The sequence below is a fragment of the Olea europaea genome, chromosome 10 (genome assembly GCF_002742605.1).
Source record: "Olea europaea var. sylvestris chromosome 10, O_europaea_v1, whole genome shotgun sequence".
NCBI classification, from domain to species: domain Eukaryota; kingdom Viridiplantae; phylum Streptophyta; class Magnoliopsida; order Lamiales; family Oleaceae; genus Olea; species Olea europaea.
Genome location: NC_036246.1, coordinates 23,826,025 through 23,898,113, shown reverse-complemented (window position 1 = coordinate 23,898,113; position 72,089 = coordinate 23,826,025). Strand labels below are relative to the sequence as shown.

General features: G+C 32.7%; 3 pseudogenes; all 3 read left to right on the top strand.

Annotated features, from left to right (window-relative positions):
- The first annotated feature begins 22,941 nt into the window (after window positions 1-22,941).
- Window positions 22,942-24,545, top strand: LOC111402689 (annotated as a pseudogene).
- Window positions 24,546-28,002: 3,457 nt separating this feature from the next.
- LOC111400426 lies at window positions 28,003-29,133 on the top strand (annotated as a pseudogene).
- A 25,276-nt stretch (window positions 29,134-54,409) lies between these two features.
- On the top strand, window positions 54,410-55,939 carry LOC111402688 (annotated as a pseudogene).
- The last annotated feature ends 16,150 nt before the right edge of the window (window positions 55,940-72,089 follow it).

Below are 72,089 nucleotides of genomic sequence, written 5' to 3'. Positions count from 1 at the left end.
TCTAATAGATTAAAAATTCTCATTTCATAAATAAGTTGTCATGTTTAATATTTCACAAATCAGAAATTTTTTTAATTAATTAATATATTTAAAAATTAATCTAATAAATAATAATTTCAAACCCTAATTATTCTCAAAATCCTAATTATTCTCCACTTTCATTTCCCCCTACCCCCGATTCTCTCTCTATCACGTCTCTACCCAGTGACTGGAGAACCGACAATAGAGAGTTGCTCCGTTGCAGCGTCGATAAACTGATGGCGATCTGAGAAGATCTCACAATCAGAGGAACTGGCCATCGTAATCTGTGGTGGTTGGGATGGTGTGTGCGGCAGCGGTGGCATGAGGTTGCGGTGGTTTTGTGTGAGACGACGGTGACGGTGTGTGGCGGCATGATGGTGGATCTGGTGGGTGCGCAGGTGCAATGGTGTTTGGAGTGGTGGCCGATGATGGGGGTCGTGGTGGTGACGGCAACAAGGTGGTGGTGCTGTTGGCATTCAGAGAATTGATGATGATGTTGGTCGTGGTCGTGGTGGTAGGGCGATGATTTTGGGCGGTTGCAATTTATTCATTTTTATTAGATTTGGCGGCGGAGTGGGTTTTGGTGATAGTAGAGGAGGTGGTGTTGGCTGCGGTGGCAACGTTGTTGGCTGTACTGAAAATTGTGATCGTGACTCGAAACTGGATATGTGACCTGAAAATTGTGATTGTGACTCCCAATTGTAACTCACTATTTGGGAGTCACAGTTGGTCGTGATCGTGGTTGTGGTGGTCGTGGCTATGATCGTGGCAGTTTGGTTGATTTGTGACTCACAATTAAATACATGACTTGAAAATTGTGACTGTAACTCACAATTGAATACGTGACATGAAAATTGTGACTGTGAATTGTAAGTGTTGGTGGTGGTCACAAATTATTTGTTTGACTGTGATCATTAAATTGGTTAATCTGTGACAAATGAAAAAGATAAATTGTGACCGAAAAATAGGGCGTGACTTAATAAATTGTTAATCTGTGACCAATAATTTGATAATTTGTCACTGTATAATTAGTTGTGATTTGTGACCAATAAATAAATCATAACTTATAAATTTTTCGATTTGTGACCGATGAATAAACTCTGACCTATAAAATTTGTGAATTGTGATCGTAAAATAATTTGTGAGATAAAATTTCTAAGTGACGAATTAAATCATTAATTTATGACCAAATTATATAACTCTGTGACTTAAATATATTTAATTTCTATAGTAATTAATTAGTCAATTTAACTATAAATAATTTTTAATAAACACCTGATTTTTGAAATTTGAAATTAGTTTTCTTATTTTAGAAATGTGTCATAATTAATATCTTACTTATGAAATTTTCTCATAATAAAATTAGTCAAACGAATCCAAAAACAATTTTTAGATCTCAAAATCTCCTATTACTTTTTCAAAAATCATATCAAATGGGCCTAATTGTTTTTCCAGAAGCCCTTAACCATGATTTCCCTATCATGAAAACGCCCTAGGATTTTATTTTATTTTTTTTCTTTTTCCAAGAATCTAGTTAAAATCAAGATTATGGGCACGTGAAAATTTGTTGCACAACTTGCAGGGATCATTCCCAATAAATTAATAATAAAATTCATGAGTGGGCTATCCCTTCTTGAATATGTGCCTTTTTAATGATTTGAGGGTTTTATGCATTTTGTCCAACAATTTAATTCCGGTACTAAAAAGGAATAGCGATAATATTGTTATATCATTGCTTTTTTTGGCAGCAAAATTTTCTTACCAACTTTTATCTTTTTTGAGATAAATTCTGTTTCTTCAGGAAACAATTATATATTTGTAGTATAAAACCCGCCCGGGAAAAGGTTTGGAGTATCTTTTGGCCAATCATCAATCAGTATACGCTAAAGCAACTTCTTTTTTTCTCTTTTATGTTATAGGGAAAATACATAAAAATATAAGAATAATTATGATTGTATAGAATTAATTTTACAGAATAAAACCAGAACTCTCACACAAGGTCAGCTCCACTGTAGGGTCCAATGTAATAAAAAATGATAAAAAAATTCTGACCCCACATGGTGTGAGACATCTGTAAGAGGTCTGTGAATTGGGGGTTCTGCACGCCCAGCTCAGTTCAAAATATAAAGGTTTGAAGATGCACTTCAAAAATAAGAAAATTAAGAAAAAGTTTGTGATCACTTTATAACAATTTTGTGATTTAATAATTAAATAGATCGACGTCACAATAATACAAAATTTATGATCACGGTCATGTACTAATCCCAAATTGCACAAAGTTACAAATACGAAGACAAAAATTATGGATCACATTAATAATTTAGTCACAAATCACAAAATTTTTAATTTGCATATTATTAGATCACAATTACCTATTTTATTGGTCACAATTATCCAAACATTTGATCACAATCGCTTTTTCTCCCACCCACTTTTATCCAACCACCACTCGACAAACATCATCACTACCCAAACGTCACTGCCACCTCGACCATAACCACCACGACATGCATATAAAATCCAAACCACCACCACCACCTTCTCCAATCCATCAAGTCCACAACCACTAGCACGGCCTATAGCGTCGTCACCATTGAACTGATATACAGGTACACCACTTGCACCATCCCAGGTCGATGCCCTTTGTTACAACACTGTAAAATTGGGATTTCTAAGGTTCCTCAAGCATAAGCTCAAACCAAATTCGGATTAAGCATCAAACTACATCTCCACATCTATTGGGCTCGGAAGCTCCAATAACAAATGTTGATTCCAAATCGAATTATAAAGAACGAGATTTAGTGACGATATTGAAGTATACTAAATCATATCACGAAAACACAAGATTGAATTTGTAAAGAAAAAATACAAAGGGTAAACGCAGATGAACGGTGTTTATTAATTCAACAGTATAGAGAATGCAAGACAGACTAGCAATACTGCTTCTATGTTACTCTATACAAACTAACCAGAGGAGCTCGTATTTATAGGCCAACCCTAGAATAGTCCTAAAAGGCAAAAAAAATATATTACAATTAGGAGATCCAATTTCAACAGGATTTTGTTTCCTTATTCAACTTAGTTTCCTTAAACCCTAGGCTAATATTCTCCTAATCCAAGTCGAATATGCCTCTTCAAAAGACTCATATATGAGTCATACTTCTAACAATCTCCACTTTGACTCAAATTTCGGTGCTACAAACGAAACTCCTAGATTTCAAATTCATCTACATCGAAATTAACTGGCCGAATATCCTCAACACAGTAACCACTTCATATAAACCAAACACTCGTCCTCTGCCCAGCGTCCACAATCGACACATGAACCCAATCGCCAGGGTTCCCAATTCCACCAAGGAATTAATGTTGATCACACAGGGCAGAAGCACACCCTGTAGCAAGAATCAAACGAGATGTTTGATCAGAAGGCCTCTTGTTGGAACTGTCGCCTTCAACGTCCCTAGAAGCATCCCAAACATTGCTGACACCATGGCTCTTACGCTCGATGAGTCCTACCCCAGCAACTGAACATAGTGTACTCGCTGAAATTGGTGGCAAAGCAGAATCACCAATGCTCTCCCTAGCAGTGTTCTGAATTGACTCAGAGCCCAACACAAGAGGTAATGTACCAAACTGAACTTCCACCACGATACTATATTCCAAATGTCTCCTCTTAACTGGTTCTGCACTCCCCTGCAAAATGTGCAACTGAGATCTTTCCATCCCTTTAGTACAACTCGAACTCCCTTTCGGACCTTTAAGACTTCACCTCCTCTAGAGAATTTATACCCTTTCGCATCTAGGGTACTTAGTGAAATGAGATTCCTTTTCAGGTCAGGAACATGTTGAACCTGATAAATTGTTCTAAATGTTCCATCCCGCAACCTCAATCTGACTCGATCGATTCTTGCAACCCGGCAAGATTGGTTGTTTTCCATGACAACTGTACCTTGTTGAACAGCCTCATATGTCTAAAATAAATTTCTATCGGAACACATATGGTGCGAACATACTGAATCAAGAATCACTCCCTGTTATGCTTAGATTACACATCAGATATCGCGGTCAACATCACCTCTTCGCCATCTGAACAATTTTCAACTACATTGATTTTGTTTGAATTCAAAGGTTGCACCCCACGATTTACAGCTAAATCACCTTTAGCCCACAACATATCGCAATCCTTCCGAATATGTCCCTTCCTTTCGCAGTAGTAACAGGTCACATTACTAAATCTAACTCTGATCTTCCTCTTCGTCGACCACCTTGAGATACAAGAGCTTCCCCATCCCTTGATGTAGCTCCAACCAAATGCTTCATTTTCTCCTTTGAGTGCAAAGCAGACATCTTCTATAATCAAAGTATCTCAACTATACAAGATAGTATCCCGAAACAATACATAAGATCCAGGCTATGAACACAACAGGATCAAGGCAAGATCCTCTTCATCGTACTTAACCTCCAATGTCTCCAGATCTGCAACTATATCCTTGAACACGGCAACATGGTCATCCAACGACTCTCCTTCCGCCATGCGATGTGAATACAGCTTCTACTTGAGAGCCAGTTTACTTGTAAGACTCTTAGTCTTGCACAACTGCTCCAACTTCAACTATAAAATAGCCGTCGTTTTCTCCTTCAAGACATCCTGTAGAATATTATTGGACAGATGAAGATGAATTAATGAAACAGCCTTCCGATCCTTCCATTGTTTCTCCTCCATTGTCCAACTAGCTGGCATCCTCTTAATACCCAACAACGTATCATCCAAATTCATTTGCGCCAAAATAGCTCTCATCTTTACTTGCCACAATGAGGACTTTGTATTGCAATCTAACAGCGGAACATCATACTTCAACTCAGCCATCTAGAAAGAATCTTAGCCAATCTACAGAAAATCAACAACCTCGCTCTGATACCACTTGTTGGGAGCGGAAGCTCTAATAACACACGTTGATTTCAAATCGAATTATAAAGAATGAGATTTAATAACAATATTGAAGTATACTAAATCACACCACGAAAACACAAGATTGAATTTGTAAAGAAAGAATACAAAGGGTAAAAGCAGAGGAACAATGTTTATTAATTCAATAGTATGGAGAATACAAGACAGACTAGCAATACTGCTTCTACGTTACTCTATACAAACTGACCAGAGAAGCCTCGTGTTTATAGGCCAACCCTAGAAGAGTCTTAAAAGACAAGAAGATATATTACAATTAGAAGATCCAATTTCAACATGATTTCATTTCCTTAATCAGTTTAGTTTCCTTAAACCCTCTGTTAATATTCTCTTAGTCCAAGTTGAATACGCCTCTTCAAAAGACTCCTATTTGAGCCATACTCGTAACGACATCAACTCTGATGGCCTCGTCCGATCCTCCTTCCTTGTCTAGTTGCAAAGCTCCATTCTTCTATCGAAATCAAACTACCTCTCCGACATAAACTCCGGCTACCGTTATCGATCTTCTTCCCTAGTCTCGATGCAAAGTTTCGTCGTGCTGAACTCAACGCCCTCTTTTGTCATGCTGTAAAATGTGGAAGACGGTGGAAGAGAGAACCAAAAGAATGAGTCTACGAGTGAAGGGAGGGTTTGGTTTAGTGTTACAGAATTTTTCATTAAAAAAATATTAATATATGATTTTTAAAATTGAAAATTAAAATGTAGGGACTTTGGTAATTTTCTCTGTATTATTTTCATGTCAACAATAAAGCTTGATGGATTAACTAAAATGCATAGATTGTTAATCAAATTAGATGGATATCGTAAAGGAGCATTCTTAGTTAATAATAGGGAGTGAAGATACGGACTAATGTATCAGAAAATGATTGAGTGTTTTTGTTTTAAATTTTCAAATAGTCTAAACATGTGTCGACACGTGTCTCATTTGAATTTGAGTTTGAATGTGTAGCATGATTGTAATTGATATACTGAACAAATACCGCGTAATATTATGAATGCATGTATGGACATATATACACATGTCCATGCATATATAGAGGGGAACAACTCTTGCCCTATATAAACCCTCTAGCTTCATGCAAAATTATATTGCATTCTTATTTCAATTATAACATATTTCTACTGAACGCCTCTTTCTCTCTCTTTCCCAACTTTTTTTTTTATATCACAATTCACACATTTCTTCAATGGAAAGGAATTCACATAGACAACTTGCTAACATGAAGAAGTCCCTTTTTGATCAGGTATTTCTTAATTACTATTTTCTTAGTATTAATTGTGGCTCAACTAGCCAACACAGAATTATTCCTTCGTTCTAGGTGAAACTTTTCTATTGATGCAAAATCCCCCTAAATCACTCAAATGTTGCGGAATATAACCTTTTTATTTATTTATTTATTTAAAGAGGAGGGTAAACTTGTCCTTTTACATGAGTAAAAGATGAAAAAGTTGTACTTCTCAAAATACGAATGGTTTAGGGGTTTTTTGCATCAAAATCAAAGGATGGTATTCCACGATACAAGCAAATTTTGGGGGTGTTATGCCAATCACCCTTTTAAAAATCTTTACCTTAATAAAAGAGAGTAATGCCACTTTGACAAAAAGTGGTTGGCAGATGTAGTTGTTAAGCATATTAAGATTTGGGGTTCTCTCTTAAAAGGTCAAGATTGTTGAGAGGAGTAACTTAAGACCTTATAAGTTGATTTATGTTTTCATCCTTATTCGATGTGGATTATATTCCTAAACATGTCACAGTAAGATAGTGGCTCGTTTAAGAAGATTAATCTCGAAATCTGTGTGCTTATTTTTTAGTCTTAATCGGATCGAATTGTTCGTTAGAGTTTAATAGGTTCTGATATCATATTAAGATTTGGAGTACCACCTTAAAAGGTCAATCTTATTAAGAGAAATAGTCCAAAACCTTATAAATTGGTCTATATTTTCATCTTTATTCGATGTGAGACTATATCCCTTAACAATAGTGACATAATGTTAGTTACTAACATGTAATTGGATGAAAAAGGTGATTATATTAAAACAGTCCAATAATGAAGTGTAATGCAATATTATGTCAATAATTATGTCACTACAGCATGATTCAAATCTTTAACTTATGAGCATTTATACAATCATATGAAGGGGGATTTAGGGTTGCTTTCCTATATTAACCTTTTCATGTATCATTCTCCTCATAGCATTTATTCTCTTCATCGTTGCAAGCACTTAGCGCATCTCCAGTATACTCTTTAAAAGTGAAGTGCTCTCTATTTATAAAATCAACCCTTAAAATTATGTTTCAATAGTCTATTGAAACTAATCTATAATTATATTATATTAAAGTATCATATCAAGGGAGAATAATTTATTGGACGATTTTAACACCCCTACAATTTAATTACTTCAATAATAGCCGAGTTTTCATTTTTCTATATGTAATAAATTCTACATAATTATTGTTGTTTATCAAATTTGCGTTATTAATTTTCAATTAATTAACATTCACATCAATCTAAATTCAATGAATTTTCACTTGATGAATCTTGAATTATATGAATCTAGAGTTACTATAAATGAATTTATTTGTATTCATGTATTTGAATATTTTAACGGGTTTTTAAATTTATCTATTAACAATTAATTTTTATGTATGAAATATAATATAAAAAGATTGCTCATTTATAATATTTCACCATTACAGAAAATATGAATAATAGAAATTGAGTTTTGAAAGTACAAATTGAGTACAATTTTCTTATCTTAAATTTCTACGCTAAATTTTATTATTGGAAGATCTAGGAGAATAATCTTCAATAAAATAATTTAATTGGGAAAGAAAACAATACCTCGAACAACCATAATTTCCTTGCTAATAGGGGCGCTGCTAACGTGAATTATGGTTACAACATCTTAACCTATTGACCTAAGAAATTATAAATAAATACAATCTTAATACATTTATATTCGCTCTTATACTTTTTTTTTTACGCTCTTCCACATGATAACATCCACACTCTTGATTTTGAACTCATCTATCATGTTACTGCACAAGTTTCCTCTACATAGGGAAGAATGTAAACCAAGTTGTCATGTAATATATACATATAGATTTATTCTAAAGATTTTGATCATTCTCCTTAGCACATTCTTGATTTTTTTGGAGAGGGCCCCAAAACGACAACTGATTCTTCGATGAGACAAGTGGCTTATAATTTGATAACCTCTCTGCTAAAAATCTGTGTAGTAATGAGGGTTTGTTGTATAGATTTGTTTTTGTGTGTGCAAGCATGGTGAAGCATGTCAATAATTCAAAAATATATTGTTTTAAGGAGGGGTTGATGTAATGCGAACTAATAATACCGTCTGGCTAAAAATTGATCTTTTTTCATTCTAAGATAGAGCTATTAAATCAAATGCAATTCATTTGAAGGGGAAGATTGGAATAAATTAAGTGTTATATATATATATTAGAAAAAGCATGTTTTTTTGAGTTAATTGCAAAACTAAAAACTCATAAAGAATTTGTGTCACTTATCTAAATCATTTTCATAGAGAGGGTAAGCTTTTTAAAGACAATGTGGTTTTTACTTGTTCGAATGAAGTAAAACTAGTACATTGAGTTCATCTGATTTTGAGCTAATTTTGTTGAACCCTAGTTTTAAGTTAAAACAAGAGTCTATTTTAATATGTTCCATTAACATTTTAGTTTGAACTAAATTCACTTTGTTAATGTATATTCTTATTTTATATTTTATGAGTTTCAAATTATTTGTATTCATCTATCTTACATCTATCTTAACAATTTCATTACCACTATATTAAAACAGAATAATTTGTGAATTATTCTATGCTTCAATTTTAACTTAAAAAGATATCCCTTGGGCCATATTACAATTGAGTATAGACAATTTATATACTTTCACTATCACACGATGCTACTTGTTAGGCATGGAAAATTACGAACCATTTGATTACCTAATCAAAGGATTCTAATGACGCCCCCCGAGGCATAACCCAGTGATGCAAAGGATAGGAGTGAGGTAGTTTCATCCTTGCTATCTGCTGCAGTGTGAGAGTTCGATTCCTAATATATGAAATTGGGCTCTTTGTGGGCACCAGTGTGCGGACAAACTCTTGTTCTTTGGTCTGCTAAGGTACATCCCGCGATTTGCCTCTCTCACGATGCTCTAGGAACGAGGCGATGAGAGCCCTCAAGGTTGGGGTTCAACCTTTTCAAATGATTTTAATGATGTGAAATTTAATAATGCAATTATAGCCCCTGTTTGAGCATTTTGGGGGGGGGGGGGATAATGTATTTTTGAATTGTGATTTTTTTGGAAAATGTGCAATTAAAAAATAGATAAAAGTTTTATATTTATGTATAATATTATTATATGAAAGAATGTGTGGTTAGAAAGAAATTACGAAAAAAATGATTTTTGACAATAATGGAACTCAAACAGGGATTTAATGTACCAATACAAACAGTGATTTTATCACTTCCAGCTTCATATTCTTATCAACATAGGAGAGAGCGACAAGGAAAAAATAGAATCAAAGTATTTACTTTTTTTAGCAAAAAATCAGATGTGACCACTGCTAATCTAAGAGAAACAAAAATTGGGAAAATGAAAAACCATATCGAGGGGGTTAAGTAAAGAAAATGGAGAATGAGAATGGAATAAGAATACTAAAACAAGAAAATTGTTGTGTAGTCTTTTCACTCTTAACAAAATATATTTTAGTTTGGAGAATGAGAATGGGAATAAGAATACTAAAACAAGAAAATTGTTGTGTGGTCTTTTCACTCTTAACAAAATATATTTTATTCACATTGCACTCTAGTATCTAAAATACTAAATTACATAAATCTTCTTTTAGATTATGCTACATCATAAGAATATCTTCCAAGGCTTAAGGCACTTAAATTGTCTTCAAACGAAAAACAGAAAAGTGAAGATGAAGATAGACATGGACCATTTTTGGGGAGACAATCGGAGCCACAATCTCAAACCTTTTAAAATTTCCCGGATTTTATCCGAATCTTTAATTGGTAGCAGAACTGATCCCAAATCTTTTAAACTTGTGCAGTGGAACGACCTCTAGACGATTTTCATCAAAAAATTCGTTAATTGACAAAAAGAAGATTTTGACTGTACTTTGATCAATTTTGAAAAGCGTAAAATGGTCTTTTATCGTACTAATAATTAGAAAAGGATATTTTTACTTTGGAAGTCCCAAACCTTTAAAATGTTTACAATTTATGCCCAAACAATTAATAAATGTGCATTGAAACCATCTCTAAAGGTTTCCATCAAAAAGTCTACCAATTGACAAAATCTTCATCTTTTTCGATCCAGACAACCACCTAACCCTAACCCTAACCCTAACCCTAACCCTAACCCTAACCCGAACCAAACCATCCATTCGCAGCTGAAAGAGCCACCACCATCATAGCTACTATTGGTTTTTAAAAAATTTATTTATCTTTATTTGTTTTTTCTCAATTTTTTTAAGGTTCTTATTAGGAGAAAACTAAGTTGATGGAGATGGAGATGGAGATGGAGAATACAGGGATAAGATGACGACAGTGGCTAATCTTGCTACAGCTCAAGCGATGGTGACTATTTTAAGGCTCACCAGTCAAGACAGAGGAGGTTTCAGTGATTGGGTTATGGTTTAAAGGTTGAGATTGGGTAAATTGGGGAAATGAATATTCTTGGTTAATCTTAAAGCAAAGCCGATCTCGTTGCAGCCTTATTTCCTCCACCTTCGCGTACTCCATTTTCCCCATTCCCATCAGCTTCGTATTTTCTTAGCGAGAACTGTTAAAGAACTTGAAAGAAATAAATAAATATATAAAATTTCTTCAAAATCAATAATGAGGGTGGAGGTGATGAAGAATGCACCCTGCCTACAAATGGGTAGGGTTAGGTGGTTGTCTAAATTGGGAAAGATAAATATGTTTGTCAACCGACAAATTTTTTGAGGGAATGGTTAAAGATCCTTTCGACTCACATTTATTAAAGGTTTGAGAATCTCGCTGCAAATATTATAAAGGTGTAACCTTTTTTATATAATTAATAAAATGTTAAAAGAAATTTTACCATTTTTAAAATTTGCTAAATTATTGTCAAATATTGACTTTTGGTAGGAAATCGTTTAGAGGTCTTGGGACCAACGCTATTACAAATCATATATTTGGGTAAACTTGCAAAAATTGGAGAAGTTCGAAATCAGAGCTGTAATTATCCCATTTTTTTAAGCCTAAAGTTGTTGATCCGAATCAGTATGTGCAATCATAATTTCAACCTAATGCACGTCAATCATAATTTAGCACCAATAATCCTCTCTCTCTCTCTCTCTCCCCCTCCCCCCCCTCTCTCCCTCTCTCTCTCTCCCCTTTTTAACATAGTAGCTAGAGAGCAAAGTGATTTAGTTGATTTTTCAAAACTACATCACGTATATGAGATTCTCTTCTAATGCACTTAAAATAGGGAAGGAAATGGTAGCATAACATGTGCCAATCACTGTAGTAGCAATTCCCGTCTTTGTTTTCCTTTTAAATTGGGGGTATTCAAGTATAATGCTATTTTTAGTGATATCTACTGGCAATTGCTCTATGTGGTATATACATGACGGCTTCATGCATCAAATAATAAATTATCATGTGTATGTCACATAAAGCGATCACTAATAATTTTCACTATAAATAGCATTATTCATGTCTTAAATATACTCTTCCCACCAAATTTCTCTAACAAATTGTGCATACCATGTTTTGAGTTTCTAGTTCATTACAAAGTAGAATGCAAGATATTGGGCAAAAATGGAAATTTAATTGATCTAGATTACCCCCATGCTTAATATACACAAATAAAAGTTTTAGAGCATGTTCATTAAACCTAAAAAAGAAGTTCCTACAAGTAAGAAGTAAGCTTACTTTTTTAGCATGTATACTTGGTTAAAGTGTATTTATAAATTAGTTTAAGTTCGGCAAAGGAGTTACCCTTAAGTAAAGTAAATCTCCAAAAAATAAAAAATATAAAATGGTGTCTATGTGTGAGGAAGAAATTGATAGTCTAAGTGGAAGATGCAATTGTCAGAAGAGCAACATTGTTTATATACTTAGAAGTACTTTAACCACCTTTTAAGCTTGGCCAAACATGTATAGCATTAGTACGTAACTCAAAACTAATTATGATGAAAATTTGATATATATTATCAGAGATAGATGTACTAGATTTTTTTCGAATTTCACCATGCTTTATCATTTCTGAGTATTATAAAAGAGATTACCTAACTTATGATTTATTGTATTTTAAATGAAAAAAGAAAAATTTTGAATCAAAATGTACATAGTATATTATATATAAAATAACATATACACACACACACACAAATGACTTTCAGGGGAAAAAAAGTTATAGGCACAATTTTTTATCCTGTAGGGCTTGCCATCTTTTTAAGAAATACTAAAAATTTGTCTTGTCATGAGAAGAAATCGAGCATTGCAAGGAAGAATGCATCACTAATCAATACAAAAAAAAGAAAAAAAAAATTATTTATCTTAACATTCAATTCTATTCTAATTCGTATAAAGTAACAAACATACACATGATGTGACTTCCATGGGAGGCCTTTAAAGATGACTGAAGCCAAATCTGTTGGCTGAAATTATATAAATAAAGTAATAAAAATAAAAATTTCAATAAATAGAGTAACAATAAAAGTGAGAAAATCTGGTAATTGATGTAGTAGCGATATCGGAAAGAATTGAGACTTGTGTACAAATAGTTTCCTTAACAGATTCCTCCCAACTAGTGACACCCATATCTCGGGATACACCAATTGAAGCAGCTGATTAGCTCGTCATTGCTTTAGGCAAACTAAGAATGCTCACATTTCTATCACCAAGATAGAGCAAAGATCCTCTAAATTACTAAGAGCAAGGCTCTTGAAAACAAAGAGGAAAGAGAGTTTAAAGCACCCAAATATGTTACAATAGTTATTAATGTTTTGTAACATCAATTTAATACAAAATTAACTTAGATAATTGAAAATAAAAGCTTGTTGTTACAATTTCTCAGTCACTGTGTATTTTATCTTTTTTTCCAACAAAATCTCCCCTATCCCATTTGTTATCTAATTTATTCCCTGGATCATTGATTACTGATGTAGAACAAATTGTTAAATGGATTGAAGAAGAATTGGATCAAGATGGGAAAAAGATAATGGTGCAGGAGGAGCATTCAAGCTCCAATTTGGATCTGTAATACCATTCCGGAAAGAGAATGACGAGACGAGTAGAACTCACCACTTTGTCTTGACATATGATGGATTTTACCATCCAAGCACGTTTGGGACTCATAAAGTGATTTTAAAATTTTAGTGTTATTTTTGTCATTTAATTTATTTCAAATTCTTTTTAATTTTAGTTTGTTTAAATTACGTTTTCATTAATTTTAGTCATCTTAAACTAGGTTACCATAAATAAGGGGTTATTTTGTTGTTTTATTCATCTTTTCATTAATAAAATTTAGTGAGTTTATTATTTCATAATGTGGTGGATTCCAAATTTCGAGCTCTTAAGGTTTTCACTTGAATTCCTTATTTTCCACCGCGCTAGGTGGTATCAGAGCCAACTTTCCCACCTCCATAGTTTTGATTCTTAACCAGGTGTAACATACCAATTACTATGGACGCTAAGAATCAACGAATTGACAATCTTATTACTCAGGTCGAAAAGATTCGTCAACTATTGTTGTGAAGTGCTTGAAACAATGGATAGAATGAACAACAGTCAATCAACAATGAACGAATCAATGAGCCTATAGTTCGGGGACGAAATGATAGGAAATATGCAGTAGAATATAGTGAATTAGGGCCAGATGAGGAGTTTGAAGCTCCCCCATGTAACCGAATCATCAAAATCGAAATACCTTTGATGATTATCGGATTAAAGCAGACATTTTCCCTTTCTTTGATAACATGAAGATCGAGAACTTCTTGGATTGGTTGGTAGAGGTAGATAGATTCTTTGAAATTATGGATATTTGAGAGGACGTGACGGTTAAGATGGTGAAAATCTGTAATAGCAATATGGTGGAATCAATTACAAAATACTCAAGGAAACAAGGAATGTGTCGAATTCAGACTTGGAGAAAGATGAATGGGTCTATGATGGATCAATTTCTACCTACAGATTATGAACATATTTTATATTGTATCTACCTGGGATACATATAGGGCAGTAGTACAGTGGTTTGAAGATAGCTATTAGGGGTGGGCAAATTGACCCCACCCAACCCATGTAAAGATTAATACCCAACCCAACCAAATGGTGGTCGGATTGGGTTGGTCGGTTCAGGACAACCTATCAACAAATATTAAAGTCACCAAAATATTGAATTTAAAGCAACATTAATATAATCTTCCAATATTAATAAATTTCCAATGTACAATAGTATAGTCCACCAAATATCCATCAAAATCATTATCCAATACCAATTACATATTTAATCACAAACTTACAAAACTGAGGCAAAAGTCTGTTGGTAGACCTCAAATTGTGCAAAAGACGACAATAAAACTTGGTTGCAGAAACTGTTGGAGGCTGCAGTTTGGATTCAAAATTAGACACGTCAAGAGAAGGGAAACATCATTGTAAATAACCTTGAGGATTCTAGTTAATTCAAGGTCTTTAATGAATACAACAGAAGGTGAAGTTCCCTGCAAATTACACACAAAATTTGTGAGTATAAGAACTATTTTAAGTAATAATGCCATGTAGTAAAGAGCTTGATTTGAGAATGAGACTCCGATTGATTTCATATTAAGCGGTACGGGCAAGTAACTCATACTCTTCCATTGTTGCACCCATTTATACTTAGTAAAATCTAGAAAACTTGAAAGTTGAAATCGGATTGTTTTCCCATTTTCAGAATACCATACATTATGAAACAAGGCAAAAGTCTCTTTATTTCTTGCATTTCATCCTATTCTTGCAATAACAAGTAGCTAAAAATCTCACTCCAAATGTTACTACAAGAACAACAAGAGGAAGAAGAATCCAAGGATTACTCATGTTCTTAAAATTTACATAAAATCAAAGAAAGTAAGAACATTTACATGGAAAAGCCCAAAACTAGCCACATTATTCAGAATTTGTGTCAATTGTCGCACCATTACTTCATGCTTGTACAATATAATATGTCAGACCGAAGTAATCATCTTCATCAAATAAGCTCCGTTCAACATGTATTGCAATTAAGGGCTATTCGTAAACATCTTAAAAGTTGGTGTAATAGGATTTTTGCAGTTGTTATCTAATTTTATACAAATTCCAACTACAAGTGTACTAAAGAATCGTAATAATTACTAATTAGGGAAGCAATTGAATGTCTACGACAAAACAGCCAAATGTAGCAAAACCATAAAAAAAATTTAAAAAAAAAAAAAAATCAGGTAAAAGTAAAGCACTAAAAAAGCATGGACATTGATTAGAAATATACTCGAAAATGTGTGAAAAAAAAAACAAATTAATTGTTGTGCCCTTGAATATCGTCATTTGTTTTTGAATTCATTGGTTCTAGTTCTTTAAAATAATAAAAATAGCATAAGTTGAAAACAAAATACATACAAATAAAGTCAAAGTAACAAAATATATGAACAAAGATATATAGTACCTTCATCTAACTGATTGTGATGCTCAGCATCTTTCCTGGAGAAACTATCAAAGTTTAGAAAAGTTTTCAATCTTGGGTACATACCAAAGCCTCCACCATTTTAGAACTTAATGAATTACAAAAAGGATCAAGGACCCTTCCTCCAGTACTAAAAGCACTTTCAAAAGCAACGGTTGAAACTTGAAATGCCAACACATCCTTAGTCAAATTGGACAAGATACCATACTTGCTTTTGTTAACCTTCCGCCAATCGAGAACATCAAAGTCTTTGTTCTCTATACTTTCACGAGCATCAAGTATCTTTCCACGTCATTCTTTATCTCAACACAATTTTTAGTGCTTGTTTTTAAATAAATCTAGAAAGACAAGCATCACTCATAGAAGAAGAACGGCCTTTATCTGTATTGAAAGAATTCAAAGACTTCAATTGATACTTGACTACTTCCACAAACACCTACATAACAAACATGCCACTCATAAATATTCGTTAATAGTTACACTTATAGTACCTAATATCTGGATCATCCTTTGAGCCCAATATTGTAAAGTGATCACAAACATACGAAGCTAATCTATTAGATTTTCACTTATCTAATGTTGCCGGTGCACATGGAGGAAGACCTGATTACAAATCTATGTCATTTGATGGAGCCTTTGTACCGCGTTCTTCATATATATCTATATCTACCAACATATTCCACCGAAATTATGATTATGAATAAACTAAATACATATATCACATTACAGTTATTAATGCACTATAGTCTACAAGAAAGGAAGAATATTGGACCTGAGTCCATTTGCTTAAGGATACTACAGTTTGCAACTGCGAGTTATCTTCTAACTCCAATTTTCAAATGTCAAACAACAACTTATGTTTTCACCTGCATTAGTACCAACACAAAAAGGAAACATTAATGAATCTTGTAAAAAATAAAAAATTCCGTGTTTCCATAGATAAGTTGCTTATTTTTTAAATGGTTTTACATTTTTAACTAGCCGCTTATTCAATTTCTTCTCAAATATATCTAGATTTGTCTCAGGTTCCCTAGTTCTAGCAAAGTCTACAAATATTGGTCTATCGGGTACAAAAACTGAAGAATCATGGCAAACTGCAAGCAAGGTTATAGCTTATAAACAAATAAAACTCGAAAATTTTACCGTTTGCTGTGTGTCAGGTAGTATATACTGTCCACTACTATTACCTACCAAACATGCCTTAGAATTTGTTAGGATCTTCCTTAAACTGCTCAAAGTGATTTCCGGGCTCAGTTAACCATTAAACATCGAATTCAACACCAAAATCTAAGATGACCGAACCGTCGGCTTCAACTCTCCTATGGTTGCTATTTTCTCTTTTGCTTGTTGATTCAACCACACACTTAGGATGGATACCACACAGGTAAGAGTCACAAAGGCTCAAGCAATTGGTAGGAAGACAAATCACGAAGAAGAAGGCAGAAGAAGAAGGCGGCAGTTTCTCTTTACCTCTCGGGTTCTATCAAAAACAGGGTGAGGAGTAGAGGTTAAGCACCAATATATATACTAGTTAAATGGCCAACTTAAGGTAAGTCACAATATGGTAAGTGGGCTCGACTAGGTTTAAGTCCCAAAGGAAAGAAACAACAAGCCACAAAGAGTATTAGCCATCCAATAGGTAAAGCAACGTTTGGTCGGTTCATCCATTATTCGATGTTGAATTATCGTTCAGTCATTCATGTCGACTGATAAAATTGGTTTTCATCATCGTTCGGGAAGTCGTTTGACAACATGATGTCTAACAACCTCCACCTTGGTGTCAAAGGACCTGCAAAGAAAAACGTTTTTCCATTAGTGACACCTCTAACAGAAAAATCGATAAAATTGAAATCATTTACCTGTACCGATGTTTAGAAGCTCTTTGCAACTTCTAAACTTTACCAGTGGCAGCACTTTCGTGCCCATATCTGAAGGATTATACTGTGTGTAAATTTTTTCAAGTCTTACTACTTCTTGTGATATTATATCCCTAATGAAATGTAACCTAACATCGATATGTTTAGTGCGTTCGTGAAAAATAGGATTCTTACACAGATGTATGGATGACTGACTATCAGAATACACAACCACATACTCTTCAAGACACTCAGTTCACGAAGTAGACCTCTAAGCCATAGAGCCTCTTTAATTGCTTCAGTGGTGGCAATATATTATGACTCTGTAGTGGATAGTGCAACTATATGTTATAACTGTGATTTCCAACTAACACATGAATTTGATAAGATGAATACGTAAGAGGAAGTTGATTTCCTACCATCCCTATCTCCTGCATAGTCAGCATCTACAAAACCCTTTAATTTCACGCCTTCTTTATTAGCACTAAATTTTAGACCTACGTCAATTGTACCCTTCAAATATCTTAAAAGCCACTTTAATACTTCCCAATTATTATAAATAATTTTTAATAAACACCTGATTTTTGAAATTTGAAATTAGTTTTCTTATTTTTGAAATGTGTCATAATTAATATCTTACTTATGAAATTTTCTCATAATAAAATTAGTCAAACGAATCCAAAAACAATTTTTAAATCTCAAAATCTCCTTTTACTTTTTCAAAAATCATGTCAAATGGGCCTAATTGTTTTTCCAGAAGCCCTTAATAATACCATGATTTCCCTATCATGAAAACGCCCTAGGATTTTATTTTATTTTTTTTTCTTTTTCCAAAAATCTAGTTCAAATCAAGATTATGGGCAAGTGAAAATTTGTTGCACAACTTGCAGGGATCATTCCCAATAAATTAATAATAAAATTCATGAGTGGGCTATCCCTTCTAGAATATGTGCCTTTTTAATGATTTGAGGGTTTTATGCATTTTGTCCAACAATTTAATTCCGGTACTAAAAAGGAATAGTGATAATATTGTTATATCATTGCTTTTTTTGGCAGCAAAATTTTCTTGCCAACTTTTATCTTTTTTGAGATAAATTCTGTTTCTTCAGGAAACAATTATATATTTGTAGTATAAAACCCGCCCGGGAAAAGGTTTGGAGTATCTTTTGGCCAATCATCAATCAGTATACGCTAAAGCAACTTCTTTTTCTCTTTTATGTTATAGGGAAAATACATAAAAATATAAGAATAATTCTGATTGTATAGAATTAATTTTACAGAATAAAACCAGAACTCTCACACAAGGTCCGCTCCACTGTAGGGTCCAATGTAATAAAAAATGATAAAAAAATTCCGACCCTACATGGTGTGAGACGTCTGTAAGAGGTCTGTGAATTAGGGGTTCTGCACCCCCAGCTCAGTTCAAAATATAAAGGTTTCAAGATGCACTTCAAAAATAAGAAAATTAAGAAAAAGTTTGTGATCACTTTATAACAATTTTGTGATTTAATAATTAAATAGATCGACGTCACAATAATACAAAATTTATGATCACGGTCATGTACTAATCCCAAATCGCACAAAGTTACAAATACGAAGACAAAAATTATGGATCACATTAATAATTTAGTCACAAATCACAAAATTTTTAATTTGCATATTATTAGTTCACAATTACCTATTTTATTGGTCACAATTATCCAAACATTTGATCACAATCGCTTTTTGTCCCACCCACTTTTATCCAACCACCACTCGACAAATATCGTCACTACCCAAACGTCATTGCCACCTCTACCATAACCACCACCACATGCATATAAAATCCAAACCACCACCACCACTACCTTCTCCAATCCATCAAGTCCACAACCACTAGCACGACCTATAGCGTCATCACCATTGAACTGATATACAGGTACTCCACTGGCACCATCCCAGGTCGATGCCCTTTGTTACAACACTGTAAAAATGGGATTTCTAAGGTTTCTCAAGCATAAGCTCAAACCAAATTCGGATTAAGCATCAAACTACATCTCCACATCTGTTGGGCTCGGAAGCTCCAATGACAAATGTTGATTCCAAATCGAATTATAAAGAACGAGATTTAGTGACGATATTGAAGTATACTAAATCACACCACGAAAACACAAGATTGAATTTGTAAAGAAAGAACACAAAGGATAAACGTAGATGAACGGTGTTTATTAATTCAACAGTATAGAGAATGCAAGACAGACTAGCAATACTGCTTCTATATTACTCTATACAAATTGACCAGAGGAGCTCGTATTTATAGGCCAACCCTAGAATAGTCCTAAAAGGCAAAAAAATATATTACATTTAGGAGACCCAATTTCAACAGGATTTTGTTTCCTTATTCAACTTAGTTTCCTTAAACCCTAGGCTAATATTCTCCTAGTTCAAGTCGAATATGCCTCTTCAAAAGACTCATATATGAGTTATACGTCTAACAATCTCCACTTTGACTCAAATTTCGGTGCTACAAACGAAACTCCTAGATTTCAAATTCATCTACATCGAAATTAACTGGCCGAATATCCTCAACACAGTAACCACTTCATATAAACCAAACACTCGTCCTCTGCCCAGCGTCCACAATCGACACTTGAACCCAATCGCCAGGGTTCCCAATTCCACCAAGGAATTAATGTTGATCACACAGGGCAGAAGCATACCCTGTAGCAAGAATCAAACGAGATGTTTGATCAGAAGGCCTCTTGTTGGAACTGTCGCCTTCAACGTCCCTAGAAGCATCCCAGACATTGCTGACACCATGGCTCTTACGCTCGATGAGTCCTACCCCAGCAACTGAACATAGTGTACTCGCTGAAATTGGTGGCAAAGCGGAATCACCAACGCTCTCCCTAACAGTGTTCTGAATTGACTTAGAGCCCAACACAAGAGGTACTGTACCAAACTGAACTTCCACCACGAAACTATATTCCAAATGTCTCCTCTTAACTGGTTCTGCACTCCCCTGCAAAATGTACAACTGAGATCTTTCCATCCCTTTAGTACAACTCGAACTCCCTTTCGGACCTTTAAGACTTCACTTCCTCCAGAGAATTTAGACCCTTTCGCATCTAGGGTACTTAGTGAAATGAGATTCCTTTTCAGGTCAGGAACATGTTGAACCTGATAAATTGTTCTAAATGTTCCATCCCGCAACCTCAATCTGATTCGATCGATTCCTGCAACCTGGCAAGATTGGTTGTTTTCCATGATAACTCTACCTTGTTGAATAGCCTCATATGTCTGAAATAAATTTCTATCGGAACACATATGGTGCGAACATACTGAATCAAGAATCTACTCCTTGTTATGCTTAGATTCCAAATCAGATATCGCGGTCAACATCACCTCTTCGCCATCTGAACAATTTTCAACTACATTGATTTTGTCTGAATTCAAAGGTTGCACCCCACGATTTATAGCTAAATCACCTTTAGCCCATAACATATCGCAATCCTTCCGAATATGTCCCTTCCTTTTGTAGTAGAAACATGTCACATTACTAAATCTAACTCTGATCTTCCTCTTCATCGACTACCTTGAGATACAAGAGCTTCCCCATCTCTTGATGTAGCTCCAACCAAATGCTTCATCTTCTCCTTTGAGTGCAAAGTATCATAGACATCTTCTATAATCAAAGTATCTCAACTATACAAGATAGTATCACGAAACGATACATAAGATCCAGGCTGTGAACACAACAGGATCAAGGCAAGATCGTCTTCATCGTACTTAGCCTCTAATGTCTCCAGATCTGCAACTATATCCTTGAACACGGCAACATGGTCATCCAACGACTCTCCTTCCGCCATGCGATGTGAATACAGCTTCTACTTGAGAGCCAGTTTACTTGTAAGACTCTTAGTATTGCACAACTGCTCCAACTTCAACTATAAAATAGCCGCCGTTTTCTCCTTCAAGACATCCTGTAGAATATTATTGGACAGATGAAGATGAATTAATGAAACAGCCTTTCGATCCTTCCGTTGTTTCTCCTCCATTGTCCAACTAGCTGGCATCCTCTTAATACCCAACAACGTATCATCCAAATTCAATTGCGCCAAAATAGCTCTCATCTTTACTTGCCACAATGAGGACTTTGTATTGCAATCTAACAGCGGAACATCATACTTCAACCCAGCCATCTAGAAAGAATCTTAGCCAATCTACAGAAAATCAACAACCTCACTCTGATACCACTTGTTGGGAGCGGAAGTTCTAGTAACACACGTTGATTTCAAATCGAATTATAAAGAACGAGATTTAATAACAATATTGAAGTATACTACATCACACCACGAAAACACAAGATTGAATTTTTAAAGAAAGAATACAAAGGGTAAAAGCAGAGGAACAATGTTTATTAATTCAACAGTATGGAGAATACAAGACAGACTAGCAATACTACTTCTATGTTACTTTATACAAACTGACCAGAGAAGCCTCGTGTTTATAGGCCAACCCTAGAAGAGTCTTAAAAGACAAGAAGATATATTACAATTACGAGATCCAATTTCAACATGATTTTATTTCCTTATTCAGTTTAGTTTCCTTAAACCCTCTGTTAATATTCTCTTAGTCCAAGTTGAATACGCCTCTTCAAAAGACTCCTATTCGAGTCATACGCCTAAGGACATCAACTCTGATGGCCTCGTCCGATCCTCCTTCCTTGTCTAGCTGCAAAGCTCCATTCTTCTATCAAAATCAAACTACCTCTCCGACATAAACTCCGGCTACCGTTATCGATCTTCTTCCCTAGTCTCGTTGCAAAGTTCCGTTGTGCTGAACTCAACGCCCTCTTTTGTCATGCTGTAAAATGTGGAAGACGGTGGAAGAGAGAACCAAAAGAATGAGTTTACGAGTGAAGGGAGGGTTTGGTTTAGTGTTACAGAATTTTTCATTAAAAAAATATTAATATATGATTTTTAAAATTGAAAATTAAAATGTAGGGACTTTGGTAATTTTCTCTGTATTATTTTCATGTCAACAATAAAGCTTGATGGATTAACTAAAATGCATAGATTGTTAATCAAATTAGATGGATATCGCAAAGGAGCATTCTTAGTTAATAATAGGGAGTGAAGATACGGACTAATGTATCAGAAAATGATTGAGTGTTTTTGTTTTAAATTTTCAAATAGTCTAAACATGTGTCGACACGTGTTTCATCTGAATTTGAGTTTGGATTTGAGCTTGAATGTGTAGCATGATTGTAATTGATATATTGAACAAATACCGCGTAATATTATGAATGCATGTATGGACATATATACACATGTCCATGCATCTATAGAGGGGAACAACTCTTGCCCTATATAAACCCTCTAGCTTCATGCAAAATTATATTGCATTCTTATTTCAATTATAACATATTTCTACTGAACGCCTCTTTCTCTCTCTTTCCCAACTTTTTTTTTTATATCACAATTCACACATTTCTTCAATGGAAAGGAATTCACATAGACAACTTGCTAACATGAAGAAGTCCCTTTTTGATCAGGTATTTCTTAATTACTATTTTCTTAGTATTAATTGTGGCTCAACTAGCTAACACAGGATTATTCCTTCGTTCTAGGTGAAACTTTTCTATTTCTCCCATATTAAGAGAATTTTGCATTCAAAACACATTCGTTTTTGCAAGTTTCTTGCGAGAAAGTTCCATGTATAAGTGTTCTCTCTTTCTCTCTCTCACACACACACAGAGTATTATTAGGTGTATATATACATGAATGTTAGAATGATGCGCGGTATTAAAAGAGCATTGTCTAAATATTTTTATTTTGTTGTGTTGCTGAGAATCAAAATAATATGGGACGTTGTCCAGGGATATCTAGATCAAGAACAATTTACTCAGCTGGAAGAGCTACAGGATGAAGCAAATCCGAATTTTGTGGAAGAAGTTGTCACTTTGTACTACAGGGATTCAGCTCGATTAATCCGAAATATAGAGCAGGCTTTGTGAGTAAAATCTTAGGCCCTTTTCTTTTCTTTTCTTTTTTTTTTTTTTTTTTTTTTTTTTTTTTTTTGTGCATATCAGTTGCAAGATTGTCACTGAATTGACTCTGGGGATTTCTCAGTCCCTATTGGAGATGCAATTCAGTACTCATAAGGTTTAAATACAGCTGACTAAAATTGACATCAAAGCTTAGATTCTTGATTATGAATTTGAATTTCCTTCTCCTTGTAAGGGCGGAGAAGAACCCTCTTGATTTTACTAAGCTGGACAACTATATGCACCAGTTCAAAGGGAGTAGTTGCAGGTAATTATTTTAAATAACTAATAATTATTCCATAATCAAAATAAATCAAGATAGAGATCTTGCGGGTATATTTGTTCATATTTCAAATATAACCCTCCTATTTGTGTAATCTATATATGCAGCATTGGAGCCAAAAAGTTGAAAAATGAGTGCACACAATTCAGAGAGTACTGCAGAACAGGAAATGGCGAAGGGTAATTAATTTTCTACTTTTAGTCATACATACAATTTACTGTCTAAATCTGATAGACCATGCAACCAAAGTCTCTAATTTCTTTTTCTTTTTCTTTTTCTTTTTTGTGGGTCATGAGTTAAATGTAGGAAAACTACAGGTTTTCAAACCTGCTTGTATTTAGATTTTGAAGAGAGCATCCATGGGCATTTGTTCATTAATATAGACTTTAATGATATTAACTGATACTTGATGTTTTTACAGATGCAAGAGAACTTTCCGACAAATGAAGAAAGAATATTCTGCTCTTAAAATGAAATTAGAACAATATTTTCAGGTCCCTTTTCCCTATTTCAAATTAATTTGTGCGACACACCTAAAACAGGCGCACACTCGCATGCACAGCTCGAAAAAGAATTGTTTAATCTAAAAAAGTAACGTGCATATTAATTTAGAGAATTTTTTTCTTCTCATATTTTTCAGTTTGCAAGACAAGTTGGGCCTGTTGAGGAGGCATGTCGACCAAAGTAAGGAATCTTTACAGAGGCCGTAATTTTGGTGCATGAAAGATGCTATATAATTGGTGATTATGTGTTCATGTAAAATCCACCATTTTCATCACCTAATCAATGCAATAAAACAGAAAATTTTGGTGGGTGTATGTATGTAGTTAGCCTTTATTTTAGATCTTTTTGCCCATAAGAGAATTTGGGTAGGATGCTGCTGCCATACAACTAAAATACTAATGGGTTGATGTGAAGTTATGAGTAAAACAAAGGAAGAAAGAAATTTACAGCTATTAATACATTTATTTACTTTCTTGTTTTTAATCAAACTACCATAAGAGTTCAATATTTATTAATACTAAGTAGAAACACATGCGATGCACTTGGTTTTGTCGTAACACTCATGTTCTTGAAATATTTAAACAATCAATAATACAGTGAAATTTGCAATTAAGAGAAAATAATGTACGGTGTTTATAACATGCAATATTTTTTAAAATAGTCGATGATAGGACACAGTAGGTGTAATGGGATGTCCTAATTACGTTGGCATTTCAATAGCACCCTCATCATCTACCCATTTTGATATTTCGCCAATAAGAGAAAAGATACTTGCCTGTAACTCATTTTTTCAACCACATTCTCTCATAAAATAATTTTACATGTAAACTCGAAACTTTTTTTTTATTTTTTAATCACACATTCTTCAATAAATTACTATTCAAACACACATTTTCCCAAAAAATATTTCTCAAATGGGGGCGAAATTTGAAGTTTTGAACCGTAAAATAGAGTGCAATCAACTTATGCAAAGTGACAAGATGAGGGAAAGCGATAATGCACGGACAGAGCTATGAAATTAAGAGTAAGAGGCTTGAAATTTGAAAATCAACCCATCTACACCTGAGTGGTGTATAGAATACTTTACTTCATATAAAAATTAAAACTTTTATATTAACTATTTTTAAAAAAGATAACAGAGGTTGGCTTAGCCGACAATTTGACACTTAGTCCTTGTTTGGGCCCCATTTTAATGAGATTTTAGACCCAAAAAAAAATGTATTTTAGAATAGTGATTTTTTAAACATGTGTAGTTAAAAAAGAAAAAAAAAAGATTTTTGGCTTACATGAAAAAAGAGAAAAAAAAAATGCATTTTAAATAAATGGAGCACAAACAAGAATTTATAGAAAAAAAACTTATTCAATAACTCAATTTTTTAAAATTTTTTTTTTAATTAGTCAATTGCTCAATATAAGCTTTAAAAAGGATAATTGGCATAATACCCTTTCGCCTTTATCTGTATTGTGTAATACACTCCTATCATTTTATTTTGATGCAAAATCCCCCTAAATCACTCAAATGTTGCAGAATATAACCCTTTTATTTATTTATTTATTTAAAGAGGAGGGTAAACTTGTCCTTGTACATGAGTAAAAGATGAAAAGGTTGTACTTCTCAAAATACGAATGGTTTAGGGGTTTTTTGCATCAAAATTAAAGGATGGTATTCCATGATACAAGCAAATTTTAGGGGTGTTATGCCAATCACCCTTTTAAAAATCTTTACCTTAATAAAAGAGAGTTATGCCACTTTGACAAAAAGTGGTTGGCAGATGTAGTTGTTAAACATATTAGGATTTAGAGTTCCATCTTAAAGGTCAAGATTGTTGAAAGGAGTAACTCAAGACCTTATAAATTGATTTATGTTTTCATCTTTATTCGATGTGAATTATATTCCTAAACATCTCACATTAAGATAGTGGCTTGTTTGAGAAGATCAATCTTGAAATCTGTGTACTCATTTTTTAGTCTTAATCGAATCGAATTATTCGTTAGAGTTTAATGAGTTCTGATATCATATTAAAATTTTGGGTACCATCTTAAAAGGTCAACCTTGTTAAGAGAAATAGTCCAAAACCTTATAAGTTGGTCTATGTTTTCATCTTTATTTGATGTGAGACTATATCTCTTAACAATAGTGACATAATGTTAGTTAATAAGATTTTTGAGAATAATGGAACTCAAACAGGGGTTTAATGTACCAATATAAATAGAGATTTTATCACTTCCAACTTCAGATTCTTATCATCATAGGGGAGAGTGACAAGGAAAAAATAGAATCAAAGTATTTACTTTCTTTAGCAAAAAATCAGATGTGACCACTGCTAATCGAAGAGAAACAAAAATTGGGAAAATGAAAAACCCATATTGAGGGGGTTAAGTAAAGAAAATGGAGAATGAGAATGAGAATAAGAATAAGAATACTAAAACAAGAAAAATATTGTGTAGTCTTTTCACTCTTAACAAAATATATTTTAGTTTGTAAAAGCCCGACTTTGATTCATGCATCTTCTTTTAGATTATGCTACATCACAAGAATATCTTCCAAGGCTTAAGGCGCTTAAATTGTCTTCAAACGAAAAATGGAAAGGTGAAGATGAAGATAGACACGGACCATTTCTGGGGAGACAATCGGAGCCACAATCTCAAACCTTTTAAATTTTCTCAGATTTGATCTAAATCTTTAATTGGTAGTAGAACTAATCCCAAATCTTTTAAACTTGTGTGGTGGAACGACCTCTAGATGATTTTCGTCAAAAAATTCGTTAATTGACAAACAGAAGATTTTGACTGTACTTTGATCAATTTTGAAAAGAGTAAAATGGTCTTTTATCGTACTAATAATTAGAAAAGTTTGTTTTTACTTTGAAGTCCCAAACCTTTAAAATGTTTACAATGTATGCCCAAACAATTAATAAATGTGCATTGAAACCATCTCTAAAGGTTTCCGTCGAAAAGTCTACCAATTGACAAAATCTTCATCTTTTTCGATCTAGACAACCACCTAACCCTAACCCTACCAAATCAAACCAAACCCATCCATTCGTAGCTAAAAGAGCCACCACCATCATAGCTACTATTGGTTTTTAAAAATTTTAATTATCTCTATTTGTTTCTTCTCAATTTTTTAAAGGTTCTTATTAGAAGGAAACTGAGTTGATGGAGATGGAGAATACAGGGATAAGATAGCAACTGTGGCTAATCTTGCTGTAGCTCAAGCGATGGTGATTGTTTTGAAGCTCACCAGTCAAGACAGAGGAGGTTTCTGTGATTAGGTTATGGTTTAAAGGTTGAGATTGGGTAAATTAGGGAAATGAATATTCTTGGTTAATCTTAAAGCAAAGCCGATCTCATTGCAGCCTTATTCCCTCCACCTTCGCGTACTCCATTTTCCCCATTCCCATCAACTTCGTATTTTCTTAGCGAGAACTGTTAAAGAACTTGAAAGAAATGAATAAATATATAAAATTTTCTTCAAAATCAATAACGAGGGTGGAGGCGATGAAGAATGCAGCCCGCCTACAAATGGGTAGGGTTAGGTTGTTGTCTAAATTGAGAAAGTTCTATGTATAAATGTTCTCTCTTTCTCTCTCACACACACAGAGTATTATTAGGTATGTATATACATGAATGTTAGAATGATGCGTGGTATTGAAAGAGCATTGTCTAAATATTTTTATTTTGTTGTGTTGTTGAGAATCAAAATTATATGGGACATTGTCCAGGGATATCTAGATCAGGAACAATTTACTCAGCTGGAAGAGCTACAGGATGAAGCAAATCCTAATTTCGTGGAAGAAGTTGTCACATTGTACTACAGGGATTCAGCTCGATTAGTCCAAAATATCGAGCAGGCTTTGTGAGTAAAATCTTAGTTGTTGTTGTTGTTTTTTTTTTTTTTTTTTTTTTTTTTTTTTTTTTTTTTTTTTCATGTCAGTTGCAAGATTGACACTGAATTGACTGTGGGGATTTCTCCGTCCCTATTGGAAATGCAATTCAGTACTCATAAGGTTTAAATACAGCTGACTAAACTTGACATCAAAAGCTTAGATTCTTGATTATGAATTTGTAATTCCTTTTTCTTGTCAGGGCGGAGAAGAACCCTCTTGATTTTACTAAGCTGGACAACTATATATATGCACCAGTTCAAAGGGAGTAGTTGCAGGTAATTATTTAAAGAAAAAAATAACTATTCCATAATCAAAATAAATCAAGATAGTGATCTTGCAGCTATATTTGTTAATCTTTCAAAATTAATCCTACCATTTGTGTAATCTATATATGCAGCATTGGAGCCAAAAAGTTGAAAAATGAGTGCACACAATTCAGAGAGTAATGCAGAACAGGAAATGGCGAAGGGTAATTAATTTTCTACTTTTAGTCATATATACAATTTACTGTCTAAATCTGATAGACCATACAACCAAAGTCTCTCTACGACCTTTTTTTTTTTTTTTTTTTTTTTTTTTTTTGTGGGTCATGAGTTAAATGTAGGAAAACTACAGGTTTTCAAACCTGCTTGTATTTAGATTTTGAAGAGAGCATCCATGGGCATTTGTTAATTAATATAGACTTTGATGATATTAACTGATACTTGATGTTTTTACAGATGAAAGAGAACTTTCCGACAAGTGAAGAAAGAATATTCTGCTCTTAAAAAGAAATTAGAACAATATTTTCAGGTCCCTTTTCCCTATTTCAAATTAATTTGTGCCACACACCTAAAACAGGCGCACATTCACATGCACAGCTCAAAGAATTGTTTAATCTGAAGAAGTAACGTGCATATTAATTTAGAGATTTTTTTTCTCATATTTTTCTTTCAGTTTGCAAGACAAGTTGGACCTGTTGAGGAGGCATGTCGCCCAAAGTAAGGAATATTTACAGAGGCCGTAATTTTGGTGCATGAAAGATGCTATATAATTGGTGATTATGTGTTCATGTAAAATCCACCATTTTCATCACCTAATCAATGCAATAAAACAGAAAATTTTGGTGGGTGTATGTATTTATTTAGCCTTTATTTTAGATCTTTTTTTCCATAAGAGAATTTGGGTTGGATGCTGCTGCCATACAATTAAAATACTAATGGGTTGATGTGAAGTTATGAGTAAAACAAAGGAAGAAAGAAATTTACAGTTATTAATATATTTATTTACTTTCTTGTTTTTAATCAAACTACTATATGAGTTGAGTATTTATTAATACTAAGTAGAAACACATGCGATGCACTTGGTTTTGTAGTAACACTCATGTTCTTGAAATATTTAAACAATTAATAATACAGCGAAATTTGCAGTTAAGAGAAAATAATGTATGGTGTTTATAACATGCAATATTTTTTGTAAATAGTCGATGATAGGACACAGTAGGTGTAATAGGACGTCCTAATTACGTTGGCATCTTAGTAGCACCCTCATCATCTACCCATTTTGACTACATGCTCGTAACTCATTTTTTCAATCACATTCTTTCATAAAATAATTTTACACGTAAACTAGAAACTTTTTTTTTTAATCACACATTTTCTAATAAATTACTATTCAAACACACATTTTTCCAAAAAATGTTTCTCAAACGGGGACGAAAATTGAAGTTTGAAGCATAAAATAGAGTGCAATCAACTTATGCAAAGTGACAAGATGAGGGAAAGTGATAATGCACGGACAGAGCTATGAAATTAAGAGTAGGAGCCTAAATGGCTTGAAATTTGAAAATAAATCCATCTACACCTGAGTGGTGTATTAATTACATTACTTTGCCCTTATTTGAGCCACATTATTGAAATGAAAATGCATTTTTGAATAGTATATTGATGGGAAATGTGTAGTTAAAAAATAAGGAAATGTTTTGGATTTACGTGTAATATTATTTTATTAAAAAATGTGTTGTTGAAATAATACCAAATCACTGTTGAAGAATATATTTGTTGCAAATAATTGACACTTAGATTTAAACTTTTAGATTAACTATTTTAAAAAGATAAACAAGGTAGGCTTAGCCGACAATTTGACACTTTGCCCTTGTTTGGGCCCCATTTTAATAAGATTTTAGACAAAAAAATATTTTTTAGAATAGTGATTTTTTAAACATGTATAGTTAAAAAAGAATAAAAGCTTTTGGTTTATATGTAATATAATTTTATCAAAAAATATGTGATTAAAAAGAAGAGAGAGAAAATGCATCTTAAATAGAATTTATAGAAAAACTTAATCAATAACTAAAGATTTTTTTTAATTTTTTTAATTAGTCAATTGCTCGATCTAAGCTTTAAAAGGGATAATTGGCATAATACCCCTCGCCTTTATCTGTATTGTGTAATGCACTCCTATGATTTCATTTGGACGCAAAATCCCCTAAATCACTCAAATGTTGTGGATTATAATATTTTCTTTTTATTTATTTATTTAAAGAGGAGGACAAACTTGTCCTTTTACATGAATAAAAGATGAAAAAGTTGTATTTCTCAAAATACGAATAGTTTAGGGGTTTTTTTCCATCAAAATTAAAGGATGGTATTCAACGATACAAGCAAATTTTAGGGGTGTTATGCCAATTACCCTTTTAAAAATCTTTACCTTAATATAAGAGGTTTATGTCATCCTGACAGAAAGTGGTTGGCAAACGTAGTTGTTAAGTATGTTAAGATTTGAGTTTTCATCTTAAAAGGTTAATATTGTTAAGATGAGTAACTCAAGACCTTATAAGTTGATTTATGTTTCATCTTTATTCGATGTGGATTATATTCTTTAACATGTCACAGCAAGATAGTGACTTGTTTGAGAAAATCAATATTGAAATCTGTGTACTCATTTTTTAGTCTTAATCGGATCGAATTGTTCGTTTGAGTTTAATGAGCTCTGATATCATATTAAAATTTAGGGTTCCATCTTAAAATGTCAACTTTGTTAAGTGGAATAGTCCAAAATATTAAAAGTTGGTCTATGTTTTCATCTTTATTCGATGTGAGACTATATCCCTTAACAGTAGTGACATAATGTTAGTTAACAAGATGTGATTGGATGAAAAAATTGACTATGTTTAAAACAGTCCAATGAAGAAGTGTTATATGACATTATGTCAACAATTATATTACTACAGCATGATTCAATATAAGAACTGCATAAATAAAAATGATGGTAATTTTTAGTATTCTGACGATGAAGTCAAAATATAAGAACACAATAACAAGAACATGGGAAATATAGGTGTGGGAGAGACAAGAAAGCAGAGTTTTGGCGAGAATTTAGAAAAAAATTGTGCACCTTTGCTATTATTTGTGCATTTGTATTTAGAATAACGCTAAATGTACATAGCTAAATGTACATATTACATGACAACTTAGTTTACATTCTTCACATAGCTAAATGTACATATTACATGACAACTTAGTTTACATTCTTCCCTGTGTAGAGGAAATTTGTGCAGTAACGTGGTGGATGAGTTCAAAATAAAGAGTGTAGATGTTGTCACGTGGAAAAGTGTAAAAAAAATGTATAAGAAAGAATATAAATGTATTAAGGTTGTATTTATTATAATTTCTTAGGTCAATAGGTTAAGATATTGTAACCATAATTCACGTTAGTAGCGCCCCTATTAGCTAGGAAATTATGGTTGTGTTAATTATATGCCTCAAAATTTGGTCAAAGATTTGGAAGATTGCATATTGGCCTTGGTTTTGGAAAGAACCAATCGGAACCCATTGAAAAAGGAAAGGAAATTTTGTCTTGTGCCGTGTTACCCATTTTTTTTTCTTTTCTTTTACGTGTTTTTCAATAATTTCCATCTGTTGCTTATTTTTAGGGTTTGACTCATGTACTATAAATATATGGCTCCTCTTTCAGTTTAGAAGAAGCCAATGTTGCTGTAGCGTTGTATTCTCTTCATTGTCAATCAATAATACATCTTGCCTCTGCGTTAATTCCTCTTTTTTCCTTCTTTACTTTATACCTTAATATATTTTTATATTGTTGCAATCCTTAATACTTCATATCGCGTCATTAACTTCATTCTTTACAACCCCTCGATCCCAACAAGTGGTATCAGAGCTTGGATCTTTTGTGGATTGGTTGAAGTTTTTCAAAGATGGCTGCCATGAAATTTGATATTCCGCTACTGGATCGAAATACAAGGTTTTTGTTGTGACAAGTAAAGATGAGGGCTATTTTGTCGCAGTTGGATTTGGACGATATTTTGTTGGGTTTTGAGAAGATGTCAGCTAATTGGACAATGGAAGAAAAATAACGGAAGGATCGGAAGGCTTTGTCATTGATTCATCTTCATCTATCCAACAATATTTTGCAGGATGTCTTGAAGGAGAAAATTGCTGTTGCTTTATGGTTGAAACTGGAGCAATTGTGTATGATCAAGAGTCTTACTAGCAAACTGGCTCTAAAACAGAAGTTATATTCCCATCACATGGTGGAAGGAGGGTCGTTGGAAGATCATATTGCTATGTTCGAGGAGATTTTCGCAGATTTAGAGACATTGGAGGTTAAATACGATGAAGAGGATCTAGCCTTGATCCTGTTATGTTCGATGTCTGGTTCTTATGCATCGTTTCGGGACACCATTCTGTACAGTCGAGATACGTTGACTATAGACGATGTCTTTGATGCTTTACATTCGAAAGAGAAGTTGAAGCATTTGGTTGGAGCTATATCAAGGGATGGGGAAGCTCTTGTATCTCCTGGTGATCGACGGAGGGGTAGATTTAGGGAAAATAGCAATGTGTATTGCTTCTACTGTAGACGAAGAGGAAACTTGAAGAAGGATTGTGAGAAGTTGTAGGCTAAAGGTGATTTAGCTGCAAATCATAGGGGGCAATCATGAAATTCGGACGAGACTAATGTGACCGAGGATTTTTCGGATGGTAGAGATGTGATGTTGACTGTGAGTTCTGACGTGGAATCTAGGCCTGACGAGGAATGGATTCTTGATTCGGCATGTTCGCACCATATGTGTTCCGATAGAATTTTATTTCAGATATATGAGGCAGTTCAGTAAGGTGGAGTTATAATGGGGAACAACGAGTCTTGCCGTATTGCTGGAATCGATCAAGTCAGATTGCTGTTACAGGATGGGACGGTCAGAACACTTGGCCAAGTTCGACATGTTCCAGATCTAAAGAGGAATCTCATCTCGCTGAGTATCCTGGATGCAAAAGGGTATAAATTCTCTGGTGGAGGTGGAGTCTTGAAGGTCTGAAGAGGTGTCCTGGTTGTACTGGAAGGAGGGAAGAGGTCCCAGTTGTACATATTTCAAGAAAGCGCAGAACCAGTTTTGAGACATCAGGACAAGTTTGATACTGTGGTGGATATACAGTTTGGTACAGTACCTCTTGTGACGAGCTCTGGGTCGATTCAGAACACTGCTAGGGAGAGCGTTGGTGATTCCGCTTTACCACCAATTTCAGCGGATATACTGTGTTCAAATGTCAGGGGTGGACTCATGGAGCGTAAGTACAATGGTGTTATTGATGTCTGTGATGCTTTTGGAATCGTTGAAGGTGACAGTTCAGACAAGGGGCCTTCTGATCAAGCACTTGGTTTGGTGTCTGCTACAAGGTGTGCTTCGACCCTATTTGGTCAACAGTAATTCCTTGGTGGAATTTTGGGAACCTGGGATTTGAGTTCAGCTGTCGCTTGTGGATGCCTTGCAAAGGAAGATGGTTTTGGTGATGGAGAGTTTTGGTTGCTTTGTTGAGGAGATTGGTTATTTCGATGTTGATGGATTTGAAATCTTGGAGTATCGTTTGTTGCACCGAAATTTTGAGTCAAAATGGAGATTGTTAATTATATGCCTCAAAATTTGGTCAAAGATTTGGAAGATTGCATATTGGCCTTGGTTTTGGAAAGAACCAATTGGAACCCAATGACAAAGGAAAGGAAATTTTGTCTTGTGCCATGTAACCAGTTTTTTCCTTTTCTTTTACGTGTTTTTCAATAATTTCCATCTTTTGCTTATTTTTAGGATTTGACTCATGTACTATAAATATATGGCTCCTCTTTCAGTTTAGAAGAAGTCAATATTGTTGTGGCGTTGTATTCTCTCCATTGTCAATTAATAATATATCTTGCCTTTGCGTTAATTCCTCTTTTTTTCTTCTTTACTTTATACCTTAATATATTTTTATATTGTTGCAATTCTTAATACTTCATATCGCGTCATTAGCTTCATTCTTTACAACCCCTCGGTCCCAACAGGTTGTTCGATGTATTGTTTTCTTTTCCTATTAAATTATTTTATTGAAGATTATTCCTAGATCTTCCCTGATCTCAATGAATTCTATACTAATATTTAGAAATGTGTTCTTATGGAACAGATCCACTAATACTATGCTTCAGTTGTCCAAATTATAATGTGGATACTAAATACCAAAGGCGAAGGAACTTGCCTGCCGAACCAATTAGAGTTCGTCATCCTCCTTTGCTCTTATGCGAGACTCGATGAAGATGGTACTCATGAGAAGACCGTGGGACATGTAATGTTGCTGGAGGCAAAGCTTATGAATCATAATCTTCACTTTACCTAGGCGAGGATTGTGGAAAGCATGCAAGGTCTCCACATGGCAAGTGATAAAGTGCATTTAATGTGCTGATTCCTGCCTCGATTCTTATTTATTTGTTATTAGTTTGGGTGAATTTCTATTTAGTTTAGGTTTAATTTGGTTAATTGTAGGTAAATTTCGAATTGGACAAGTTTAGATAAAATCGAATTGAAACTATACAAAATTGAGCAATTGGAGACCTAAATGATCAAGCTTTGAAGTAGACGACAGATCATGCAAATCAGATGCACAAGAACTTAACATGAAGGAACAAAGTGCACTTAAATATCAAAAATTCTATTCCTAATTACACTTAAATTCTTCATTGAAGATCCTTCAGGACTCCTTTTTATGGTTTGTAAAGACTTCTACATATAGTGTTCATTTTTCTTTTTATGGGACATACAATTTTAGAGAGAAAAATACATTTGAGAACTTTTGAGATTGAAGAAGATTCGTGGTTCAAGATTCAACTTTCTCCATAATCAAGATTTCAAAACCTAGTTATAAACTCTATATTCTTTTTATTGTTTTTCATTTTATAAATACGAAGAACTAGATCACTAGTTGGAACAAACAATATAATATATGTGTGACCTTTTAATTTAATTTTCAAGATTCTAATTCTTTAATTTTATGTGTTGATTTTATTTATGGATTTTAATGTTTTGAATTACTTGGTCAATAATTCGATGACTGTGTGAATCTATTAAGAGTCAAGAGGTAGGTTTTAGGTTTAGACCACATAGTAAGATTCAAAAACTAGTAAAAAGCATAGAGATACCATTTCCAGTTAATGTGGTCATTGCATGTAATTTTAGAGATTTAAGGCATTTAACTAAAGTGTATCCCAATTCAAGTAGATATATGGAATTGAATTAGTCAAATAGAATTGATTTGAATTCGAAAGAGATAGATGAAAGGGATTTCATAAATGAACACTACATTAGTAATTAATATTGATTAGCGAATTAAAGAGGTTTCATATGAAATTGTAAGTTTTAGCATCCACATTCATACTTTATAAACTTGAATTCGATAGATTGTGCAGCTTTGATTTATTTTTGTTTAATTAGAATAATTTACATAAATAATCACATTAGAAATAGTAAATTATGTAAATTACAGTTCTCGTATCAACGATATCCAGACTCTTAGGTCTGTTATATTACTTGTTACGATCCGTATACTTGTTAAATATAAAATCGACAATAGCAAGATGTTGCTAGCCTACTTGGTATTCACATCCATGGTGGCGCTGATGTAGACTACACGTAGATTTGACGTGTTACATCTGGTCAAAAGAAGGCTTCCAATTTTATTTTCCGATAGTGAACAATTTCATTTTTTTCATTTTATAAATTGTGTCTTTCTACCTTTAACAACTTAAATATAATCAAATGTGATTATGGAACCTTATAATTGTTTGATCAAATTAAATATGCGAAACGTGGTAAATAATTCGTACTATTAATGAAAACATCTTTTATTGCCAATTAATACTCCAGCGGGCATAAAACTAATAGTATCATGATCATGTCTTAACAAGCATTAAGTAATTGAAGAAGATATGTTGTCTAGAATTAGAGAGGAAAAAATGAAATAGAAAAGTGTTGCAAGAATTATGTTGTATGGGGACAATGTATATGGTCTTATTATGTTTCGTACAACAACAATTTCTGCAAATGGAACGAGCTTTTTCATTTTTCTTGTGGGATGGGCATGATAGGTTAAAACCATATCCAAAAAACTCTCTATTTTTAAAGAGCATATTTTGTAACTTAAAAAGCATATATAAATCTAGAGAGTAAATAATTTTAAATACCCAAAATTTATCATTAACGATTAATTTAATTTTACTACTCCCAATATATATTTATTATTTTTCATATCTTTTATTTCCACCCGTCTTCCTCCAAATTATTATATTATTTTCCTCTATTTTCTTTGTATGTATTTGATTGGTCAATATAAGTAGCATTGAAAATTGAAATATTTTGAATGTATTTAATTATAGAGTATGGATTTGACTCTCCAAATTTGAAGATTTAAAACTATTCTTTATTTTAAAATACTAGTCAAAATTTAACATGCATTATACGTTATTCTAAAATATTTTATAAGTGATGTAAAAGTTATATTTGGTACCAATTTGTTGGAGAATTTGATAAGTCTCGAACGAATTAAAGAAAATAAAATTTAGCATAGGAATTTAAGAGAAGAAAATTGTACTCAAATTATAATCTCAAAACACAATTTCTGTGATTCAATTTTTTTGTAATGATGAAATACTATAAATGAATAATGTTTTTGTATTACATTTGATACATAAAATTCATTATTAATACAAAAATTTAAATATCCATCAAAATTTCTAGATACATGGATATGAATAAATTCATCTATAATAAATTTAGATTCATATAATTCAAGATTCATCAAGTGAAAATTCATTGAATCTAGGTTAATATGAATGTCAGTTGATTGAGAATTGATAAACATATATTACATAAATGACAATAATTATATAGTATTTATTACGTATCGAAAAATGAAAAGTAATGTGTTATTAAAATTATTGAATTGTAGGTGGTGAAAATTGTCCAAAAATGATTCTCCATCTGTGTGATATTTTAATACAATTATAGATTAGTTTAAATAGTCTATTGAAACATAATTTTAAGAGTTGATTTTATAAAATAGAGAGCACTCACTTTTAAAGAGTATATTGTAGATGCGCTAATTGCTTGCAACAATGAAAAGAATAAATGCTATATATGAGGAGAATAATATGTGAAAAGGTTAATATAGGAAAGCAACCCTAAAGCCCCCTTTATATGATTGTACAAATGCTGATAAGTTAAAGATTTTGATTATTCTCCTGAGCACATTCTTGATTTTTTTGGAGAGGGCCCCCAAACGGCTGCTGATTCTTAGATGAGACAAGAACCTTCATTTGATAACCTCTCTGCTAAAAATCTATGTAGTAATGAGGGTTTGTTGTATAGATTTGTTTTTGGGTGTGCAAGTAGGATGAAGCATGTCGATAATTCAAAAACATATCGTTTTAAGTAGGGGTTTATGTAGTGCGAACTAATAATACTGTCCGGCTAAAAATTGATCTTTTTTCATTCTAAGATAGAGTTATTAAATCAAATGCAATTCATTTGAAGGGGAAGAATAGAATAAATTAAGTGTTTGTGGTATATTATATTAAATTATCTATTATTGAAATTTTTTTACATATCTTTAAATAGATAAAAAAAAATTAGAAAAAGCCTTTTTTTTTTGAGTTAATTGCAAAACTAAAAACTCATAAAGAATTTGTGTCGCTCATCTAAATCATTTTCATAGAGAGGGTAAGCTTTTTAAAGACAATGTGGTTTTTGCTTGATCGAATGAAGTAAAACTACTCCATTGGATTCATCTGATTTTGAGCTAATTTTGTTGAACCCTAGTTTTACGTTAAAACAAATTAAACAATAGTCTATTTTAATATGTTCCATTAACATTTTAGTTTGAACTAAATTCACTTTGTTAATGTATATTCTTATTTTATATTTTATGAGTTTCAAATTATTTGTATTCATCTATCTTAACAATTTCATCACCACTATATTAAAACAGAATAATTTGTGAATTATTCTACGCTTCAATTATAACTTAAAAATATATCCCTTGGGCCGTATTACAATTGAGTAAAGACAATTTATCTAGTTTCACTATCACACGATGCTACTTGTTAGGCAGGGAAAATTACGAACCATTTGATTGCCTAATCAAAGGATTCTAATAATGTGAAATTTTATAATACAATTATAGCCCTTTTTGAGCTTTTTGGGGGGATAATGTATTTTTGAATTGTGAATTTTTTGGAAAATGTGCAATTAAAGAGAAAAGTTTTATATTTATGTATAATATTATTATATGAAAGAATGTATGGTTAGAAAAAATTACGAAAAAAATGAGTTTTAGGAATAATGAAACTCAAATAGGGGTTTAATGTAACAATATAAATGGATATTTTATCACTTCCAGCTTCAGATTCTTATCCACATAGGAGAGAGATTTACTTTCTTTAGCAAAAAATAAGATGTGACCACTGCTAATCTAAGAGGAACTAAAATTGGAAAAATGAAAAACCCATATCGAGGGGTTAGGTAAAGAAAATGGAGAATGAGAATGAGAATAAAAATACTAAAACAAGAAAAATAGTGTAGTCTTTTCACTCTAACAAAATATATTTTAGTTTGTAAAAGACCGACTTTGATTCACGTTGCACTCTAGTATCTAAAATACTAAATTACATAAATCTTCTTTTAGATTATGCTACGTCACAAGAATATCTTCCATGGCTGAAGGCGCTTAAATTGTCTTCAAATGAAAAATGGAAAAGTGAAGATGAAGATAGACATGGACCATTTTTTGGGGGACAATCGGAGCCACAATTTCAAACCTTTTAAATTTTCGCAAATTTTATCAGAATCTTTATTTTGTAGCAGCGTTAATCCCAAGTCTTTTAAACTTGTGTGGTGGAACGAGCTCTAGACGATTTTCATCAAAAACTTCGTTAATTGACAAAAAGAAGATTTTGACTATACTTTGACCAATTTTGGAAAGGGTAAAATGGTTTTTTATCGTACTAATAATTAAACAAGGTATTTTTACCTTGGAAGTCCCAAACCTTTAAAATGTTTACAATGTATGCCCAAACAATTAATAAATGTGCATTGAAACCATCTCTATAGGTTTCATAAAAAAGTCTACCTGTTGACAAAATTTTCAACTTTTTTTCGACCCAGACAACCACCTAACCCTAACCCGAACTCGAACCAAACCAAACCATCCATTAGTAGGTGAAAGAGCCACCACCATCATAGCTACTATTGGTTTTTAAAAATTTTATTTATCTTTATTTGTTTCTTTTCAATTTTTTAAAGGTTTTTATTAGGAGGAAATTGAGTTGATGGAGATGGAGGATTCTTATTAGAACGAAACTGAGTTGATGGAGATGCAGAATATAGGGATGAGACGGGGACAATGGCAAATCTTACTGCAGCTCAAGCGATGGTGACTATTTTAAGGCTCACCAGTCAAGACAGAGGAAGTTTCTGTGAGTGGGTTATGGTTTAAAGGTTGAGATGGGGTAAATTGGGGAAATGAATATTCTAGGTTAATCTTAAAGCAAAGCCGATCTCGCCTTATTTCCTCCACCTTCGCGTCCATTTTCCCCATTCCCATCAACTTCGTATTTTCTAAGCGAGAACTGTTAAAGAACTTGAAAGAAATAAATAAATATATAAAATTTTCTTCAAAATCAATAATGAGGGTGGAGGCGATGACGAATGCAGCCCCACCTACAAATGGGTAGTAGGTGGTTGTTTGAATTGGGAAAGATAAATATTTTTGTCGACTAACAGATTTATTAAAGGTTTGAGAATTTCGTTGCAAATATTATAAAGGTGTAATCTTTTTTATATAATTAATAAAAGGTTAAAAGAAATTCTACCATTTTTAAAATTGGCTAAATTATTGTCAAATATTGACTTTTGGTAGGAAATCGTTGAGAGGTCTTGGGACCAACGCTATGACAAATCATATATTTGGGTAAAACTTGCAAAAAAATTGAGAAGTTCGAAATCAGAGTTGTAATTATCCCATTTTTTTAAGCCTAAAGTTGTTTATCCGAATCAGTATGTGCAATCATAATTTCAACCTAATGCACGTCAATCATAATTTAGCACCAATTATCCTCTCTCTCTCTCTCTCTCTCTCTCTCACATTCCTTTTTAACATGGTAGCTAGAGAGCAAAGTGATTTAGTTGATTTTTCAAAACTACATCACGTATATGAGAATCTCTTCTAATGTACTTGAAATAGGGAAGGAAATGGTAGCATAACATGTGTCAATCACCATGTAGTAGTAGCAATTCCCGCCTTCGTTTTCCTTTTAAATTGGGGGTATTCATACTTCCTCTATCAGTATATATGTCATAAGAATAATGCTATTGTTACAAGAAGTTAAAAAAAAACAGCCCACTTCAATCAACAAAAATAGTAAACTGCAAAAACTGAAATGAAAGAAAAAATGTAGAAAATAAAAGAAAGAACGCGATATTTTCGTCCTAAGGCAAGAGGTTCGGAACTTCGTTTCTAATCCCCTTTTGAGCTTCCGTCAAACGGAAGAATCACTATATCAATCGAACCAAAATCTGTCCGGTACAATCTTCGTAGCACTCAGCCGAAATCACACAAGATTTCCCCCAAAATTAAGCCTCATAAAACGTACAACATTCACTCAAGAATGATGAATCGAAGCCTACACAACAATCACTCAAGATTATTTCAACATAAGCCTCTATACATTCGACAATAGCATTCACTCAAGAATAACACAAATCATCTATACAAGGTTGGATTAATTTCTCATCAACAGGGGCTAATTTTTGGAGTGCAAAAATTGATAGATTGAAGGACCATCGAGAGAGAGAGAGAGAGAGAGAGGTGAGAGAAAATAAGGAATCAGAATTCTGTGTATCACGTCCAGCCAAGCCAATTAATATAGAAGCCATTAGAAGTCTTCATCCAACAGTAGGTAATTTGACATTTGGCAAAATATGGACAGTCCATTTAAAATAAGAGAAAAACGTGTTCCGGCAGCATACGTTTTTGGCAAAGTGAATCAGGTTTTTTTTAGCCCAGCACAGTTTCTTTCATTTAGCAGAAAAACTAGTCAAAGTCAATGGTCAGCTGATCCAGTCAACCACATCATTGTGCCACTTTCTCTACTTTTGCAAGAGTTGCCTCTCTTGACATGATGTAAGTGAGAAGACACATCTTATGATATTTTTATATTTTTATTTTTAACTGAAAGATTTCTTAAATCCTATTTACACTGAGCAGCCCCACATTGAGTTGTCACTACAGCTTGTCACCTATATGACACCATGACTAGAATTTCTGTCAACACATGCTAAAATACAGTCCAGCTCTTTTAAAAATATGAAGAGACAAAATTATTGGTAAAAATTAGGGAGATTTCAATTCACCACTACCACCACCTAGGCATTTCTGTTATGAATCAGTTAGTGTGCTTGATTGATAGCTTTTTGGGACATTCACTGTCAGAATCCTGCCCCAATGCTCCTAAACTTCTCTTCAGTGGAAGTTTGATTTGCATGTCAACGTTTTGCACTATTCTTCTCATGATACATTCAACCTCTAACGAAAAATATATATTCCTTGATTATAATTCATCTATTCAATAAGTTAAGTAATGAGTACAATAGTTCTCTTGTTCTGAGAGAAGAACCTGTGATTAGTCTTTTCAAAGAAATTTGCAATGAAAAAATTTCAACAAAATCCTTTTATTTCATCTCTATGTGTTACTCTATTCGTAGACTACACTAAATGTACAGAAATGGCTATGAAAATGTTTCTCTTATTCACATTAACAAAAGTCGTAAATGAGGATAAGGAAATTACTAATTCATATTTTTGTCCTTCAAGGTTCCCCTTCCTCCTACTTTTCCTATCGAACTTAATCGCAACGCTTATGGATTGTGCATCTCATAGTTTCATTTAATAACTCCTTCATTACTGGATATATTTCTCTATCCTTTCTTCTATTATAGAATATCACTTGAATGTTGGATAGAATTCACAATGCAGTTTTAATTATTTGAAATGTTTTTATATTATTCATTATGGCCTTTCTTGTCCAAAAGAATTTATTTAGTCTTAATTTTACCTGAGAATTTTGCCGGGATTCTGCCTCGTTTTCTGAATAAGCTATGTTGAACTATTTGACTATGCATTTATTCATTTAATCAGCGAGAGAGATGATTCCTCGTTTAAATTAAAATCTACAATTATGTAGATTGTATCAACATTTAACTTTACTTAGAGGTTCACCTAAAGAATCTCTGTTCACATGGATATTTACTAGGCATTGCAACTTTTATAATTCTTTTATAGTGAAGCATCCTTACTTTGTCTGGAGAATAACAAAAAGGATTTTTGGTCCTGTTGCTCACTTTCAGATGGATAGCATTTGATTTGTCATTTGACAAACTCCCTATTCATCAAAATAGTGCATCGTTGTCTGAAACTAAAACATTATTGCCATGTTTGGTATGTTAGATTGAACCGCACTTATTTTGAACTGTACAATAGTGTTTAATATAATAATCAATAAAACTTCTTGTACACCATGTTATGCACCATGATGTACAGCCCTCTCACAATATGAGGGGGCCCACATGAATATTATATTTGTGGACTCCCCTCATTGTGAGAGGGGTGTATGGGTGTACAGCACAACTGTATAATAATATTGTATACCAATCATGCAATGTAACGACTCATGAGTGGAAACATGTTTTATGTCCTGTTAAGCAGCACTGTAATTTTGGAATGTCAAATGTTCTTGTGATACAAGAGTGTAAATTGATGGGTTCTTGTATTGCTGATTGGTGTCATACTCTTTCACTTTCCTTATTTAGTTTGGGTCTTTTCGATTATTATAACAAAGGAGTGACTGAAGATGATGTATTACATAGGATTAGAGAGAGTTGGACGAAATTGAGTACTGTTTCAGGGATTTTGTTGTTTAAGACCATGTTTATTGCGTTATGCTGTTTCTTTGAACAGCAAATTTTGCAAATGGAGCAAGTTTGGATATTAGCTTGGGTTATGCGGTTGCAAAGATGAAGAGAATAAATGCTTGGAGGAGAATATCTGTGAAAAGCTGAAAAGGTAAGCAACACTACATCCCTCTTTTATATGATTGCATAAATGCTCGTTAGTTAGAGATTTGGATTATTCTCTTGAGCACATTCTTAAAAAAAAAAAAAAATTGTTGAACCCCAACCTTAAGGGTCCCCCACCGCCCCTGGCCTGAAGTATCGTGAGGGAGGTAAATCACAGGTTATGCTTCCAAGGGTATAGGGTGAAAGGCTACTTGTACACTTGCACTTACCCAAAAGTCAAATCCATATTTCAGGATTCGAACTCTTGACACGGCAGTCTCAAGCAAAGTTGGATTTCTCTACCCTCCCCTTTTACCATTTGGAGAAATGCCTTGGGGCCTCTTGAGCACATTCTTGACTTTTATGGCGACTGTCCCTACGGTTGCTAATTCTTTGATGCGACAAGTGAATTTGCTGCTCGCTGGCCCATACAAATTCTTGTTTTCGCTGCTAAAAATCTAGGTAGAATCTAGGGGCGGGATGGTAATACAAAAAATGTCATTTTAGTCCCTTTCAACATCATTAAAAAGAGTTGTGTGTTTCGGAATAGTGTTTTTTTTTTAAAAAAAAATTGTGGTTAAAAAATATGGAAAATTTTCGGATTTGCTTGCAAAATATTTTATTGTAACAACGTGTAATTGAAAATAAGTTTTAGAAAAAAAAAAGTTTTTGGAGAGTGATTTACAAACACTGGCTTATGTTATGATTGATATAGTTTAAGAAAAACAAATCTCTTTCGTTCTCTAGTTAAGGGTAAAATCAAATGCAACTCATATGAAGCATTTAGCGCATTAAAAAAATGGAATAAATTAAGGTGTTCGTGGTTTGATTTTTTACATTTCCGTTGTGTCTATTTAGTTTCTCTTTTAAATGAAAAAATTAAGAATTAAAAACCACGCAATTCATATGAAGCATTTTGCATGATATTATCATCTAAGGCCCTTGATTCTTAAACATCATGCTTCTTGGCCTTTCCATTTTACTTTTGTACTCCTATTTCGATTCTTATACATTATGCTTCCTGGCCTTTCCATGTTACCAAATAATATCATTTAAGGCCCTCGAGATTGATTTTTGATATGCATATATTGAAGACAATGAGTGATTAATTAACCTCTTCTTGTCTAATACAGATGAGTGAGTGATCAAATTAACAAAATCGGATGAAGATTTTGTGCCTAGCGATGGGGTGTGGTAATTGAACACTGTCGATCTTAAAAGTAATGGAACGAAATAGATGAAAGAATATGCATATGTTCAAATATTTTGGATGCATCTTATTCAGCATTAGATCTACTATCAAATAGTGCTTATCCTTCTTGCTCATAATGCGTCCCCCTTCAAAGTGCAAAACAGCACATAGCAAGATTCGAGATTGTTTAAGAGTCGGAAATCATGTTTGGTATACTATACAAAATTAAAGGAAAAAAAAGAATGAAATCAACAAATTAAAACCCATTATTAGTGAATTTCCAATTGACTACTTCAATGTCTTTAAATAACTTTGGTTGATTTCTAAATTTGCAAGCATCTTCAAAGCATTTATATCCTCAACAACTATAACATCCCATATTAAGTTCGATTTACCCCTGTATTACCATGTACTCCGAGACTAGCCTCTTTATTGTTATGCAAAACATGTAATTGAGTACATAATCGATCTTTTTCTAATTTATATTCCATTTATTCTCATTTCATATCTTTTCGTTTATATAATGTTTAATGCTCCATATTTTTCTTAGTATTCTCATATGTTACGTTTTATTAACACTTTTTAACAGTGTCATAGAATTAATTATTAAAAAAAAGAATATATTTAAAAAATTTGTCAATTACTTTATATGATCTTCTTCAATCTAACATATCGAATATACCTTAAAAATGGGCTCTAAGGCCGTACGGATGAGTAATGACAAATGGCATACTTTTTACTCGTTCTGCAGGAGAAAAAACAAACAATTTGATTACCTAATAAAAGGATTCCTATGATGTGAAATTTAATATATGTACTAAACAAAGATTTTTTGAGATTCTTGCCAGCATGAGAATAAGAGATAGCAATAACAAAAAGAGAATCAAAGTCTTTGAATACTGGATACAAAAATTTACTTCTTTACAAAGAATCAGATGTGACCACACATTCACAGAGAGAGAGAGAGAAAATTATATATAATTGAGAGTTTATTGAAGGGAAGAGAGAATTTGAGTTCTAAAACAAGAAATTATTTATAAACATTTTAGAATGAGGATATATTAATTCTAGAGACTGTATTTTGAAAAGATTGCACTTTAATAAAAGATTTACGTGATCTAATTTGAAAGAGTTTTGAAGTGACATTCTACCTCTAATATGAGAAATGAATAAATATAGAGAAGGTGACGTTTGTTGAGTCTTAGAATTCAATCGTAAAAAAAATCATTCTTGGAAAAAAAAAATGGAAACATACGAACCCTTGTACTGCTCATTTGAGAACATCAATCTTAAACTTCAACGACTCGTTGGAAGTTTATAAAATTTAATGTTTATTTGAGTATTTTGAACTCTCCATAAACCTCTAGTCTATAGGACTAGAGGTTGATTGTTGTTTTAATAATTTTACCCTTTAATAGTACCAAAATCTCTTATATGACACTTCATAGGTTATATTACCAAAAATAAATAAATAAATAAAAATGGAGATATGCTGAAATTGTTGCCAAATGGAGAAAGAAAGGGTAAACAACAAGATAGACACGAACCATTTAAGCATATCGTGTGCCAATCATTGTTTAAGAGCAATTCTCCTCTTTGTTTTCCTTTACCTTATTTGGTACTTCTCCTTATTTCCTCTGCTGGTATATATGTCCCAAATATATTCTCCTCCCACCAAATCCCACTACAAATTGTGCACCATTTTTTCTTTTTCGAGTGCAAACAAGATAATTAAAAGAGAGAATATATAGAGGGTGTTTGAGAGACATTTTTATGTAAAAATGCATTTTTGAATATTAAATTGATGGGAAATGTATAGTTAAAAAATAGAAATTTTTTTTTTATTTACGCGTAATATTATTTTAATAAACAATGTGTGATTGAAAAGAAGAGAGATAAAATTATATTTTGAAAAAAATGGGTACCAAACGGGGTCATAATGAGAAAAAAAAGTGGAAATCATATTATGAAATGGATGCTATATATACACGATAATTTAGATACATTAGATTTTTCTCATAAGTTAACAATATTTTGTCATTTTTGCGTATCAAGAAAGAGATTAGCATAACTTGCGAGTAATGTGATTTTTTCATGCGAATAAGGAAAAACATATTTAGAAATAATTTTAGATATAAATTTATAGCTAGATGCAATTCTTTTAATTAGAAGTAGGGATTGCCATCTTTCTTGAAGGGTATGATATACATTTATTCTGATGGGAAGAACGCAATATTTTATGATTTATCGATTTGTACAATTAAATGTATTTGATAATATTAAGGAAAAGAATATATAATTTTTTTTATTATATTAATTAATTTTATTATTTACGTACTTGTGAGGCATTTAAAGTAGACTTGTGAATCCAAATCTATGCCAACCGATTTGTTCTGTAATTTTTTTCCTTTGTCACATATACATGATTCATACAAAATACAAATGGCAGGAAAATATCATTTCATGGCCAAGATGGAATATCTGTACTTTCATTGCAAGTTTCATATGTCATCTAAGCAAAAGAAATTTCGACGGGACGGTCGCACCATCATTGCAAGTTTCGTATGTCATCTAAGCGAGAAAATCTTCAGTGGGAGGTCATCCACGTTGTGCGACCGCCCAATGCTGAAGTGCGCAAGTTTCATATGTCATCTAAGCAAAAAAAAAAAAAATCGATGGGACGGTCGCACCATCATTGCAAGTTTCGTATGTCATCTAAGCGAGAAAATCTTCAGTGAGGAGTCGTCCACTTGGTGCGACCACCCAATGTTGAAGTGCCACCCTGGTGCGTGACCCTTCCTTCAGTGCGACCGTCCTACTGAAGATTTTCTCCATCTAAGAATTTACATATGACTTAAATTATAAATAGATAAAAAAAAATTCATAAAATTTATCAAATGGAGGCTAATAGTTAATTTATAGGACTGTATATGGTTTTTTATAAATGAAGTTGAACTATCTTATGTGAAACTTAATGTACGTCTCAACTAAGTTGACACTCACCATCACATCCCTTTGTAAGATCCAAATTATTATTAACGAATAAAACCTATTCAGTCCAACGTATGATCTGGACACACATTATACAAAATAAGCACTGGCTAAATTATAATTTGAATGATCTAAATAATCGACTTTAATGGAAAGTTATAAAAATCGGATTCCCCAAATTGAAAAGTAACTTTACATGGAATAATTAGATATTATTTGACGTCAAACTTAGCATGTATATGTTCCAGATAGGTGTATATAAAAGCATTAGTTGTATGATAATGTGGGTTCGAGATTTTCTAAAAACAACGAACCAAAAACATGCAGTTTGGGTTTCGCTAAAAAATCAAAATTTTTAATAGATTTTGATAAAAGTTGATAAAATTTAAGATAAAAAAGTTGATAAAAATTGTTGATCCCCGTAAAATATGCAAATAAAATTAATTGATAACTTTAATTTAGATTTTGATTAATTGTTTCAACTAAATCAAAAGGGATAGTAAGGGCCAGTTTAACATTATAGAATATTTTTAAAGAAAACTACTGTAATTTTTGTTTGAAAACTAATATTTAAAAGTATTTTTCATTCCAAAAGTGCATTTAAAGGAAGCCACATTCTCTTTTAACTATCAAAAACACTTTAATAAAAGTGAAAATTACATATTCTAATAGATTAAAAATCCTCATTTCATAAATAAGATGTCATGTTTAATATTTCACAAATCTAGAAAAATTTTTAATTAATTAATATATTTAAAAATTAATCTAATAAATAATAATTTCTAACCCTAAGTATTCTCAAAATCCTAATTATTCTCCACTTTCATTTCCCCCCTATCCCCCGATTCTCTCTCTATCACGTCTCTGCCCAGCGACTGGAGAACAAACAATAGAGAGCTGCTCCGTTGCAGCTTCGACAAACTGGTGGTGATCTGAGGAGATCCTACAATCAGAGGAACTACCCATCGTGATCTGTGGTGGTTGGGATGGTGTGTGCGCGGCAACGGTGGCGTGAGGATGCGGCAGTTTTGTGTGAGACGATGGTGATGGTGTGTGGCGGCGTGATGGTGGATCTGGTGGGTGCGCAGGTGTAGCGGTGTTTGGAGTGGTGGCCAACGGTGGGGGTCGGGGCGGTGGTGATGGTGAGATGTTGGTGGTTGCAGGTCGTGGTGATGACGACAGTGAAGTGGTGGTGCTATTGGCATTCAGAGAATTGATGATGATGTCGGTCATGGTCATGGTGGTAGGGTGATGATTTTGGGCAGTTGAGATTTGTTCATTTTTATTAGATCTGGCGGTGGAGTGGGTTTCAATGGCAGTAGAGGAGGTGGTGCTGGCTGCGATGACAGCATTGTTGGTTGTGCTGAAAATTGTGACCGTGACTCGAAATTGGATATGTGACCTAAAAATTGTGATTATGACTCCCAATTGTAACTCACAATTTGGGAGTCACAGTTGGTCATGGCAGTGGTTGTGGTGGTCATGGCGGTTTGGTTGATTTGTGACTCACAAATAAATATGTGACCTGAAAATTGTGACCGTGACTCATAATTGGATACGTGACATGAAAATTATGACTGTGAATCGTAAGTGTTGGTGGTGGTTACAAATTATTTGGTTGACTGTGATCATTAAATTGGTTAATTTATGACCAATGAAAAAGATAAATTGTGACCGAAAAATAGGGCATGACTTAATAAATTGTTAATCTGTGACCAATAATTTGATAATTTGTGACTGTATAATAAGTTGTGCATTGTAATATTTGTGATTTGTGACCAATAAATAAATCCTGACTTATAAATTTTTCGATTTGTGACCGATGAACAAACTCTGACTTATAAAATTTGTGAATTGTGATCGTAAAATAATTTGTGACATAAAATTTCTAATTTGTGACAAAAAAATAATAAGTGACGAATCAAATCGTTAATTTATGACCAAATTATATAAATCTATGACTTAAATATATTTAATTTCTAAAGCAATCAATTAGTTAATTTAACTATAAATAATTTTTAATAAAAACCTGATTTTTGAAATTTGAAATTTTTTTCTTGTTTTTGAAATGTGTCATAATTAATTCTTACTTATGAAATTTTTCCATAATAAAATTAGCCAAACGAATCCAAAAACAATTTGTAGATCTCAAAATTTCCTTTTACTTTTTCAAAAATCATGTCAAATGGGCCTAATTGTTTTTATAGAAGCCCTTAATGATACCATGATTTCCCTATCATGAAAGCGCCCTAGGATTTTTTTTTCTTTTCTTTCTTTCTTTTTTTTTTTCAAAAATCTAGTTAAAATCAAGATTATGGGCAAGTGAAAACTTGTTGCACAACTTGCAGGGATCATTCCCAATAAATTAATAATAAAATTCATGAGTGGGCTATCCCTTCTTGAATATGTGCCTTTTTAATGATTTGAGGGTTTTATGCATTTTCTCGAACAATTTAATTCCGGTACTAAAAAGGAATAACGATAATATTGTTATATTGTTATAAAAAATGATAAAAAAATTTGGACCCCACATGATGTGAGACCTCTGTAAGAGGTCTGTGAACTGAGGGTTCTGCACCCCCAGCTCAAAATATAAAGGTTTCGACATGCACTTCAAAAATAAGAAAATTAAAAAAAAAGTTTGTGATCACTTTATAACAATTTTGTGATTTATTAATTAAATAGATCGACATCACAATAATACAAAATTTATGATCACAGTCATGTATTAATCAAAAATATCACAAAGTTACAAATACGAAGACAAAAATTATGGATCACATTAATAATTTAGTCACAAATCACAAAATTTTTAAGTTGCATATTATTAGTTCACAATTACCTATTTTATTGCTCACAATCGCTTTTTGTCCCACCCACTTTTATCCAACCACCACTCGACATACATCGTCACTACCCAAACATCGCTTCCACCTCTACCATAACCACCACCACATCCACATAAAATCCAAACCACCACCACCACCTTCTCCAATCCACCAAGTCCACAACCACTAGCATGGCCTATAGCGTCGTCACCATTGAACTGATATACAGGTACACCACTGGCACCATCCCAAGTCAATGCCCTTTGTTACAATACTGTAAAATTGGGATTTCTAAGGTTCCTCAAGCATAAGCTCAAACCAAATTCGAATTAAGCATCAAACTATCTCTCCACATCTGTTGGGCTCGGAAGCTCCAATAACACACGTTGATTCCAAATCGGATTATAAAGAACGAGATTTAATGACAATATTGAAGTATACTAAATCACACCACAAAAACACAAAATTGAATTTGTAAAGAAAGAATACAAATGGTCAATGCAGAGGAACGATGTTTATTAATTCAACAGTATGGAGAATAGAAGACAGACTAGCAATACTGCTTCTGTATTACTCTGTACAAACTGACCTGAGGAGTCTCGTATTTATAGGCCAACCCTAGAAGAGTTCTAAAAGGTAAGAAAATATATTACAATTAGGAGATTCAATTTCAACAGGATTTTGTTTCCTTATTCAACTTAGTTTCCTTAAACCCTAGGCTAATATTCTCCTAGTCCAAGTTGAATATGCCTCTTCAAAAGACTTCTATATGAGTCATACTCCTAACAATCTCCACCTTGACTCAAATTTCGGTGCTACAAACGAAACTTCTAGATTTCAAATTCATCTACATCGAAATTAATTGGCCAAATCTCCTCAATACAGTAACCACTTCATATAAACCAAACACTCGTTCTCTGCTCGGCGTCCACAATCGACACCCGAACCCAATCCCCAGGGTTCCCAATTCCACCAAGGAATTAATGTTGATCACACAGGGTCGAAGCAAACCCTGTAGCAAAAATCAAACCAAATGCTTGATCAGAAGACCCCTTGCTGGAACTGTCGCCTTCAACGTCCCTAGAAACATCCCAGACATTGCTGACACCATGGTACCTATGCTCGATGAGTCCTACCCGAGCAACTGAACACAATGTATTCGCTGAAATTAGTGGCAAAGTGGAATCACCAACGCTCTCCCTAACAATATTTTGAATTGACTCAGAGCCCAATATAAGAGGTACTGTACCCAACTGAACTTCCACCACGGTACTATACTTGTCCAAATATCTCATCTTAATTGGTTCTGCACTCCCCTGCAAAATGTAAAATTGGGATCTTTTCCATGATTTTAGTACAACTCGGACTCTCTTTCGGACATTTAAGACTCCACCTCCTCCATAGAATTTATACCCTTTTGCATCCAGGGTACTAAACGATATGAGATTTCTTTTCAGGTCAGGAACATGTCGAAACTGATAAATTGTTCTAAATATTCCATCCCGCAGTCTCAATCTAACTCGACCAATTCCTGCAACCCGACAAGATTGGTTGTTTCCCATGACAACTCCACCTTGTTGAACAGCCTCATGTCTTAAATAAATTTCTATTGGAATACATATGGTGAGAACATGCTGAATCAAGAATTCACTCCTCGTTAGGCCTAGATTCCACATCAAATACTGCGGTCAACATCACCTCTTCGCCATCTAAACAATTCTCAACTACATTGGTTTCGTCTGAATTCAAAGGTTGCACCCCACGATTTACAGCTAAATCACCTTTAGCCTACAACATATCACAATCCTTCTGAACATGTCCTTTCCTTTTGCTGTAGTAACAGGTGACATTGCTAAATCTAACTCTGATCTGTCTCTTCGTCAACCATCTTGAGATTCAAGAGCTTCCCCATCCCTTAATGTAGCTCCAACCAAATGCTTCATTTTCTCCTTTGAGTACAAATCATCATAGATATCTTCTATAGTCAAAGTATCTCGACTATACAAGATAGTATCCCAAAACGATGCATTAGATTCAAGGCAAGATCATTTTCATCGTACTTAACCTCCAACGTCTCCAAATCTACAACTATTTCCATGAACACGGCAACATGGTCTTACAACGACTCTCCTTCCGCCAAGCGATGTGAATACAGCTTCTACTTAAGGGCCAGTTTACTTGTAAAAATCTTAGTCTTACACAACTATTCCAACTTCAACCACAAAGCAGCTACTGTTTTCTCCTTCAAGACATCCTGCATAATATTATTGGACAGATGAAGATGAATCAATGAAATAGCCTTCCGATCTTTCCGTTGTTTCTCCTCCATTGTCCAACTAGCTGGCATCCTCTCAATACCTAGCAACGCATTATCCAAATCCAATTGCGCGAAAATAGCCCTCATCTTTACTTGCCACAATGAGGACTTTGTATTGCGATCTAACAGCGGAACATCATACTTCAACCCAGCCATCTAGAAAGAATCTCAACCAATCTACAGAAAATCAACAACCTCGCTCTGATACCACTTGTTGGGCGCGGAAGCTCTAATAACACACGTTGATTCCAAATTGAATTATAAAGAATGAGATTTAATGACAGTATTGAAGTATACTAAATCACACCACGAAAACACAATATTGAATTTGTAAAGAAAGAATACAAAGGGTAAAAGCAGAGGAACAATATTTATTAATTCAACAATATGGAGAATATAAGACAGACTAGCAAAACTGCTTCTATGTTATTCTATACAAACTAATCAGAGGAGCCTCGTATTTATAGGACAACCCTATAAGAGTCTTAAAAGGCAAAAAAATATATTACAATTAGGAGACCCAATTTCAACAGGATTTTGTTTTCTTAAACCCTATGTTAATATTCTCTTAGCCCAAGTCGAATACGCCTCTCCAAAAGACTCATATTTGAGTCATAATCCTAACAACATCAACTCTAATGGCCGCGACCGGTCCTCCTTCCTTGTCTCGCTGCAAAGCTCCATTCTTCTATCGAAAAATCAAACTACCTCTCCGACATAAACTCTAGCCACCGCTATCGATCTTCCTCCCCAGTCTCACTGCAAAGTTTCGTCGTGCTGAACTCAACGCCCTCTTCTATCATGCTGTAAAATGTGGAAGACGGTGGAAGAGAGAACCAAAAGAATGAGTCTACGAGTGAAGGGGTTTAGTGTTACATAATTTTTGATTAAAAAAATATTAATATTTGATTTTTAAAATTGAAAATTAAAATGTAGGGACTTTGGTAATTTTCTCTGTGTTATTTTCTTGTCAACAATAAAGCTTGATGGATTAATTAAAATGATAGATTGTTAATCAAATTAGATGGATATCGCAAAGAAGCATTCTTAGTTAATAATAGGGAGTGAAGATACAGACTGATGTATCATAAAATGATTGAGTGTTTTTGTTTTAATTTTTCAAATAGTCTAAACATGTGTCGATATGTGTTCCATCTGAATTTGAGTTTGGATTTGAGCTTGAATGTGTAGTATTATTGTAATTAATATATTGAACAAATACAGCGTAATATTATGAATGCATGTATGAACATATATACACATGTCCATACATGTATAGAGGGGAACAACTCTTGCCCTATATAAACCCTCTAGCTTCATGCAAAATTATATTGCATTCTTATTTCAATTATAACATATTTCTATTGAACGCCTCTTTCTCTCTCTTTCCCAACTTTTTTTTTATATCACACATTTCTTCAATGGAAAGGAATTCACATAGACAACTTGCTAACATGAAGAAGTCCCTTTTTGATCAGGTATTTCTTAATTACTATTTTCTTAGTATTAATTGTGGCTCAACTAGCCAACACAGGATTATTCCTTCGTTCTAGGTGAAACTTTTCTATTTCTCCCATATTAAGAGAATTTTGCATTCAAAACACATTCGTTTTTGCAAGTTTCTGGTGAGAAAGTTCCATGTATAAGTGTTCTCTCTTTCTCTCTCTCACACACACAAAGTATTATTAGGTGTATATATATATACATGAATGTTAGAATGATGCGCGGTGTTGAAAGAGCATTGTCTAAATATTTTTATTTTGTTGTGTTGTTGAGAATCAAAATAATATGGGACATTGTCCAGGGATATCTAGATCAAGAACAATTTACTCAGCTGGAAGAGCTACAGGATGATGCAAATCCGAATTTTGTGGAAGAAGTTGTCACTTTGTACTACAGGGATTCAGCTCGATTAATCCAAAATATAGAGCAGGCTTTGTGAGTAAAATCTTAGACTTTTATTTATTTATTTATTTTTATTTATTATTATTATTTTTATTTTTTTTTGGGGCATATCAGTTGCAAGATTGTCACTGAATTGACTCTGGGGATTTCTCAGTCCCCATTGGAGATGCAATTCAGTACTCATAAGGTTTAAATACACACCTGACTAAAATTGACATCAAAAGCTTAGATTCTTGATTATGAATTTGTATTTCCTTTTTCTTGTCAGGGCGGAGAAGAACCCTCTTGATTTCACTAAGCTGGACAACTATATGCACCAGTTCAAAGGAAGTAGTTGCAGGTAATTATTTAAAGAAAAGAACAATAATTATTCCATAATCAAAATAAATCAAGATAGAGATCTTGCGGGTATCTTTGTTCATCTTTCAAATATAACCCTCCTATTTGTGTAATCTATATTTGCAGCATTGGAGCCAAAAAGTTGAAAAATGAGAGCACACAATTCAGAGAGTACTGCAGAACAGGAAACGGCGAAGGGTAATTAATTTTCTACTTTTAGTCATGTATACAATTTACTGTCTAAATCTGATAGACCATGCAGCCAAAGTCTCTAATTTTTTTTTTTCTTTTTCTTTTTTCTGGGTCATGAGTTAAATGTAGGAAAACTACAGGTTTTCAAACCTGCTTGTATTTAGATTTTGAAGAGAGCATCCATGGGCATTTGTTCATTAATATAGACTTTAATGATATTAACTGATACTTGATGTTTTTACAGATGCAAGAGAACCTTCCGACAAGTGAAGAAAGAATATTCTGCTCTTAAAAAGAAATTAGAACAATATTTTCAGGTCCCTTTTCCCTATTTCAAATTAATTTGTGCGACACACCTAGAACAGGCGCACACTCACATGCACAGCTCGAAAAAGAATTGTTTCATCTGAAAAAGTAACGTGCATATTAATTTAGAGAATTTTTTTCTTCTCATATTTTTCTTTCAGTTTGCAAGACAAGTTGGGCCTGTTGAGGAGGCATGTCGCCCAAAGTAAGGAATCTGTGCAGAGGCCGTAATTTTGGTGCATGAAAGATGCTATATAATTGGTGATTATGTGTTCATGTAAAATCCACCATTTTCATCGCCTAATCAATGCAATAAAACAGAAAATTTTGGTGGGTGTATGTTTGTATTTAGCCTTTATTTTAGATCTTTTTACCCATAAGAGAATTTGGGTAGGATGCTGCTGCCATACAACTAAAATACTAATGGGTTGATGTGAAGTTATGAGTAAAACAAAGGAAGAAAGAAATTTACAGCTATTAATATATTTATTTACTTTCTTGTTTTTAATCAAACTACCATAAGAGTTCAGTATTTATTAATACTAAGTAGAAACACATGCGATGCACTTGGTTTTGTAGTAACACTCATGTTCTTGAAATATTTAAACAATTAATAATACAGCGAAATTTGCAATTAAGAGAAAATAATGTACGGTGTTTATAACATGCAATATTTTTTTTAAATAGTCGATAATAGGACATAGTAGGTTTAATAGGACGTCCTAATTACTTTGGCATCTTAGTAGCACCCTCATCATCTACCCATTTTGACTACATGCCCGTAACTCATTTTTTCAACCACATTCTTTCATAAAATAATTTTACACGTAAACTCTAAACTTTATTTATTTATTTTTTAATCACACATTCTCCAGTAAATTACTATTCAAACACACATTTTTCCAAAAAAATTGTTTCTCAAACGGGGGCGAAAATTGAAGTTTGAAGCATAAAATAGAGTGCAATAAACTTATGCAAAGTGGCAAGATGAGGGAAAGCGATAATGCACGGACAGAGCTATGAAATTAAGAGTAGGAGGCTTGAAATTTGAAAATAAACCCATCTACACCTGAGTGGTGTATAAAATACATTACTTTATATAAAAATGTAAACTTTTAGATTAACTATTTTTAAAAAGATAAACAACTTAGGCTTAGTCGGACAATTTGACACTTAGCCCTTGTTTAGGCCCCATTTTAACGAGATTTTAGACAAAAAAAAATGTTATTTAAAATAGTGATTTTTTAAACATGTATAGTTAAAAAAGAAGAAAATTTTTTGGTTTATATGTAATATAATTTTATCGAAAAATATTTGGTTAAAAAGAATAGAGAAAAAATGCATTTTAAATAAAATGGAGCACAAACAGGAATTTATAGAAAAACTTATTCAATAACTCAAGTTTAGGATTTATTTATTTATTTTATTATTATTATTATTATTATTATTATTATTATTATTATTATTATTAGTCAATTGCTTGATATAAGCTTTAGAAAGGATAATTGGCATAATACCCCCTCGCCTTTATCTGTATAGTGTAATACACTCCTATCATTTTATTTTGACACAAAATCCCCCTAAATCACTCAAATGTTGTGGAATATAATCTTTTCTTTTTATTTATTTATTTAAAGAGGAGGACAAACTTGTCCTTTTACATGAATAAAAGATGAAAAAGTTTTATTTCTCAAAATATGAATAGTTTAGGGGTTTTTTTGCATCAAAATTAAAGGATGGTATTCCACGATACAAGCAAATTTTAGGTGTGTTATGCCAACTACCCTTTTAAAAATCTTTACCTTAATATAAGAGGGTTATGCCACTTTGATAAAAAATGGTTGGCAGATGCAGTTGTTAAGCAAGTTAAAATTTGGGATTCCATCTTAAAAATGTCAATATTGTTAAGAGGAGTAACTTAAGATCTTATAAGTTGATTTATGTTTTCATCTTTATTCGATGTAGATTATATTCCTTAACATGTCACAGCAAGATAATGGCTCGTTTGAGAAGATCAATATTGAAATCTGTGTACTCATTTTTTAGTCCTAATCGAATCAAATTGCTCTTTAGAGTTTAATGAGCTCTAAGATTTTGGGTTCCAACTTAAAAAGTTAACCTTATTAAGAGGAATAACCCAAAACCTTAAAAGTTGGTCTATATTTTCATCTTTATTCGATGAGAGACTATATACCTTAACAGTAGTGACGTAACTATATTTAAAACAATTCAATGATAAAATGTCATGTGACATTATGTCAACAATTATGTTACTACAGCATGACTCAATATAAGAACTGGATAAATAAAAATGATGGTAATTTTTAGTATTATGACAATCAAGTCAAAATATAAGAACACAATAACAAGAACATGGGAAATATAGGTGTGGGAAAGTCAAGAAAGCAGAGTTTTGGCTAGAATTTAGAGAAAAAAAATGTATACCTTTGATATTATTTGTGCATTTGTATTTAGAATAACGCTATAGCCTATGTGTACATATTACATGACAACTTGGTTTACATTCTTCCATATGTAGAGGAAATTTGTGCAGTAACGTGATGGATGAATTAAAAAAGAAAAAAAGAGTGTAGATGTTGTCATATGGAAGAGCGTAAAAAAATGTATAAGAAAGAATATAAATATTAATGTTGTATTTATTTATAATTTCTTAGGTCCATAGGTTAAGATGTGGTAACCATGATTCACGATAGTAGCGCCCCTATTAGCTAGGAAATTATGGTTGTTCGAGGTATTGTTTTCTTTTCCTATTAAATTATTTTATTGAAGATTATTCTCCTAGATCTTCCCTGATCTCAATGAATTCTATACCAATATTTAGAAATGTGTTCTTATGGAACTGATCCACTAATACCGTGGGACATTATAATGTGGATACTAAATACCAAAGGCGAAGGACCTTGCCTACCGAACCAATTAGAGTTCGTCATCCTCTGATCTTATGCGAGACTCGATGAAGATGGTACTCATGAGAAGACTGTGGGACATGTAATGTTGCTGGAGGCGAAGCTTATGACTCATAATCTTCACTTTACCTAGGCGAGGATTGTGGAAAGCATGCAAGGTCTCCACATGGCAAGTGATAAAGTGCATTTAATGTGTTTATTCCTGCCTTGATTCTTATTTATTTGTAATTATTTTGAGCGAATTTCTATTTAATTTAGGTTTAATTTGGTTAATTGCAGGTAAATTTCGAATTGGATAAGTTTAGATAAAATCGAATTGAAACTATACAAAATTGAGGAATTGGAGACCTAAATGATCAAGCTTTGAAGTAGACGATTGACCATTCAAATAAAGAGGACCTGAGATGCACAAGAACTTAATATGAAGGACAAAGGTGCACTTAAATATCAAAAATTCTATTCCTAATTACACTTAAATTCTTCATTGAAGATGCTTCAGGACTGCTTTTTATGGTTTTTAAAGACTTCTATATATAGTGTTCATTTTTCTTTTTATGGAACACAGAAAAATACATAATTATCAAGATCAAAAAGAAAAAAGCTAAGGTTTGAAAACTTTTGAGATTGAAGAAGATTCGTGGTGCAAGATTCAACTTTTTCTATGATCAAGATTTCAAAACCTGATTAAAAACTTTATATTCTTTTTATTGTTTTCCTTTTATTAATACGAGGAACTAGATCACTAGTTGGAACAAACAATATAATCTATATGTGACCTTTTAATTTAATTTTCAAGATTCTAATTCTTTAATTTTATGTGTTGATTTTATTTATGGATTTTAATGTTTTGAATTACTTGGCCAATAATTCTATGATTGTGTGAATCTATTAAGAATCGAGATGGGTTTTAGGTTTAGACCACATAGTAAGATTTGGAAACTAGTATAAAAGCCTAGAGATAACATCCCAGTTAATGTGGTCATTGCATGTATTCTTAGAGACTTAACGCATTTAACTAAAGTGTATCCGAATTCACATAGATATATGGAATTGAATTAGTTAAATAGAATCAATTTGAATTTGAGAGAGATAAATGAAAGGGATTTCATAAATGAACCCTACATTAGTGAAAAATCTTGATTAGTGGAATTAAAGGGATGTCATAAATGAAATTGTAAGTTTTAGCATCCACATTCATACTTTATAAACTCGAATTCGATAGATTGTGCACGTTTCATTTATTTTGCTTAATTAGAATAATTTGGATAAATAATCACATTAGAAATAGTAAATTATGTATTAAATTATAGTTCTTGTGTCAACGATATCGAAACTCTTAGATCCACTATAATATTTGTTACGATCCGTATATTTATGGGATATAAAATCGACAATAGCAAGATGTTGCTAGCCTACTTGGTATTCACATCCATGGTGGCCCTGATGTGGACTACACGTAGATTTGAGGTGTTACATCTGGTCAATAGAAGGCTTCCAATTTTATTTACCAAGAGTGAAAGATTTCATTTTTATCACTTTATAAATTGTGTCTTTCTACCTTTAACAACTTAAATATAATCAAATGTGATTATGGAACCTTATAATTGTTTGATCAAATTAAATATGCGAAACGTGGTAAATAATTCGTACTACTAATGAAAACATCTTTTATTACCATTAAAATTCCAGCGGGCATAAAACTAACAGTATCATGATCATGTCTTAACAAGCATTAATTAATTGAAGAAGATATGTTGTCTAGAATTACAGAGGAAAAAATGAAATAGAGAAGTGTTGCAAGAATTATGTTGTATGGGGACAATGTACTTCGGCTTATTATGTTTCGTACAACAACAATTTCAGCAAATGGAACAAGTTTTTTTTCATTTTTCTTGTGAGATGGGCACCTCAGGTTATAAAACCATCTCCAAAAAACTCTCTATTCTTAAAGAGCATATTTTGTAACTTAAAGAGCATATATAAAACTAGAGAGTAAAAAATTTTAAATACCCAAAATTCATCATTAACGCTTAATTTAATTTTACTACTCCCAATATGTATTTATTATTTTTCATATCATTTATTTTCACCCATCTTCGTCCAAATTATTATATTATTTTCCTCTATTTTCTTTGTAAGTATTTGATTGGTCAATATAATTAGTATTGAAAATTGAAATACTTTGAATGTATTGAATTATAGAGTGTGGATTTGACTCTCCAAATTTGAAGATTTAAAACTAGTCATTATTTTAAAATACTAGTCAAAATTGAACGTGCATTGCACGTTATTCTAAAATACTTTATAAGTGAAGTAAAAGTTATATTTGGTACCAATTTGTTGGAGGATTTGATGAGTTTCGGACGAATTAAAGAAAATAAAATTTTGCATAGAAATTTAAGAGAAGAAAATTGTACTCAAATTATAATCTCAAAACACAATTTCTATGATTCAAATTGTTTTGTAATGATGAAACACTATAAATGAATAATCTTTTGGTATTACATTTGATACATAAAAATTAATAATTAATACAAAAAATTAAACATCCATCAAAATTTCTAGATAGATGGATATGAATAAATTCATCTATAATAAATCTAGATTCATATATTCAAGATTCATTAAGTGAAAATTCATTGAATCTAGGTTAATATGAATGTCAATTCATTGAGAATTAATAACATATATTACATAAATGACAATAATTATATAATATTTATTATATATCGAAAAATGAAAAGTAATGTATTATTAAAATAATTGAATTGTAGGTGGTTAAAATTGTCCAAAAAAGATTCTCCATTCATGTTATATTTTAATATAATTATAGATTATTTTAAATAGTCTATTGAAACATAATTTTAAAGTTGATTTTATGAAATAGAGAGCACTCACTTTTAAAGAGTATATTGGAGATGCGCTAATTGCTTGCAACGATGAAAAGACTAAATGCTATGAGGAGAATAATATGTGAAAAGGTTAATATAGGAAAGCAACCCTAAAGCCCCATTTATATGATTGTATAAATGCTGATAAGCTAAAGATTTTGATTATTCTCCTGAGCACATTCTTGATTTTTTTGGAGAGGGCCCCCAAACGGCTGCTGATTCTTCGATGAGACAAGAACCTTCATTTGATAACCTCTCTGCTAAAAATCTATGTAGTAATGAGGGTTTGTTGTATAGATTTGTTTTTGGGTGTGCAAGTAGGGTGAAGCATGTCGATAATTCAAAAATATATCGTTTTAAGTGGGGGTTTATGTAGTGCGAACTAATAATACTGTCCGGCTAAAAATTGATCTTTTTTCATTCTAAGATAGAGTTATTAAATCAAATGCAATTCATTTGAAGGGGAAGAATAGAATAAATTAAGTGTTTGTGGTATATTATATTAAATTATCTATTATTGAAATTTTTTACATATCTTTAAAAATAATAATAATAATAATAAAATTAGAAAAGGCCTTTTTTTTTTTGGGGGGTTAATTGTAAAACTAAAAACTCATAAAGAATTTGTGTCACTTATCTAAATCATTTTCATAGAGAGGGTAAGCTTTTTAAAGACAACTTGCTTGATCGAATGAAGTAAAACTACTCCATTGGATTCATCCGATTTTGAGCTAATTTTGTTGACCCCCTAGTTTTAAGTTAAAACAAATTAAACAATAGTCTATTTTAATATGTTCCATTAACATTTTAGTTTGAACTAAATTCACTTTGTTAATGTATATTCTTATTTTATATTTTATGAGTTTCAAATTATTTGTATTCATCTATCTTAACAATTTCATTACCACTATATTAAAACAGAATAATTTGTGAATTATTCTCTGCTTCAATTATGAGTTAAAAATATATCCCTTGGGCCGTATTACAATTGAGTAAAGACAATTTATCTACTTTCACTATCACACGATGCTACTTGCTAGGCAGGGAAAATTACGAACCATTTGATTACCTAATCAAAGGATTCTAATGATGTGAAATTTAATAATACAATTATAGCCCTTTTTGAGCTTTTTGGGGGGATAATGTATTTTTGAATTGTGAATTTTTTGAAAAATGTGCAATTAAAGAGAAAAGTTTTATATTTATGTATAATATTATTATATGAAAGAATATATGGTTAGAAAAAATTACGAAAAAAAATGAGTTTTAAGAATAATGAAACTCAAATAGGGTTTAATGTAACAATATAAACGGAGATTTTATCACTTCCAGCTTCAGATTCTTATCAACATAGGAGAGTGACAAGGAAAAAAATAGAATCAAAGTATTTACTTTCTTTAGCAAAAAATCAGATGTGACCACTGCTAATCTAAGAGGAACTAAAATTGGAAAAATGAAAACCCCATATCGAGGGGTTAGGTAAAGAAAATGGAGAATGAGAATGAGAATAAAAATACTAAAACAAGAAAAATCGTGTAGTCTTTTCACTCTAACAAAATATATTTTAGTTTGTAAAAGCCCGACTTTGATTCACGTTGCACTCTAGTATCTAAAATACTAAATTACATAAATCTTCTTTTAGATTATGCTACGTCACAAGAATGTCTTCCATGGTTGAAGGCACTTAAATTGTCTTCAAATGAAAAATGGAAAAGTGAAGATGAAGATTAGACATGGACCATTTTTTGTGGGACAATCGGAGCCACAATTTCAAACCTTTTAAATTTTCGTAAATTTTATCCGAATCTTTAGTTTGTAGCAGCGTTAATCCCAAATCTTTTAAACTTGTGTGGTGGAACGAGCTCTAGACGATTTTCATCAAAAAATTCGTTAATTGACAAAAAGAAGATTTTGACTATACTTTGACCAATTTTGGAAAGAGTAAAATGGTCTTTTATCGCACTAATAATTAAACAAGGTATTTCTACCTTGGAAGTCCCAAACCTTTAAAATGTTTACAATGTATGCCCAAACAATTAATAAATGTGCATTGAAACCATCTCTATAGGTTTCCATAAAAAAGTCTACCTGTTGACAAAATTTTCAACTTTTTTCGACCCAGACAACCACCTAACCCTAACCCGAACTCGAACCAAACCAAACCATCCATTAGTAGGTGAAAGAGCCACCACCATCATAGCTACTATTGGTTTTTAAAATTTTATTTATCTTTATTTGTTTCTTTTCAATTTTTTAAAGGTTTTTATTAGGAGGAAACTGCGTTGATGGAGATTGAGAGTTCTTATTATAAGGAAACTGAGTTGATGGAGATGGAGAATATAGGGATGAGACGGGGACAATGGCAAATCTTACTGCAGCTCAAGCGATGGTGACTATTTTGAGGCTCACCAGTCAAGACAGAGGAGGTTTCTGTGAGTGGGTTATGGTTTAAAGGTTGAGATTGGGTAAATTGGGGAAATGAATATTCTAGGTTAATCATAAAGCAAAGCCGATCTCGCCTTATTTCCTTCACCTTCGCGTACTCCATTTTCCCCATTCCCATCAACTTCGTATTTTCTAAGCGAGAACTGTTAAAGAACTTGAAAGAAATATATAAATATATAAAATTTTCTTCAAAATCAATAATGAGGGTGGAGGCGATGACGACTGCAGCCCCACCTACAAATGGCTAGTAGGTGGTTGTTTGAATTGGGAAAGACAAATATTTATTAAAGGTTTGAGAATTTCATTGCAAATATTATAAAGGTGTAACCTTTTTTATATAATTAATAAAAGGTTAAAAGAAATTTTACCGTTTTTAAAATTGGGTAAATTATTGTCAAATATTGACTTTTGGTAGGAAATCGTTTAGAGGTCTTGGGACCAACGCTATTACAAATCATATATTTGGTACAACTTGCAAAATTTTGAGAAGTTCAAAATCAGAGCTGTAATTATCCCATTTTTTTAAGCCTAAAGTTGTTTATCCGAATCAGTATGTGCAATCATAATTTCAACCTAATGCACGTCAATCATAATTTAGCACCAATTATCCTCTCTCTCTCTCTCTCTCTCTCACTCACACACTCTCACTCTCTCACACACACATTGCTTTTTAACATAGTAGCTAGAGAGCAAAGTGATTTAGTTGATTTTTCAAAACTACATCACGTATATGAGAATCTCTTCTAATGCACTTAAAATAGGGAAGGAAATGGTAGCATAACATGTGCCAATCACCATGTAGTAGTGGCAATTCCCGTCTTTGTTTTCTTTTTAAATTGGGGGTATTCATACTTCCTCTATCAGTATATATGTCATAAGAATAATGCTATTGTTACGAAAAGTTAAAAAAAAAAAAATCAGTCCACTTCAATCAACAAAAATAGTAAACTGCAAAAACTGAAATGAAAGAAAAAATGCAGAAAATACAAGAAAGAACGGGGTATTTTAGCCCTAAGGCAAGAGGTTCAGAATTTCGTTCCTAATCCCCTTTTGAGCTTCCGTGAAACAGAAGAATCACTATATCAATGGAACCAAAATCTGTCCGGTACAATCTTCGTTGCATTCAGCCAAAATCACACAAGATTTCCCCCAAAATTAAGCCTCATAAACCATACAACATTCACTAAGAATGATAAATCGAAGCCTATACAACAATCACTCAAGATTATTTCAACATAAGCCTCTATACATTCGACAATAGCATTCACTCAAGAATAACACCAATACACCTTGTTAAATCACTCAAGATTATCTATACAAAGTTGGGTTAATTTCTCATCAACAGGGCTAATTTTTGGAGTGCAAAAATTGATAGATTGAAGGACCATCGAGAGAGAGACGAGACGAGACGAGACGAGAGGCAAAGAGGAACTCGTGAGGTGAGAGAAAATAAGGAATCAGAATTCTGGGTTTCACGTCCAGCCAAGCCAATTAATATAGAAGCCATTAGAAGTCTTCATCCAACAGTAGGTAATTTGACATTTGGCAAAATCTGGACAATCCATTTAAAATAAGAGAAAAACGTGTTCCAGCAGCTTACGTTTTTGGCAAAGTGAATCAGGTTTCTTTTAGCCCAGCACAGTTTCTTTCATTTAGCAGAAAACTAGTCAAAGTCAATGGTCAGCTGGTCCAGTCAGCCACATCATTGTGCCACTTTCTCTACTTTTGCAAGAGCCGCCTCTCTTGACATGATGTAAGTGAGAAGGCACATCTTATGATATTTTTGTATTTTTATTCCTAACTAAAAGATTTCTTAAATCCTATTTACACTGAACAGCCCCACATTGAGTTGTCACTACAGCTTGTCACCTATATGACACCATGACTAAAACTTCTGTCAACACATGCTAAAATACAGTCCAGCTCTGTTAAAGATATGAAGAGACAAAATTACTGGTAAAAATTAGGGAGATTTCAATTCACCACTACCACCACCTAGGCATTTCTGTTATGAATCAGTTCAGTGTGCTTGATTGATAGCTTATTGGGACATTCACTGTCAGAATCCTGCCCCAATGCTCCTAAACTTCTCTTCAGTGGAAGTTTGATTTGCATGTCAACGTTTTGCACTATTCTTCTAATGATAGATTCAGCCTCTAAGGAAAAATATATATTCATTGGTTATAATTCATCTATTCAATAAGTTAAGTAATGAGCACAGCAGTTCTCTTGTTCTGAGAGAAGAACCTGTGATTAGCCTTTTCAGAGAAATTTGCAATCAAACAATTTCAACGAAATTCTTTTATTTCATCTCTATGTATTACTCTATTCGTAGACTACACTAAATGTACAGAAATGGCTATGAAAATGTTTCTCTTATTCTCATTAACAAAAGTCGTAAATGAGGATAAGGAAATTACTAATTCATATTTTTGTCCTTGCAGGTTCCCCTTCCTCCTACTTTCCCTATCGAACTTAATCGCAACGCTTATGGATTGTGCATCTCATAGTTTCATTTAATAACTCCTTCATTACTGGATATATTTCTCTATCCTTTCTTCTATTATAGATTATCACTTGAATGTTGGATAGAATTCACAATGCAGTTTTAATTATTTGAAATGTTTTTATATTATTCATTATGGCCTTTCTAGTCCAAAAGAATTTATTTAGACTTAATTTTACCTGAGAATTTTGCTGGGATTCTGCTACGTTTTCTGAATCAGCTTTGTTGAACTATTTGACTATGCATTTATTCATTTAATCAGTGAGAGAGATGATTCCTCGTTTAAATTAAAATCTACAATTATGTAGATTGTATCAACATTTAACTTTACTTAGAGGTTCACCTAAAGAATCTCTGTTCACATGGATATTTACTAGGCATGCAACTTTTATAATTCTTTTATAGTGAAGCATCCTTACTTTGTCTGGAGAATAACAAAAAAGATTTTTGGTTGTGTTGCTTACTTTCAAATAGATAGCATTTGATTTGTCATTTGAGAAACTCCCTATTCATCAAGATAGTGCATCGTTGTCTGAATCTAAAACATTATTGACATGTTTGGTATGTTAGATTGAACCGTACTCATTTTGAACTGTACAGTAGTGTCTAATATAGTAATCAATAAAACTTCTTGTACACCATGTTATATACCACGATGTATAGCCCTCTCACAATATGAGGGGGGCCCACATAAATATTATATTTTTGGACTCCCCTCGTTGTGAGAGGGGTGTATGGGTGTACAGCACAACTGTATAATAATATTATATATCAATCATGCAATGTAACGACTGTTGAGTGGAAACATGTTTTATGTCCTGTCATTGCACTATAAGCAGCACTGTAATTTTGTAATGTCAGATGTTGTTGTGATACAAGTGTGTAAATTGATGGGTTCTTGTCTTGCTGATTGTGGTGGTGTCATACTCTTTCACTTTCCTTATTTAGTTTGGGTCTTTTCGATTATTATAACAAAGGAGTGACTGAAGATGATGTATTACATAGGATTAGAGAGAGTCGGACGAAATTGAGTACTGTTTCAGGGATTTTGTTGTTTAAGACCATGTTTTATTGCGTTATTCTGTTTCTTTGAACAGCAAATTTTGCAAATGGAGCAAGTTCGGATATTAGCTTGGGTTATGCGGTTGCAAAGATGAAGAGAATAAATGCTTTGAGGAGAACATCCGTGAAAAGCTGAAAGCAACCCTACATCCCTCTTTTATACGACTGCATAAATGCTCATGAGTTAAGAGATTTGGATGATTCTCTTGAGCACATTCTGGACTTTTATGGCGACTGCCAAATCATTCTCTTCAGCACATTCTGGACTTTTATGGCGACTGCCCCTACGGTTGCTAATTCTTTGATGCGACAACTGAATTTGCTGCTCGCTGGCCCATACAAATCCTTGTTTTGGCTGCTAAAAATCTAGGTAGAATCTAGGGGCGGGATGGTAATACTAAAAATGTCATTTTAGTCCCTTTCGACATCATTAAAGAAAGTTGTGTTTCGGATTGGTGATTTTTTGAAAAATTGTGGTTAAAAAATATCAAAATTTGTTGGATTTACTTGTAAAATATTTTATCATAACAACGTGTGATTGAAATTAGTTTTAGAAAAAAAAAAAGAGAAAAAAATAGTTTTTGGAGAGTGATTAACAAACACTGGCTTATGTTATGATTGATATAGTTTCAGAAAAAAATCTCTTTCGTTCTCTAGTTAAGGGTAAAATCAAATGCAACTCATATGAATCATTTAGCGCATTAAAAAAAGGGAATAAATTAAGGTGTTCGTGGTTTGATTTTTTTACATTTCCGTTGTGTCTATTTAGTTTCTCTTTTAAATTAAAAAAATTAAGAATTAAAAACCACGCAATTCATATGAAGCATTTAGCATGATATTATCATCTAAGGCCCTCGATTCTTAAACATCATGCTTCCTGGCCTTTCCATTTTATTTCTGTACTCCTATTTCGATTCTTATACGTTATGATTCCTGGACTTTCCAGTTTACCGAAGAATATCATTTAAGGCCCTCGAGATTCATTTTTGATATGCATATATTGAAGACAATGAGTGATTAATTAACCTCTTGTTGTCTAATACAGATGAGTGAGTGATCAAATTAACAAAATCGGATGAAGATTTTGTGCGTAGCGATGGTGTGTGGTAATTGAACATTGTCGATCTTAGAAGTAATGGAAGGAAATAGATGAAAGAATATGCATATGTTCAAATATTTTGGATGCATCTTAATCAGCATGAGATCTACTATCAAATAGTGCTTATCCTTCTTGGACGAATTAGATCTACTATCAAATAGTGCTTATCCTTCTAGCTCATAATTCGTCCGCCTTCAAAGTGCACAACAGCGCATAGCAAGATTCGAGAATGTTTAAGAGTCGGAAAATCATGTTTGGTATACTATACAAAATTAAACTGAACAAAATTAAAGGAAAAAAAAAGAATGAAATCAACAAATTAAAACCCATTATTAGTGAATTTCCAATTGACTACTTCAATGTCTTTAAATATCTTTGGTTGATTTCTAAATTTGCAAGCATCTTCAAAGCATTTATATCCTCAACAACTATAACATCCCATATTAAGTTCGATTTACCCCTCTATTACCATGTACTCTCGAGACTAGCCTCTTTATTGTTATGCAAAACATGTAATTGAGTACATAATCAATCTTTTTCTAATTTATATTCCATTTATTCTCATTTCATATCTTTTCGTTTGTAAAATGTTTAATGCTCCATATTTTTCTTAGTATTCTCATATGTTATATTTTTATTAACACTTTTTAACAGTGTCATAGAATTAATTTTATATATATATATATATAATTTGTCAATTACTTTATATGATCTTCTTCAATCTAACATATCGAATATACCTTAAAAATGGGCTCTAAGGCCGTACTGATGAGTAATGACAAATGGCATACTTTTTACTCGTTCGGCAGGAGAAAAAACAAACAATTTGATTACCTAATAAAAGGATTCCTATGATGTGAAATTTAATATATGTACTAAACATAGATTTTTTGAGATTCTTGCCAGCATGAGAATAAGAGATAGCAATAACAAAAAGAGAATCAAAGTCTTTGAATACTGGATACAAAAATTTACTTATTTACAAAGAATCAGATGTGACCACACATTCACAGATAGAGAAAAAATTATATATAATTGAGAGTTTATTGAAGGGAAGAGAGAATTTGAGTTCTAAAACAAGAAATTATTTATAAACATTTTAGAATGAGGATATGTTAATTCTAGAGACCGTATTTTGAAAAGATTACACTTTAATAAAAGATTTACGTGATCTAATTTGAAAGAGTTTTGAAGTGACATTCTACCTCTAATATGAGAAATGAATAAACATAGAGAAGATGATGTTTATTGAATCTTAGAATTCGATCATAAAAAAACATTCTTGGGAAAAAAAAAAAAAAAAAAGGAAACATACGAACCCTTGTGCTGCTCATTTGAGAACATCAATCTTAAACTTCAACGACTCGTTGGAAGTTTATAAAATTTAATGTTTATTTGAGTATTTTGAACTCTCCATAAACCTCTAGTCTATAGGTTGATTGTTGTTTTAATAATTCTACCCTTTAATAGTACCAAAATCTCTTATATGACACTTCATAGGTCATATTACCAAAAAAATAATAATAATAATAAATAAATAAATAAAAATGGAGATTTGCTGAAATTGTTGCCAAATGGAGAAAGAAAGGGTAAACAACAAGATAGACACGAACCATTTAAGCATATCGTGTGCCAATCATTGTTTAAGAGCAATTCTCGTCTTTGTTTTTCTTTACCTTATTTGGTACTTCTCCATATTTCCTCTGCTGGTATATATGTCCCAAATATATTCTTCTCCCACCAAATCCCACTACCTAATTGTGCACCATTTTTTTCTTTTTCGAGTGCAAACAAGATAATTAATAGAGAGAATATATAGAGGGTGTTTGAGAGACATTTTTATGTAAAAATGCATTTTTGAATATTAAATTGATGAGAAATGTGTAGTTAAAAATTAAGGAAAAGATTTTTATTTACGTGTAATATTATTTTAATAAACAATGTGTGATTGAAAAGAAGAGAGAGAAAAATGCATTTTGAAAAAAATGGGTACCAAACGAGGTCATAATGAGAAAAAAGTGGAAATCATATTATGAAATGGATGCTATATATACACGATAATTTAGATACATTAGATTTTTCTCATAAGTTAACAATATTTTGTCATTTTTGCGTATCAAGAAAGAGATTAGCATAACTTGCGACTAATGTGATTTTTTCATGCGAATAAGGAAAAACATATTTAGAAATGATTTTAGATATAAATTTATAGTTAGGCGAAATTCTTTTAATTAGAAGTAGGGATTGCCATCTTTCTTGAAGTGTATGATATACATCTATTCTGATGGAAAGAACGCAATATTTTATGATTTATCGATTTGTACAATTAAATGTATTTGATAATATTAAGGAAAAGAATATATAATTTTTTTATTATATTAATTAATTTTATTATTTACGTACTTGTGAGGCATTTAAAGTAGACTTGTGAATCCAAATCTATGCCAACCGATTTGTTCTGTAATTTTTTTCCTTTGTCACATATACATGATTCATACAAAATACAAATGGCAGGAAAATGTCATTTCATGGCCAAGATGGAATATCTGTACTTTCATTGCAAGTTTCATATGTCTTCTAAGCGAAAAAAATTTTGATGGGACAGTCGCACCATCATTGCAAGTTTCGTATGTCATCTAAGCGAGAAAATCTTCAGTGGGGGGTCGTCCACGTGGTGCGACCGCCCAATGCTGAAGTGCGCAAGTTTCATATGTCATCTAAGCAAAAAAAATTTCGATGGGACGGACGCACCATCATTGCAAGTTTCGTATGTCATCTAAGCAAGAAAATCTTCAGTGAGGGGTCGTCCACGTGGTGCGACTACCCAATGTTGAAGTGCCACCCTGGTGCGTGGCCTTCCTTCGGTGCCACCATCCCACTGAAGATTTTCTCCATCTAAGCCTTCGTCTGGAAATATGAATTAAATTATAAATAGATAAAAAAAATTCATAAAATTTATCAAATGGAGGCTAATAGTTAATTTATAGGACTGTACATGGTTTTTATAAATGAAGTTGAGCTATCTTATGTGAAACTTAATGTACGTCTCAACTAAGTTGGCACTCACCATCACATTCCTTCATAAGATCCAAATTATTATTGACGAATAAAACCTATTCAGTCCAACGTATGATCTGGAGATACATTGTACAAAATAAACACTGGCTAAATTATCGTTTGAATGATCTAAATAATTGACTTTAATGGAAAGTTATAAAAATCGGGTTCCCTAAATTGAAAAGTAACTTTACATGGAATAATTAGATATTATTTGACGTCAAACTTAGCCTATATATGTTCCAGAGAGGTGTATATAAAAGCATTAGTTGTATGATAATGTGGGTTCGAGATTTTCTAAAAACAACGAACCAAAAACATGCAGTTTGGGTTTCGCTAAAAAATCAAAATTTTTAATAGATTTTGATAAAA